At 48.3% G+C, this 72089-nt stretch overlaps 1 protein-coding gene and 2 pseudogenes across 1 annotated transcript; 1 reads left to right on the top strand and 2 right to left on the bottom strand.

The window, feature by feature from the left end:
• Positions 1-13681: 13681 nt before the first annotated feature.
• On the bottom strand, positions 13682-16030 carry LOC136543826 (beta-glucosidase 31-like; annotated as a pseudogene).
• Positions 16031-34209: 18179 nt separating this feature from the next.
• On the top strand, positions 34210-38081 carry LOC136545878 (uncharacterized). The gene is made up of 2 exons (XM_066537849.1): positions 34210-35685; positions 37067-38081. Exons 1-2 carry the CDS (start codon positions 34316-34318, stop codon positions 37122-37124), a joined length of 1428 nt encoding a protein of 475 aa, XP_066393946.1. The 5' UTR covers positions 34210-34315; the 3' UTR covers positions 37125-38081.
• Position 38082: 1 nt separating this feature from the next.
• On the bottom strand, positions 38083-41186 carry LOC136545877 (protein SOSEKI 3-like; annotated as a pseudogene).
• Positions 41187-72089: the final 30903 nt, after the last annotated feature.

The raw sequence follows: 72089 nt of genomic DNA, 5'->3' as shown, positions 1-72089 counted from the left end.
TATAAGTCGGTTAGATCTAGGAGATAACCAAAAAGTAATAACATATTACATGAATCATGGGATCGAACGTATTCTAACAGATCTCATAGTATCTTCAGGATATCTTCCCGGTGTCTTGCGGGGCGCGCCGAGCAGCGCCGTGCTCCGCAAGGCTTCGTCTTATGGGCTGGACCACCCCTAGGGGCACAACCCATGTAGTCTACCATGGGTATCTAGGTTCATACACCCCACAGTACTACTGGTCACCCAACTGCTCCTCAGCAACCTCGAACTGATCACCCTCTAAACGTGTTTAAAATTCACCAATCAAGCATCCATTCCAATCATCACATGCATACAATTATACTTCTATTAGAATAGTACACCAAATAGTAGAAACAGAGAGTGAAAAGCTTATAGAACTAATCTACGTACTGCTATGAGCACATGAGCTAAAGAATCACCCTAATCGGACTTAAAACACAAAAGTTATGCATAATACAAGTTTTCAAATGGCATTTCTATAAATAAACCAAACTCAAATTTGAATTTAAACTAATAAAATCTAAATTTTAACATGTTCTGGATGGCATGTACTATTATTCAAAAGTATAGGGGATAAAACAGATAAATATAGGACTGAAAATATATGCTTTTGAACTAATGTTGGACTACGGGTTGATTATCGGAAAATGTAGGGGCTAAAACACAAAAGTGCACAGCTGACTATGGATTGATTGCGTTGCCACTAACTGGGCGCAATGTAGTGCACGCTGGTTGGCTCGGTGCACCAGGTGTGCAGTGGGCGCGCTGACGCGGGTGTAGTGCCCCACGTCTACGGTCCACGGTGGATCGGTTACATAACCCCGAAGGGGTATCTAATCAGAGCCATCTACCCATGATCGAATGGCACAAAACAAAAGGGAGGGGCACTCCTCACCGACGTGTAGTGCCAGCGCATCAACACCATGGTTGCCAATGGCCCGAGCTCACTAGGATCACCAGTACGATAATTTTGGCCGCCTCAGACCCAACCGGACACACCGAAATGTAGCGAGCAGCCTTGCGAATCCAATGGGGTATGAAAAGGGGGTGGGGAAACACGTTGAGATGATGGCCCTATGGTGGCATCATGAATGGCATGGTATGGAGCTCACCGATACGGTGCTCTAGAGCACCATTTGCAAAAAGGAGGGTACGGGGAGGTCGAGTGGCTCACCACGAGTCCGATGGGGAGGTTGCCGGCGTCTGGGTTGGCTCCAAGATGACCGGCGATGTGCAAACATAGACCGTGAAGAGGAAAGCCGCCGGTGAGCGTGAATCCATGAATTTGGTGACCAAATTGAGGAGAAGAAGGCACCTACAGATGCAGCGGGGCATGGCGGAGCTCCTAGGTGAGACGTCGATGATGATTGAGCACTAGAGCAGGCGAATTTCGGTGGCGGGCGTGAGTTTGACTGTGAACGGGAAAAGAGGAGGGGGAAGGGCTCAATAGCGGGGTTTATAGGAGAGCAGGGTGGTGACAGATGGGGGAAACATGTGTGGCGTCAATCGCCTAGCATCACCATGGGTTTTGAATGCCTGCAATGTCTGGCTTGGTGGCACGGCGGGTGAGCTGCCAATGATGGCAAGCGCCATCACTAGAACGATGAAGAAGGAAGGGGAAGGGAGTGTCTGACATGTGGGTCCTATGGTGTAGTGAGAGGAGAGGGGAATCAGCAGGTGCTGAGCGCAGAGCAGGCCACTGCTGGGCCGAGCGGGGCGCCAAGCCGGGCCGTGGTGCACGCGTGCGAAAGGAAGGCGCAAGAGCGGCTGCCGAGTAGGCCGCGATGCTGGGATATGTGCGCGTGACAGGAGGAGGGAAGGGGATGGGCATGGGGTTGGGCCACCAATGGCCCAAGGCCAGAATGGGGTGCGGGTAAAAAAAGAAAATAGAAACCTTTTTCATTTTCTAGTTTTACAAACTTGCTCCAAATTCAAACTAGATTTGACTTCAAAGCCACTCAACTCTAACCCGACACTCAGACAAAACCAAAATGCCTTGGCATGAATGCAGCAATCATATTACTAAACCTTATAGTAAAGTTTAATTAGACAAAAAAATATTATTTAACCTAGTTTAAATTGCACAAAAATTAATTAAATGCTCAAATTTAATTACTAAATTATGATAAATTCTTAGGGTTTTACAAACCTACCCCCTTAAGATGAATCTCATCCTCGAGATTTTGATGATTTGAAAAGATTAGGATAGTCAGATTTTAGATCATCCTCTCTTTCCCAGGTTGCCTCATCTACAGAATGCATGTTCCACTAAACCTTACACATGCTTATAATCCTGCTCCTTATGATTCTCTCAGCTGTTTCCAAAATTCTCACCGGATATTCTTTGTATGAAAGATCCTCCTAGATATCCAGTTCATCCAAAGGTAACTATTCCTTAGGTACCCTCAAACATTTCTTGAGCTGTGATACATGGAAAACATCATGAACACCTGAGAGTTGTTCCGGTAATTCTAGCTGGTAAGCAACATCTCCTCTCCTGTTGATGACTTAAAGGGTCCCACATACCTAGGTGACAACTTTCCCCTAGTATGAAACCTCTTAACTCCTCTCATAGGTGAAACTTTGAGATAAACAAAGTCACCATTTTCAAACACCAAGTCCCTCCTTCTAGTGTCCGCATAGCTCTTCTATCGAGACTGTGCGACCTTCAATTTTTGCCTTATTGTTTGTACTTGTTTCTCCACCTGTTGCAAAACTTCTGGTCCAAAGACTTGACTTTCCCCCGTTTGATTCCAAAACAGTGGTGTCCTGCACTTTCTGCCATACAACACTTCAAATGGTGCCATCTTAAGACTTTTCTAGTAGCTATTATTATAAGAGAATTTGGCATAGGGCAAACTCTTATCCCAACTTATCCCGTACTATAAAGCACAAACTCTCAACATATCCTCTAAAATCTGATTTGTTCTCTCAGTCTGCCCATCTGTCTGAGGATGATAAGCTGAGCTAAAGTTCAACTTCATGTCCATGGACTCATGTAACTTTTGCCAAAAATGAGATGTGAACTATGTACCCCTATCAGAAACAATTTTATTTGATACCCCATGCAAACATACAATCCTTTCCATGTATAGCTCTGCCAACTTTGCACCAGAGTAAGTTGTCTTGACAGGAATGAAATGTGCTACTTTTGCAAGATGGTCTACAATTGCCCAGATAGAGTCATATCCCCTCTGTGTATGAGGTAATCCCACTATGAAATCTATTCCAACTTCTTCCCATTTCCACTCGGGTATCTTCATAGGTTGAAGTAGACCTGCTAGCCTCTAATGCTCTGCCTTTACTCTTTGGCATGTATCACATATGGCCACATATTCAGCTACGTCTCTCTTTAGTCCGTACCACCAATATCTCTCTCTAAGATCAAGATACATTTTAGTACTCCTCGGGTGTATAGAATAGGCCGAGTCATGAGCTTCCCTCGAAATAGACTCTCTAATAGACTTCGCTTCTGGCACACAAATCCTTTTACCAAACCATATTATTCCTTTATCATCCATGTGGAAACATAGGGCTTTACCGATCACTATACGCTCAGCAATATCTTTGATTTTCTCATCATTCAATTGTCCCATATGAATCTCTCGTTCTAAAGTAGGTTCTACCTCTAACTCCATAGTGCTAGCCACAATACCCAAATTCAGGTGTTCGAACTCCTCACACAACTCTTTAGGTAATTGGTTCGCATAGGCCATGTTAACATAACTTTTCCTGCTCAAAGCATCTGTTACAATGTTAGCTTTTCCTGGATGATAGTGTATTTCCAATTCGTAATCCTTGATCAACTCTAGCCACCTGCGTTGCCTCAAATTCAGATCTGACTGAGTGAATATATACTTCAAACTCTTGTGATCGGTATAAATCTCATAGTTGTGACCAATCAGGTAATGCCTCCAAATCTTGAGAGCATGTACCACAGCTACTAACTCTAGATCATGAGTCGGATAATTTAACTCATGTTTTCTCAGTTGTCTAGATGCGTAGGCAACAACTCTACCCCCTTGCATAAGAACACAGCCTAGACCTTGCCGCGAGGCATCACAATAGATAGAGAAGCTTTTGGTAAGATCAGGTAAGACAATCACTAGGGCAGAAGTCAGTCTCTTTTTCAACTCCTTAAAACTAGCCTGACATTGCTTAGACCATACAAATTTGGCATTCTTCTCTATCAGGGCAGTCATAGGTTTTGCTAACTTAGAGAATCCCTTGATGAATCTCCTATAGTACCCAGCCATACCAAGAAAACTCTAAATCTCACTAACATCCTGAGGTGGCTTCCAACTCAACACATCTCTAAGCTTCTTGGGATCTACTGCTACTCCTCCATTAGAGATTATGTGGCCAAGGAAAGATACTTCTTTTAGCTAGAACTCACATTTGCTAAACTTAGCATACAGGTGATGTTCTCTAAGCTTTTGCAACACTAGCCTCAAATGCTCCTCATGTTCTTCTTCATTCTTAGAGTAGACTAATATATCATCAACAAACACAACGACAAACTTATCAAGATACTCCATGAATACTTTCTTCATCAAATACATGAAGTAAGCAGGTGCATTTGTCAGACCAAAAGGCATGACTATGAACTCATATAATCCATATCGGGTCACAAAAGTGGTTTTGGGAATGTCAGAACATCTTATTCTCAACTGATGGTATCTAGATCGGAGGTCGATCTTGGAAAATACACAAGCTCCTTTCAACTGATCAAACAGGTCATCGATTCTAGGTAGTGAATACTTGTTCTTAATTGTGACCTCATTAAGTGATTGTAATCTATGCCCATTCTTTGTGTACCATCTTTCTTCTCTACAAACAACACTGGTGCTCCCAAGGTGAAGAACTAGGTTGGACATAACCCTTATCTAGCAGTTCTCTTATTTGTTTCTTAAGTTTCGCAAATTCATTCACTCCCATTCTATAGGGTCTCTTAACTATGGGTGCAGTTCTAGGTAAAAGTTCAATTATAAACTCAATATCTCATTCAGGTGGCATACCTGGTAACTCATCAGGGAAGATATCTAGATACTCATTTACTACACGTATATCATCTACAGTTGTGCCCTTCAGTTGATTAACCCGACAGATCTCTAAGGCTGACTGTGTTGCTACATACTCAACTTTCTCTCCAGATGGAGTGGTTAGATTCACAAAATTGTTCCCACAATTTATAACTGCCTTCCGGGACCTCAACCAATCCATACCCAAGATAACATCAATTCCAGATGAGTCTATGACTACAAGGTTGGCTTGAAATTCTACCCCCTTATGATGAGACTAGTAGCTAAGCATATCCAATTTGCTTTAATTTCCCCTCCAGGTGAGTTTACTAACATGGGTTTCTTCATAACACATACGGGAATACCATGCTTCTTTATGAAAGTATATGCTATGAAGGAATGCGAAGCACCAGAATCGAAAAGAACTATAGCTGAGTTTGAGTTGACCGGAAACGTACCGATCACCACATCAGGTGCCTCCTGAGCTATCTCTATAGTCACATGATTAATCTTTCCATGGACATAATTCTGCTGCATATTAGCTATCTTCTTAGGACATCTGTTGGAGTAATGTTCTGGTTCTCCATAGTTGAAGCATTTGTTGTCATTGACTGCATTTGGGGGCCTTTGGTGAGCCATTCTTTTGTGGAGCATTAGGGACATTGCTCTTCACAGGAGCATTGTTAGTTTGCTGCTGGCGCTAGACTGGTGCCTTATACTGCTGCTGTTGTTGCTGTGCACATTGTGGTTGCTGGTTATGGTTGATCAGACTGGACTGACCCTCATAGCGCTGTTGTGGATGAGTCTGTTGAGAATTGGTATGGAAGTGAGAGTTGCTCCCGGATTGCTGTCCCTAGAACTTCCTTTTCTTGTCCTCCATCTCACGGCGCTTGTTCTCAATGACCAAGGCTTTGTCCACTAGTTGCTGAAAACTAGCAAAGGTATGAGATAACAATTGGTACTGGAGGCCATCATTCAAACCTTCCATGAATAGTCCCTGCCTCTTGTCATCACCCTCCACTTCAGTAGGTGAGTACCGTGACAATTGTATGAACTTGTCATGATACTCAGCAACGGACATGCTCCCCTGCTTGAGAACCAAGAATTCCTTCTTCTTGAGTTTCATTAATCTAGCAGGCACATGATGAGAGCGGAAGGCACTGCGAAACTCTTGCCAAGTGATGGGATTAGCTTCATTACAGCCAAAATAGAAAGAGTCCCACCAGTCAAGTGCAGCCCCCTGCAGCTGCCTAGAAGCATACAAAACCTTCTCTTTGTCCTCACATTGTGCAATCTCAAGTTGCCTCTCAATTGCACGCAGTCAATCATCAGCTTAGAGTGGGTCAGTGGAATGTTTGAAAATAGGTGGGTGACCCTTCAGAAACTCTCCCCTCTTGTCTCTAACTTGAGGGGGTGCATTTTCATTCCCATGGTTCTGCATATTTTGAGCCATCTGCTGCAACAACTGGGTTTGCATCATCATCAATTGCTCCAGCGTAACAGGGGGTGGTGGCGGCAAGTTCTCACCCTCTTGGTTGTTCCTCTTGGTGTTCACCATCTGTAGATACATCATATAAGTCTCATATGTCCAAAATATGTAACTTTTAAGAGATAATGGCCTAATGGGAGTATATATATATATAGGGTATACAAGAAGATAAATGTTCTGAACTTTTCCGGCGAGTTGGATAGACAGTAGTGCAGTAAAATGAGCATATCTTACTCTTTGTTTATCATCTGAATGCGAATTTTACATTTCTGGAAAGCTTATGAAATTCTCTACAGGTTTCATTTAGAACACATTCTCAGATTTTGACGTTTAATCATGCAAAAACAGATGACAAGCAGTACTGCTCCAAATTTCTGACAGCACAGAAACATCCACTTACAACAGTTGTATCTCACAATTCATAATAGGTATTGAGGTGATTCTAGAGCCAAAAGAAAGATTAAGAAGTCTACTTATCTCCATAAAATTTTCATGACCATTGAACATCCAGGACATGAGATATGAACTGATAAATGTGGACTGCTCAGAATAATACCGAATGGATAGCAGGATAAAAAGAAACCCAACTATTTATTCATATCATCCTTAAGCCTTAGTCCTAAACTAAATGACTGTGGACATGCCAACAAATCACCACAATCATGAAAAAAATCTAAATCAAACATTATCCATCATGACAATCATCCAACCACTTAAGTGACAATTGTTCAACCATTGAAAAGAAAACAAGCTAAACACACTCTCGCACATCTATGCGTGTTTATTACATATTTGTGGGAAATCCTCCTATGGGTCGATGTTGGTGCTCGTGTTGGGGTCTCCATGGCCTCCTCTGTTCCTTGGGGCCGATTCAGTAGGAATACTTGGCGCCTCCACATCAGGACCACCTTGCTGCTGCTTCAACATAGCATTTTCAAGGGCAAGCTGCAGGTATGCCTTCCCCATGACATCTAGCTCATCCAAGGTTTGATCCAAGTCAGTGTTGGACTGGGCCAAGCTCACCAGGGTAGGCCTAAGCCTATGGTTCTCCTCCCCAAGTGGTGCGGCGATGTTGTAGGTGGACCGGTCGCTCCGACGGTAGGGAAGATAACGATCCTCCTCCCATTTAATGTCGTCGAACTGGCGGTCACGATTGACCACCAACGCTTGTCGAGCAGCATCCCAGATGGCAGCTGCATGTGTGAGCCATGCAATGATAGCATGGTGGATGTAGCGCACCCAACTGCCTTCGTGGATGTACACCTCCATCTCCTAGAAGCCAGTGTAGTCGGGGTGGGTCCAATGCTCCGTCTGGTATTGCACGGTGCACCTAGTGTGGTAGCAGCATACAAGGGAGAGAAGCTTTGGGTGGTAGTGGGCATCACCCTACAAATCATAGTGGATCTCTGTGGTCCACCCCTTAGCCAACAGTGCGGCATGGTAGTCATCACCATCACCTCCACCATCTCCTCCATCTCCATCACCATCACCACCATCATCACCATCATCTCCACTGTCATCACCATCATCTCCACCATCTCCATCATCACCACCATCATTACCCCCATCATCAGAATCAGAGTTGTTAGAAGCATTACCATCTTCAGGATCACCAGCTCCATCATGACCCCCTGTTCATCATCCTCCATGGGCTCCTCATTAGATTCTTCTATCTCCATGGGCTCCTCATACATGGGCCCCTCTTCAGTCTCCTCATCCTTAGGTTCATCCTCAATCTTGTCCTCTAGAGGTTCCTCTATGGCACCTCCACAGGCGGTTCCTCCTGGGGCTCCTCCACCATGTTCCTCAACGCCTCAACTAGGTGAGGAGGAACACGCTTGCCAAGCCTGAACCTCATCCTCCTTGTTGGCATCACAATGGTACGCTTGCGGGCTGTCAACTTGGTGCGGCCCATCTATAAGATTGAAAAGGTTGAGTATTAGAATAAGATAATTTTTGCAACAGATAATAGACAGAATATAAGCAAAAAAAATTTATAGTAAATTAAAAGTAACAAAATAAAGATAATGTGATCCTAAAAACATCCATTTCTAACTAGGTTGATCATTCTATAGCCAGTTATAGCTCTGATACCAATTTGTCGCACCCAATTTTGCATAACAAAACCAAGTGCTCATATATGTGCACCCAGGATGTCCAAACACACATATAATCTCAAATTGCCATAATATCAAAGTAAAGTACTTTATTACATCGCATATCTCATCACATAGTTATCACAAGTCTTGCTCATTAGCAACATTATTACATAGAGTAGAGAACTAAGCCCAAAACGCCATAGGGACTCCAACTGGGGGACATCACCCTAGTAATCCTAGACATCTTCTAGAAACTCTTCATATACATTATCTGTTACCCATCTAGGATTTTCATTGAATGTAAAACAAGTGTAAGCGCACCATGCTTAGCAAGTATAACAAAGGGGTCTATGAGGCTCAAAGGCTAGACATAGTTTGACTACGGTTAGCAATTTTAGTTGGTCAAGTTTTAGCATCCTGAATCACTACTTTAGTGAATAAACCCAACCCAAGTGGTGATAATGAATAATCAAGATTATGTCAAGTCCCAACCATCCATAGTAACCACTAATCATGAAGGATCCATGAGCCCGACTGTTATAACAGGTTAAATATTTCTGTAGAAATTATACCACTTTACCCATCGAGCCATGATTCCCAATGCCAGGGTTTGCAAAGCACACATCACCTCTACCTAGGAAGTGTGGTAGGATTTCACTATGTAACCCTTTGCTAGTCGCACTAACAGGTCATAGCTGCTAAGGTTTTAGCCGTCTAGCCATATGTGGCCCTCCTCTAGGTGTGGCACTCATGGTTGCGGCACGGTACACACCCTAGTAGGAAAAGAAACATACCAACTATTGCCCGCCTCATGCCCTTACAGAAAGCTACAGACGAGCTACTACAATCTAGTTAACAGGTTAAAGTTAGAGCCATTTGACACTCGGGGTTGTACGAAACCTCCTAGGTGGCCGCTTCAGGATTAAGTCCTTATGGAGAGGCACTAGGGCACTCAACCCAATACTCTAGCCCCCTAATTGTTGCTAAAAAGCTCCATTTTAATATATTTCATAGTACCTTTAGTCATGTTTGACAATTATTTTATGTTGAGCGCTACAGCATCTATCCAAAATGTATCCCAAACCATAGGTATCAAGGATATGTGGTACAAATAGTAATCTAGGTAAAGTCCTTAAAGGTAATTCAAATTTAAACACATGCATGTATATGAATTATAGAGTTCATGGGTACAAGGGGCCTTTGCTACACTTGCCTTCTTCAAAGTTTCCTTCCTGGTACTGCTGGTCACCCAACTGCTCCTCAGCAACCTCGAACTGATCACCCTTTAAACATGTTTCAATTCACCAATCATGCATCCATTCCAATCATCACATGCATACAATTATACTTCTATTAGAACAGTATACCAAATAGTAGAAACAAAGAGTGAAAAGCATATAGAACTAATCTACGTACTGCTACGAGCACATGAGCGAAAGAATCACTCTAATCAGACTTAAAATGCAAAAGTTATGCATAATACAAGTTTCAATGGCATTTCTGTAAATAAACCAAACTCAAATTTAATTTAAACTAATAAAATCTAAAATTTAACGTGTTCTGGACGATGTGTACTACTATTCAAAAGTATAGGGGCTAAAACAGATAAATACATGACTGAAAATAAATGCTTTTAAACTGATGTTGGACCGCGGGTTGATAACTGGAAAATGAAGGGGCTAAAATGCAAAAGTGCACGACTGACTGCAGTTTGACCACATTGCCGCTGACTGGGAGTGATGTGGCGTGTGTTGGTTGGCTCGGTGCACCAGGTGTGCGGTGGGCGCGCTGACACGGGCGCGGTGCACCGCGTCTACGGTCCACGGTGGACCGGTTACATAACCACGAAAGGGTATCTAATCAGAGCCGTCTACCCATGATCGAACGACACAGAAGAAAGGGAAGGGCTCCCCTCACTAGCGTGCAATGCCAGTGCGGTAGTGCCATGGTCGCCGATGGCCCGAGCTTGCCGGGATCACCTGTACGGCGATTTCGGCCGCCTCAGACCCAATCGGACACACCGAAATGCAGCGAGCGGCCTTGTGAATCCAATGGGGTATGAAAAGGGGGTAGGGAAACACGTCGGGACAACGGCCTCATGGTGACATCATGAACGACATGGTCTAGAGCTCGCCGGTATGGTGCTCTAGAGCACCATTCACAAAAACGAGGGTACGGGGAGGTTGAGTGGTTCACCGTGAGTCTGATGGGGAGGTTGCCGGCGTCCGGGTTGGCTCCAAGATGATCGGCGACGTGCAGAGGCAGACTATGAAGAAGAAAGCCACCGGTGAGCATGAATTCGTGAATTTGGTGACCAAATCGAGGAGAAGAAAGCACCTACAGATGCGGCAGGGAACGACGGAGCTCCTAGGTGAGACATCGACGGCGATTGAGCACCGGAGCGGGCGAATTTTGGTGGTGGGCGCGAGTTCGACTGTGAACGGGAAAAGAGGAGGGGAAGGGCTCAGCAACGGGGTTTATAGGCGAGCAGGGGTGCGGTAGAAGGGGAAACAGGCGCGACGTCAATCGCCTAGCATCACCGTGGGTTTTGAACGCCTACCATGGCTGGCTCGGTGGTGCGGTTGGTGAACTGCCATTGATGGCAAGCACCATCACCGAAACGGCAAAGAAGGAAGGTGAAGGGAGCGTTTGACGTGCGGGTCCCGCGATGTAGTGAGAGGAGAGGGGAACGACGAGTGCGCGGGTGCTGGGCATGGAGCAGGCCACTGCTGGGCCGAGCGGGGCGCCAAGCCAGGCCGCGGTGCGTGCGTGTGGAAGGAAGGCGTAGGAGCGGCTACCGAGCAGGCTGCGCTGCTGGGCCGCGCGTGCGTGACAGGAGGAGGGAAGGGGATGGGCGCAGGCCTAGGCCGCCAATGGCCCAAGGCCAGAATGGGGTGCAGGTAAAAAAAGAGAAACATTTTTCATTTTCTGGTTTTTACATACTTGCTCCAAATTCAAACTAGATTTGAATTCATGCCACTCAACTCTAACCCTACACTCAGACAAAACCAAAATGCCTCGGCATAAATGCAGCAATCTTATTACTAAACCTTATAGTAAATTTTAATTAGCCAAAAATTATTATTTAACCTAGTTTAAAATGCATAAAAATTAATTAAATGCTCAAATTTAATTACTAAATTATAATAAATTCTTAGGGTGTTACACACATGAAATATATATGGATGCTAATTGGAGACCGGATGGAATTATACTTTGGATCTGGATTCGGTTAGGCAATCGAGCGAGGCTTGGATTGCACTTGTTCTGCCTGTGTTGATTGAGGACCGTTTGTTGCTGTGGATGGTAGTCAGGTCACAGACTATTATCCTGAACAAATACTTGCTTATGGGAGCGGGAGGACTTGTTACTCTCTTGTTATGGGTTCCAGTTCTTTCCGGACCGGCTTTTAGGGATGGGTATTAGGTGGAGGTCTAAGCACCATACTGAGACTATGTCTCAAGTGTTGGGGGCTTGGAGTCCAAGCTTGGATGGGAACCTGGACCCCTTGACAGGAGTGAGACGAGTTGGTTCTGTTTGTACCTGGGGTATAAGCAGTGCGTGTGTTTCGAGGTACCCAGCTGGGATACATTGATTCGTGAATCGCCGTTTCTCTGAGACGGTACCGACTTGGCTATGGTCTAGCACCATAGTAAGAACTGGAATATGAAAGATGATAAAATGGTTCTGATTGCTCACCACCTGCTTGAAAGTAGCATATGTGCTTACATAGAATGGTTAGTTAATAAACTAATGATGACTGCTAATAAAATTGAATATAAGGACGTACGTTTAGTAATGCTTCCTGCAGATGTAATAATCCACAAGTCAGATAGCCTTGTATATCCTTGGAGTCTTTTATTTTCCTCCTGTCGGGTAAGTCTTGCTGAGAACAATCGAGTAATTAGGGTTTTATTTCCCCTTGTTGTAGGTAACTGGAGGATATATAGAACTAACTCTTGTGTGTAGAAACCTTCTGGTGGGCTCATAAAGGATTTCTTTCGCGCTACGGTCGTAGTGTTTATTTACAACCCTCACTAAAGATTTTTATAAGAAAAGATATAAAAATCTGCTAGCATCTCTTGTACATAAATGTCCACTATGTTAATACTTCACCATGTCATTAAATTAATCTTTGTTTCCGCTATAACTCTGATCATATGTTTATTTTTCGCTGCAAGATAAAACTTGTGAACTTGAAATGTATAAAGTTGTTTACATGTAAACCGTTTTAATCTCGCTGTTGCATTCAACTTGTTTAAATACTCTAATGTTATAATAAAGTGATGTAAGAAATGGTTAAGAATGTTGTAAGTTTTATTCTCTTATTTATGATCCTGACGGAAAAATGTGGATTTTTGAGTCCCCCTTGGGACGTGCTCGACGGAACTACACGATTTAGTGCACTCTCTTAGATACTTAGTGTCAAGTACTCTTGAGAGGGCATTAGACTAGGCGGTTCTGCCACATATACACTTGCACCACGCTTCTGAAACAATTGCAACATATGTGACATGTGCAACATCCCCCGATCTACTTTGCAACATCCATATGAAACAAATGTAACATACATCTAAAACGCACAAAATAATTGAAAAACATACATATGCAACAAAGGGGAGGGGAAGGTTGCGCCGGTCGATTCCGGCTGTCGGGGGTCGGCGGCGACGGCTAGTGGCGGCTGCTTCGGAGCCTAGCCATCGCCGGTGGTGGCGACGAGGACTGTTGTGATGGCGTGGGGGCGCCTTCGCCCGCGGTCTCTATTCCGCGGTGCTCGCTACGATACCAGTGTTAGTGGTCAACACGGGCGCGGGGAACGACGAGGACTGTACGGTCTGCCTCGCGGAGCTCGTGCCCGGGGACAAGGCTCTCGTGCTGTCGAGATGCGGCCGTGCGTCTTGAAACCGCTAGAAATACTCTTATTAATTATGTTTTTTTCCTTTTTTTTACTAGCACTTGTGGGCCGTGCCGGCCCGCTTGATGTTTGTTAGAGTAGGAGGTGATGGACCTGAAACTAAAAGCCACACACCGCTGCTTTCGAAGGAGGGTTAACCTGAACTGAGTCTGCACGAGCAGCATTTATTGGTTCCGAGCCTGAACCGTAGGCGGTAACCGAACAGGTACCAGGAACGACCAGACCAAGTAACCACGCACGTTTGATCCGTTCCTGGGTGCAGAAAGGAGAGTAAATTTCAGAACAAGGATGCCATCATTTTCAGAAACTGCCTAACATAGGCATGATTAAAACTTCAGAAAAGCAGAATGCAGACTTGACTGAATAGTATTGGTAGTTTGGTACATGATGGATTGAAGTGTGGCTTCGATGTAATTCTGCAAGAACTGCGACCTGAACTCGTTGTCATAGCTGTTTCCACCTGACGGGTCAGGCCGATCGGCAGCTCCTGATTTTTTTTGAACAGGGGGCATGCACAAGATGACTACTATACTTCATGATGCGCATCTGCTGCAAAATGTTGTTCATTTCTTCTGAGATAAATTCAAGACAGAAGTCTGGCCAAGTTACCATTTTCATGAATCAAGACTGCTGGGTTCTTGTATTTCACTCGGCGATGCTTTAGCAATTTCTTCAGAGCCCAGGGTTTCGTTGTCTTAAAATCCATTGTCAACTTGATCGGGAACTGGTTGCCTGACATCAGGAGTCGTACAGAAAAGCTCAGCTCATCCATGGCTCCTACTGTACTTTGAAGCATTGTAAAAGTATAAAAACTCTTAGGGCCCTTACTGCCATATTTCACAGCTGCATCACCCACGTAATCTCAGTTTCTGTTTCAGCCGCTTAAGATCAGCTCTCACATGGACAGCAATGTAGTGGTTAACTCCAACAAAATCAAATGATCCCTTTAGGTCCCGTTCGTTTCCCCCGAATCACTGCCAGGAACAGTTCCCGACCGGAATCGTTAATTTATTTGTATAAGATTTCATCAGCTGGAATGAATCCTGATATCAAACTGCCCCAAACAAACGAGCCCTTACTTTTTTTCCCTTCTTCACTGAAAGATGGCAGGCTTGACCCGATGCGTCAGTGGAGGGTAGTACCACTATAGGATGCATGAACCTGGAACATAAACAGACGTTTTACATGTAGTTACACAGTAAGTTGTCTGCGTGATACCTGAGAATAAAGTGGAACTAACCGTCCAATGTGGAATTCCTTCATATCCTTTCAGCTGCTATTTCATCATCCGGAGTCTGTGTTGCGGACTCAAACCACCAACCAAGCAAGGTCAATCCAATTCGTCCTCCTTGCTCAGCCTGGTCAGCAAGCAAAATATACAGCAAAACATCATGTCTGTGAGAATGACTCGTCTAGCAATGTCAGTTTTGCTTTGAAAAGAGATGGCAACATATTAAACCTGGTACTTCTCTCCATACAAGGACACTGCTGAGGCGTGTGCAAGCAGGAGGTGGTGACTGGTGTGCTGCTATGTAGTTCTATGGCGGAGTTGCCACTGCTGCAAGGGAAGCTGAATGGCAATGAGCACCTCTGGTGGCAAAATTCCTTCGTCATATCCACCAACCATTTCAATGTTAGGTTCATTGACAGTGCTCCAGTACTTCACCTTGTTGCCAAAGTTCTTAATGCACACATATGTATATGCAGTGGAGTCCTCTCTACATAAAGCCACAAAATGCAAAAGTAAATGACCCTTCATCTCTTTGTAGATGTGTGTCGGATACCGTGAGAAGGGGTACCCTAAGCAAGATCCAAAAAACGACTGCTTAGACTTCGTAAAAATCGAAACCAGCTAAACGCTGCTGGCCTCGGCCGATTCTCCGACTCGCCCGAGGCCCCATCACCGAGGTCTGCAATTCTCCGATTCGCCCGAGGCCCCCTCGCCGCTGACTTCGGGCGACCCCCTACCAAAGGCCTCGGCCGACCCCCTCCCTCGTCGCAGGCCTCGGCCGGGCCACCGATCCTCCGTCTCGCGCGAGGCGGGCTCGGCAGCACTCCGCTACCTCTTCCTTCTCCCGTCCCTCTGGCAAAACGTCGTGTCACATCAACTCAGCCGACTGCTGTCCCCGACAACAGCCGCACGCCCGGTACAGTACAGCAGAATGGCCGATGGGACAGGAGGCAGGACTGGGCGGGGATTACCCGCCACTGTACTAACCACCGTGACGCCCACGCCTCACTATGCTGCCAACTCCTGCACCGAGGACAATGCAGCGTGGGGAGCCACATCTGGGCTACTGTGGCCTCGGAATCAGTACCCAGGGCCAATAACTCCCCCCAAGGCCTCGACAGTTCGCTTCACGGGCTCGGCAGCCTGAGGGTCCATGACCACCGAGCCCCCCACGATGGCTCGGCCTCGGCATCGGCAGAGCCGCTGCTCCCTACGACGTCATTACACGGCAACCAGCACGTCGCCCGCCATGTCCTGCATCAAGCCGTACTGGAGCCCCACGACGCACAAGACCGAGTATGACCAGCGTGCCACTTCCGCACGTCCCATCAAGGCGCTCAACCACTCCGACAAACCACACGACGGCACAGTACAGCGAAGTGGCAGACCAGACGTCCGTCACGTCAGCATCCTGCCATCCACGACGGGACTGGGCAGGGGTTACCCGCCACTGTACTAACCACCGTGACGCCCATGCCTCACTGTGCTGCCTAAACTCCTGCACCAAGGACGAACACGACGTGGGGAGTCAGAACCGGGTTCCTGTGACCTCGGGACCAGCGAACCGACCGCTCCGCCCCGCTCGAGACCCCCGATAGGCCTCGGACGAACTAACCGAGTTCCGCCTCGCCCGAGGCTCCCGGTAGGGCCTCGGGCGAACTGGCCATGCTCCGCCTCGCCCGAGGCTGGGCTCGTCCCGCAACCTCGTCGCCTCCGCCTCAAAAGTCACTCTGGCAGGCTATCGCATCCAATTAATGCGCCCAGCTGCCCCCACTACGTAAGCCACGATCGGCAGTACGCCGCGACAGGAGCGACAGGACAACGGTCAAATCGCCTTTTTACCATCCCTTACTGACAATGCATGGTACCGTATCCTGTAGACGCACGTTCCGCACTGTTCCGCCTAAATCAACTATCGACGATGGCCGCCCAGGCCTCACATTGCCACCTGCTAAAGGCCTCGGCACAGCAGGCCTCAGCACAGTAGGTCTCGGCCTCAGCACGGCAGGTCTCGGCACAGCCTACTACAGCAGCCACCAGACCTCGGCGCTTCACCAAGTCAACAGAAGTACAGGAGCGCAGCATGTCGCCAGCCTTGAAGACCATACTGACTAGACATCGACGGGAACTCCCACGACGCCATGCTGCTCCAGGGAGCGGAATACGTGCGGAATACGTCAGCAAATAGTAGCTTTTTTCATGTACTTCCGGCTTCCTCCTTGTGGCTATAAAAGGAGGTAGCCGGGGCCATTTCCAGGGGGGAAGCGGCAAGACGAACACACCGATAGAACTACACACCTCTACGCTGCTTAGGCAACAACGTCTCAAGCAGCCCGCACCACCCTCGCCGAGACCTGGGGCTATCCCCCTCTCTCACCTAGCTTGTAACCCCCTACTACAAGCACTCCGGTGCAAGGAATACAAGATCGATCTCTCAGACTGGACGTAGGGCCTCGATTGCCCGAACCAGTATAAACCTTGTGTCTCTTTGCATCACCATCCGGGATTAGGGGCACGCAGCACAAATTCACTCGTCGGTTGAGGGACCCCCGGTTCCGAAACACCGACAGTTGGCGCGCCAGGTAGGGGTCTCTGCGTGTCAGCTTCGTCATCCTAGCAAGTTCCGGATGGCAGACCACATACGACCATTGCGTCTCGGCACCATAGTTTGGTTCGGGAGCCTAGAGTTCATGTCTCTAGGGCATGAGTACGACATGGTGCTCCTCACTCCTCGAATCCCACCGTCCGACGACGAAGTCGCGCCCCGGCAGCCCAGGCGCAGGCGGCGCCCGGGCGGCCGCTCTCGCCACGCTCGCCAGGCACCGCGCGAGCAAGGCCACCCCGACGCTACGCGAGCCCGGGGCGGCACGCCACTCCCCGCCGATATCCTACGACCAGCTGTTGGTACGGGGTCCCTGGCTGGGGACCTGTCTGACCTGAGCCTGGACAATGGAAAATCGCCGGGGGCTTACGGCGATGCCCAGTCATCTAACCCCGCACCGCCACTCTCTGAAGAGCCGACCCCGACGGGGCAGAATCTGGAGACGGCCCCGTTCCCATACCCCTTTGGGTTGAGAAATGCCGCCACCTCTTACGCTTACGCTTACGCTGCCGCTCACGAGCACCCCTCGGAACGCCGCCAGCGCTTCGCTCTCGACCTGAGCACCCACTCCGACCCCTCGGACGAGGACGAGGCGTGGCCCGGGGTGGATTTCTCCGAACTCCACAACCCTGGGGCTTTGCGCCAATTCTTGGCCGCAAGCGACTACTGCCTCGGCTATTCCGACTCCGGCGACGAAGGGACTTACGATCCGTCCCGTGAGTGCTTCCACGTCGGGCTTGGGATGCCAACGGCGGGCGAAGAGGAAGAGAGGACAGGCAACCATTCACCGCCCCGGGCAGGGGCGCGTGATGCCACGCCTCCGCGTCTCGTAGCCCCGGCAGCACGGAACGAGAATCCCGTTCGCGGGGGGCATCGTCGCCCAGACCTGGAGCAGCTCCGCGAGCTTCAGGCCAAGGTCGAGCAGGACCGACTCCTTCTGCAACAGCTCCGGGATACTCTCGAGCAGGAGCAGCGAGGGCGCGGCGAGGGCGGAGGAGCCCGAGGGAGGGCCCGCGACGTCCATCACCGCATCAACGACAACGAGGGGGGAGAGCCACCCCCGATCTTTAACCGCGCTAGCCAGAATGTCGCAGCTGCTGCGATGCTGGTCCGAGCAATGCCCGAGCCCTCCACCACCGAAGGGCGACGGGTCCACGGAGAGCTCCGCGACCTCCTCGAGACCGCAGCAGTGCAGCAGGCCGAGAGTTCCGCCTCCCGCCGGCGCGGAGGCACTTCGGAGCAACCCACAGCGCAACCTCGAGGGGGTCAGGATGCCTCGGTCCGTCCCGAGGCCGCTCGCGCACCGACGGTCGACAGGGCCCCCTCGGTGCGCGACCGACTTAGGGACCAACGCGAGGCACAGGGCAACCACGAAGTAGTTGGCAGGCGACGGCGCCACGACGACGGAGCCGCCCGAGGCTACCACCCACACCGAGGCGGCCGCTACGACAGTGGAGAGGACCGCAGTCCTTCCCCTGAGCCGCCAGGACCTCGTGTCTTCAGCAGGGCCATCCGCGTTGCTCCTTTCCCCGCCCGGTTCCGACAGCCGGCCAACCTCGCAAAGTACAGCGGCGAGACCAACCCGGAACTTTGGCTCGCCGATTATCGCCTGGCCTGCCAACTAGGTGGCGCGGACGATGATCTGCTCATCATCCGCAATCTCCCTTTGCTCTTGACGGACTCGGCGCGAGCCTGGCTTGAGCATCTCCCCCCCTCGCAAATCCACGACTGGCGCGACTTGGTTAGGATCTTCGTCGGGAACTTCCAGGGCACTTACGTGCGCCCTGGGAATTCCTGGGATCTTAAGAGCTGCCGCCAGAAGCCGGACGAGTCTCTCCGAGACTTCATCCGGCGCTTCTCCAAACAATGCACCGAGCTACCCAGCGTCGGTGACTCAGAGATCGTCCAGGCTTTCCTCTCCGGCACCACTTGTCGGGACTTGGTCCGAGAGTTAGGACGCAACGTCCCTCGCTCTGCCGCCGCGCTCCTCGACATCGCCACCAACTTCGCCTCGGGCGAAGAGGCGGTGGGGGCCATCTTCCCCAACAACGACGCCAAGGGGAAGCAGAAGGACGAGGCCCCCGAGGCCTCACCCACCCGCGTCCCTAAGAGAAAGAAGAAGGGTCGCCCGGGGAAGCAGGAGGTCCTCGAGGCCGTTCACGTCGCCACAACAGATCGCAGGAATCCCCGAGGCCCCCGCGGCCCCGGGCTATTTGACGACATGCTGAAGAAGCCCTGCCCTTACCATCAAGGTCCGGTAAAGCATGCCCTCGAGGAGTGCACCATGCTCCGGCGTTACTACGCCAGGCTCGGGCTGCCCGACGACGACGCCAAGCAGAAGGGCCCCGGCGGTCGGAACGAGGACAAAGACGACAGGTTCCCCGAGGTACGCAACGCTTTCATGATCTTTGGCGGACCCTCGGCATGCCTCACGGCGCGCCAGCGAAAGAGGGAACGCCGGGAGGTTTTCTCGGTCAAGGTGGCCACCCCCCGGTACCTCGACTGGTCTCGGGAGGCAATCACCTTCGATCGGGATGACCACCCCGATTATGTTCCAAACCCCGGGCAGTACCCGCTTGTCGTCGACCCGATCATTCGGCAACACCCGGCTCACCAAAGTGCTCATGGACGGAGGCAGCGGCCTCAATATCCTCTACGTCAACACTCTGGAGCTCCTGGAGCTCGACCAGTCACAGGCTTCGAGGTGGTTCCGCGCCCTTCCACGGCAGTCGTGCCAGGGAAGCGCACACGACCCCTCGGACGCATCGACTTACCCGTCTGCTTTGGCACTCCATCCAACTACCGTAAGGAGGTCCTCACCTTCGAGGTAGTTGAATTCAAGGGGGCTTACCACGCCATCTTGGGGCGCCCAGTGCTACGCCAAGTTCATGGCGATCCCCAACTACACCTACCTCAAGCTCAAGATGCCAGGCCCCAACGGCGTCATTACCGTCGAGTCCACGTACGAACATGCATACGACTGCGACGTCGAGTGCATCGAGTACGCCGAGGCCATCGTGGAGGCCGAGACCCTCATCGCCGATCTCGACCTAGCTTGGTAGCAAGGTTCCCGACGCCAAGCGGCGCGCCGGGACCTTCGAACCCGCGGAGGCCGTCAAGATCGTCCCAGTCGATCCCACCGTCCCCGACGGTCGAGGACTGAAGATCAGCGCCACCCTCGACAGCAAATAGGAGGCCGTGCTCGTCGACTTTCTCCGTGCGAACGTCGATATGTTCGCATGGAGTCCCTCGGACATGCCAGGCATACCAAGGGAGGTCGCCGAGCACGCCTTAGATATCCGGCCAGGCTCCAGGCCGGCAAAACAGCGCCTGCGCCGGTTTGACGAGGAGAAGCGCAGGGCCATCGGCGAGGAAGTGCAGAAACTCGTGGCAGCCGGGTTCATCAAGGAAGTATCCCATCCAGAGTGGTTGGCTAACCCTGTACTAGTCAGGAAGAAAAGTGGCAAGTGGAGGATGTGCGTGGACTACACTGGTCTAAATAAAGCATGCCCGAAAGTCCCATTCCCACTACCGCGAATTGACCAAATCGTCGACTCCACTGCAGGATGCGAAACCCTCTCCTTCCTTGATGCGTATTCCGGTTACCACCAAATCAAGATGAAAGAGTCCGACCAGCTCGCGACTTCTTTCATCACCCCATTCGGCATGTACTGCTACATAACCATGCCGTTCGGCCTCAGAAACGCAGGGGCTACTTACCAACGGTGCATGATCCAAGTCTTTGGCGAACATATCGGACGAACCGTTGAGGCCTATGTGGATGACATCGTAGTCAAGTCCAGGAAGGCCGGCGATCTCGTCGGCGACCTGGAGGTTGCCTTCACATGTCTCAGAAAGAAGGGCATCAAGCTCAACCCCGAGAAGTGTGTCTTCGGGGTCCCCCGAGGCATGCTCTTAGGATTCATAGTCTCGGAACGTGGGATCGAGGCCAACCCGGAGAAGGTCTCGGCCGTGACCAACATGGGCCCGATCCGAGACCTCAAAGGCGTGCAGAGGGTCATGGGATGCCTTGCGGCCCTGAGCCGCTTCATCTCCCGCCTCGGCGAAAAAGGCCTGCCCCTGTACCGCCTTTTGAGAAAGTCCGAGCGCTTTTCTTGGACCGCCGAGGCCGAGGAAGCCCTCGCCAGGCTCAAAGCACTGCTCACCAACCCCCCCGTCCTGGTTCCGCCCACCGAGGGCGAACACCTCTTACTCTACGTCGCCGCGACGACCCAAGTGGTCAGCGCGGCCGTAGTCGTCGAGAGGCAGGAGAAGGGACACGCTCTGCCCGTCCAGCGACCTGTCTACTTCATCAGCGAAGTGCTCTCCGAGACTAAGACACGTTACCCCCACATCCAGAAGTTAGTTTACGCCATAGTCTTGGCTCGACGCAAGCTGCGTCACTACTTCGAGTCCCACCCAGTGACTGTGGTGTCGTCTTTTCCTCTGGGAGAGATAATCCAAAACCGGGAGGCCTCGGGTAGAATAGCCAAATGGGCTGTCGAACTCATGGGGGAGACCTTGTCTTTCGCGCCTCGGAAAGCGATCAAATCACAGGTCCTGGCCGACTTTGTAGCCGAGTGGACCGACACACAGCTGCCACCCGTTCAAATCCAATCAGAATGCTGGACCATGTACTTCGACGGGTCTCTGATGAAGACCGGGGCCGGCGCGGGCCTGCTCCTGGTCTCGCCCCTCGGAATACACATGCGCTACATGATCCGGCTTCACTTCGCCGCCTCCAACAATGTCGCCGAATACGAGGCCCTCGTCAACGGCCTGCAAATCGCCATCGAACTTGGAGTACGACGTCTCGACATACGGGGTGATTCGCAGCTCGTCGTCGATCAGGTGATGAAAGAGTCAAGCTGCCACGACCCCAAAATGAAGGCGTACTGCGCGATGGTACGTCGTCTGGAGAACAAGTTCGACGGTCTCGAACTCAACCACGTTGCACGAAAGTTCAACGAGGCCGCGGACGAACTGGCAAAGATGGCGTCGGCACGGACCCCGGCCCCTCCGAACGTCTTCGCCAGAGACCTCCACAAGCCATCCGTCGACTACGTCTCGGCGACGGAAGAGGACCCATCGGCCGAGCCCACCGCAGGGCCCGAGGCCCCCTCTGCCGCCAAGACCCCGCCAGCCGAGCCCGAGGCCATGGCGATTGACGCAGAGCCTCCCAAGGCCGACCAAGGAACGGACTGGCGAGTTCCTCTCCTTGACCGCCTCGCCCGAGGAGAGCTTCCTGCTGACAGAACCGAGGCCCGACGGCTTGCGCGACGCGCCAAGACTTACGTCCTCTGCGACGGCGAGTTATATAGGCGCAGCCCATCTGGTATTCTCCAACGATGCATCACCACCGAGGCTGGCCAATCCTTACTTCGGGACTTACACGCGGGAGTCTGCGGGCACCACGCGGCGCCTCGGACGCTCGTGGGTAACGCCTTCCGCCAAGGTTTCTATTGGCCAACAGCGGTGGCCGACGCCACAAAGCTAGTACGCACCTGCGAGGGATGCCAGTACTACGCTCGACAGACGCACCTCCCGGCCCAAGCCCTCCAAACCATCCCAATCACATGGCCATTCGCTGTGTGGGGGCTGGACATGGTTGGGCCTCTGCAGAAGGCACCCGGGGGCTATACCCATCTGCTGGTAGCTATCGACAAATTCTCCAAATGGATCGAGGCTCGTCCGATCACTCAGATCAAATCCGAGCAAGCGGTGCTGTTCTTTACGGATATCATCCACAGGTTCGGGGTTCCTAACACCATCATCACTGACAATGGGACACAATTCACCGGTCGCAAGTTCCTAACGTTCTGCGACGACCACCACATCCGGGTGGCCTGGTCGGCCGTAGGGCACCCAAGGACGAATGGCCAAGTAGAGCGTGCCAACGGCATGATCCTACAAGGCCTTAAGCCAAGAATATTCAACCAGTTGAAGAAGTTTGGCAAGAAATGGCTTGCCGAACTCCCGTCAGTCATCTGGAGCCTAAGAAATACCCCGAGCCGAGCCACGGGATTCACACCGTTCTTCCTGGTCTATGGAGCCGAGGCCATCCTCCCCACTGACTTAGAATACGGCTCCCCGAGGCTACAGGCGTACAACGAGCAAAGCAACCGCACTGCCCGCGAAGACGCCCTCGACCAACTGGAGGAAGCCCGCGACGTCGCGCTACTACACTCAGCCAGGTACCAGCAAGCCCTACGACGCTACCAAGCCCGGCGCGTCCAAAGCCGGGACCTGAAGGTGGGCGACCTGGTGCTGAGACTGAGGCAGAGCAACAAGGGCCGCCACAAGCTGACCCCACCCTGGGAAGGGCCGTATATCGTCGCTCAAGTGCTGAAGCCCGGGACCTACAAGTTAGCCAACGAGAAGGGCGAAATCTTCACCAACGCTTGGAACATAGAACAGCTACGTCGTTTCTACCCTTAAATTTCCAAACGTTGTTTACATTGTTCCTCGAAATACAATAAAGAAGCGTTCTTTAGTTGTTATAATCTTTCGAGGAACCCCCTTATAGACAAATCGATTGTATAGAACCTAAGGACCGAAAGATTGTCTCAAAGGCGAAAAGGCCGGCCGAGCCGTGAGAACGGCCTATGCCTCTGGGCTACGGCAGCTCCCTCACCACCGTTTCGCCCAAAGGACAGCTTAGGCTCCGAGGAAGTTCTTTGCAGAGAGGTTGTCTATCGATAGGGGCTCGACGTCACTATAACGCAATAAGGGAGACTCGGCTCTGCCTCTGCAAAGTCGAGCCTCCCTCGGGGGCTAAAAAGGGGGAACCCCCCCTAAGTCCCGGACACCATTTCTCAACCGTTTTCCGAAAATTTCCACGCCAAACTCTCTCGCGCTCCGACAGGACCTTCGCAAGAAACCCAGAGACCAAAAGCTTGTCTGGAGGCCAAAGGGCCGGCCGAGTCGTGAGAACGGCCTACGCCTCTGGGCTACGGCAGCTCCCTCACCACCCTTCGCCGAAGGACGGCTTAGGTTCCGAGGGATTTCTTCGCGAATCGAGACAGAGGGCACAGACTTAGAAATAGAATGGAAAACGGTTAAGAAACACACATACGCAAATACTTTAAGGGCCTCGACGGCCACAAAAAAACGTCATGATTCGGCAAGCTAACTCAATCCGGTTACATGGCCCCTTTTGGCCCAGGTCAAAGCTCAAGGATCGGCGGCTGGCGCGGGAGGGACCACCTCTTCTTCGAACAGCTTGGCCAACGCAGTGCCAGGCGCCTCGGCTGCCTCCAACAGCCTCACGACCTCTGCATCAGCCTCCTCGTCATCTTCTGGCAACACATAGCCGTCGCTGACAGCCTCGAGGTTGATGGCGTAGTGCGAGGAGACGACGGCCAGGGCGCGCTTGACACCCGTGTGCAACGCCCCTCGGAGTCTCTCGCGGACGTGGCCGCTCAGCGCGATCAGACGGCTCCCAAGGGAGCTAGCTGATTGAACCTCCTCGACGTCCAGAGCCTCGCAGGCGGTCCGGACAGCGCTGCGCAGCGCCTCGTGCTCTCGGACCTCGACATCCAGCGCTGCTTGCGCTGCGATGGAGGCCTCAGCCGCCTGGGAGGCCTCTTTCTCCAGATCTACGTCGCGACGAGGGGTCAGGAGTCAAACACGAACCAGAGCAAATGGAGCGAGGAACATGGTTCAGCGGAACTTACCCTCGGCCTTGCTCTTCCAGGCTGAGACCTCGACCCGAGAGGCCTCGGCCGCCTTGGTAGCCTCTGCCAAGGCGACTTTCGTCGCCTGATGCTCGCTCTGCTCCGCACCCAGCTGCCCGGCTGTGACCTTAGCAGAGGCCGTCGCTTCTTGGGCCCAAAGCCTGAAGGAGTCTCGCTCCTCCTCCAACTCCTTGATCTTGGCCACCAGTGGGGCGGACTGCTCCTTAGCCGTGGCCAACTCCGCCTGAATGTCAGCACAGCGAAGGCGGAGGTCCTCCACTTCCGCACTCCGCGCCGACAATAGCCCCTGGGCATCGGCAAGCAGGCCCTTCTGGCGCCGGAGCTGGTCCCAGATATCCCTCTCATTTCGCAGGAACACCGATTTCCCAAGGGATCGGGTTTCGAGCTCCTAAGGAGGCAAAGCAGAAAACGCACGTCAAACACTGCGAGGGGGCTCGGAGAGAAAACAACGCGGCACGAGAGGGGAAAGTACTTACCCGCGTGACACCGGGCAAGTCCTGACCCATAATAGTCATCGCTGTCTGCAGCGACCGCACTGCCAGTTGGCGGTACTGCTCGAGGGTACCCCAATGACCCCCCTCTGCGGTATCTTCAAGGGCGAACACGGGCTCCCCCTCGGGGTCAGCCCGGTTCCGCCAGAAAACACGCGGGAAGTTCCACCCGCGAGGCTCGGGCCGTAGCCGGACAAGAGCCGAACTCCCCTCGGCGGGATCAGGGGCTGGCTGCTCCACGGTACTAGCCGCCTCGACGTCCGCCGCCTCCTTCCCATGGGAGAAATCATCAGACGAAATCGCCTGAACCAGGGGCGGCGCCAAAACTTGCTCCGTCTCCATCGCCTCGGCCTCGACGGACCCGGGGGCTCTGGCCTCCGCCATCTCTACCTCGATGGCCCCGGCATCCACCGCCCTGACGTTGGAGGCCTCGGGGGCTCCGGCCTCGCCCTCAATGGCCTCGGCAATAGCAGACGCCTCAGCCTCCTTTTCCTGGGCAGCCGCCTCCTCCGAAACGGCCTCGCCCGACGCCGCGCCGCGTCGCACGCCAACCTGCGCCTCCGCTGCCTGATGGGCGGAGGAGCTAACGTTCACCTTGAGCGCCTTACGGGGCGCCAAGGGAGGATCTCCCACCAGAAGCGTCTGGCTGGAAGAAAAGACACTCCCAAGGTCAGCATGCAACCAAGGGGCAAACAAGAAGTACTACGGAAGACACTTACCGCGAACGGGGATGCAGCCGCTTCGACACCGCCAGCCTCCTCTGCAACGGCGGCGGTGGTGGCAGCAGCGCGGCCTCGGTGTCCGCCAGTGCCAGCTGGCCTCCGTCGGACCCCGGCACCTCCTCGACCCTTCGCGGAGATAATGGGGTCGCCTCCACCGTCACCTGCTCCGCCTCCACCGTCGAACCCACCGGGCTGACGGCACGCTCCTCCAACACCCGCACCTCGGGTGTGTCGGCCTCGGCCCCGGAATGGGCCGCCACTGGCCCCAGGACACCTCCTCCTCCTCCCAGGGGCATCGGGATCCTTGCCGGCGCCCCAGGCAACAGCTCCCTAATGTCGGGGAGGTGTTCCAGGCAGGCCGACCCCACCTCGCGCCCGCCGCCGTCGCTCGAAGAATCCGACACCGACGACGAGGGAGACGGCTCCAACGGGAGACCATCGAGACTCTGACGCCGGCGACGGGCGTCCAGCTTTTCGCGCGCAAGGAGCTTCTTCGTGCGCTTCGCCTCCTTGGCATCTTTCTTCTTCTTCGCCTCCTCGGCGCGCGCCCTGTTCACGGATCGCCGCCGGACGTCCTCGGGAACGGGCGGCGGGGAGCCTCGCACGTCTCTCATCCCCTGTGGGAACGACGAAGTAAGACGACAGACAAAAAAGGCGAAAAACAAGAAGGCAGCGAGAGCCTCGGCAACATCCAACTTACCAGCGAGACATACCCCCGCGACGGGCGCATCGGGAACGGCGTCAAGTCATCGAGCCTCGGCTTCCCGTCTACCGCCTCTCTCACCCGACGCAGGATCTCGTCGTCGGTAAGCCCGAAGGCGGACATCTTGACACCGGCGATCGAATCGCCCGGGGTCATCTCGAACAGCCGCCGCCGCCGGGCCATCAGAGGCAACACCCTCCGGCGGTGAAAAGCCGCCACAACCACGGCCGCCGAAAGGCCGTGGTCACGCAGCTTCCCCAAGGCCCTCAGGAGCGGTTCCAGCCTAGGCTGATCGGCCTTGACGACGCCGTATCCCCATTTTTCCGGTTGGCTCTCCACAACCCGCCCGGTATAAGGGGGAAGTCCTCCGCCGTCGTTGCGGAGGTAGAACCAGCCGTCATACCAACGACGATTGGACGTTGACAGCTGGGCCGGGATATAGAGGGACTGCCGGTCTTGGCGCACGTGAAGGGTGCAGCCGCCGGCCCTCTGCGCTTTCCGGGCCCCCCTCGTTCCCCCCGGCTTGGTGGTGAACGTCGCCCGGAACAAGTGGAGCCACAGCTCCCAGTGGGGAGCGATCCCCAAGTACCCCTCACAGACGGCGACAAAGATGGCCGCCTGCGCGATGGAGTTGGGGCTGAAATTCTGAAGCTCCACGCCATAGTAGTGCGGGAGCGCCCGCATGAAGCTATCCGCCGGCGACCCGAGGCCTCGCTCGTGGAAGACGGTGAAGCTCACCACGTAGCCGTCACGCGGCCTCGGCTCCGACTCGTCCCCCGGAGCAATCCACTCCGGCTCGTCGGGGTCAGTGATCGGGCGAAGAAGACCAGCCTCCACGAGCGACTGCAGCTTCTCCTCGGTGACGTCGGACCGCTCCCAGGGATCCGCAGGGAGGATGACGGGACCACCAGCCATTGCGCGGCGAAGGACGCTGCTACGGCGGTAATCTCTCTCTCTCTCTCTCTTTCGATCTCTCGCCCTCGCCCTTCTCTTCCCCGGCGCTCTATGCTCTCAGCAACAGCACGGAGGCAGCAAAAGCAAACGTGGAAAAGGTAAGGAGGGAGAGGGCGAGGCTGTTTGCGTATTTATGCAGGGACGAGTCGAAACCGCCGGGCGACGAAATCGGGGAAGTTTCCCCCAGAAAATCCGCTGCGGTTACCCAGATCCGGTCTTACCGCCCACACGCCCACTCCCTCCTCATTAATTGCGCGTGCAGTTACGTCCCGTCCACTGACGCCACGTCGCGCCCAACCGCAGCAGCAGGCGCCGTTTCACCTCCCCGAAAAAGCTGCCTCAAAAGGCGCGCCTGCCGTTGCTAACCGCAGGGAGAGAGGTAACCCCCACCCGATTCCTTTCAGGAAAAGGAACTGGGCACCGAGCCCGTTACGGTCCAGGGGTTCGAAGGCTGGGCCCTCAGGGGTTTCGACAGCCGCCCCAGGACGACAGAGTCAGGGGCGACTACGGGCGAGCCTATGCGAGGCCGAGGCCCAAGCAAGCGAAACGCTTGGGACGCCCTGTGTCGTGTCCGAGACCGGCAGGGAAGTCTCCGAATGGGATCCCACCGTAGGGAGGCACCGAGCCACCGAGGCCCAGCGAACGGCCTCGGCACCCACTAGAGAAACCCTCCGGTACTCTTGGAGCGCGTCTCCGGACCGCTAGCCGACCCCCAGCGAACGGGGTACGGGCCTCCACTCGGACTTGCCCGATAACAGCTCACCGGAAATGCCGTCGCTCGCGCCCACCGAGGGTAGCGTGGCATCTTCCACCCCTCCTTCCGAGCGAAAAGGAAGCGCGAGGGTCGAACAAAAAGTCAGGAGAATCCCTGACGGCCCTCTTGCTCCGCGCAGAGGCTAAGGGACTCTTCCTGCGACACATTGCCGAGTCCCAGCGACTTGGGCTCGCACACGAGGGGGCTCGGCAATACAAACCCTCCTTCCGAGCGAAAAGGAAGCGCGAGGGTCGTTAAAAAAGCCGGAAGAACTCCTGACGGCCCTCTTGCTCCGTGCAGAGGCTAGGGAGCTCCTTCTGCAAAGGACGCCGAGACCCCGCGACCTAGGCTCGCACCCGAGGGGGGCACGGCAGTCAGACCCTCACGCGCGAGGGGCGAACCAAAAGCCAGGGGACCTCTGACCGCTCTCTCGCTCCGTGCGAGAGACTCGGGGGCTCCTCCTGCAACTTTGCCGAGACCCAGCGGCTCAGGCTCGCACACGAGTGGGCTCGGCAAACAGCCCCCCCCCGTCCGAGCGAAAAGGACGGGGGGGGGGGGACGAGCAAAAAAGACGGGAGGACCCCTGACCGCCCTCTTGCTCCGTGCGGAGGCTCGGGGGCTCTTCCTGCACCCGAGATGAAGACAAGCGACCCGAGCCCGTTACGGTCCAGGGGTTCGAAGGCTGGGCCCCCAGGGGTTTCGACAGCCGCCCCAGGGCAAAAGAGTCAGGGACGACTATGGGAAAGCCTGTATGAGCGCGCCCCGTATCGTGTCCGAGACCGGCAGCGAGGTCTCCGAATGGGATCCCACCGTAGGGAGGCACCGAGCCACCGAGGCCCAGCGAACGGCCTCGGCACCCACTAGAGAAACCCTCCGGTACTCTTGGAGCGCGTCTCCGGACCGCTAGCCGACCCCCAGCGAACGGGGTACGGGCCTCCACTCGGACTTACCCGATAACAGCTCACCGGAAATGCCGTCGCTCGCGCCCACCGAGGGTAGCATGGCATCTTCCACCCCTCCTTCCAAGCGAAAAGGAAGCGCGAGGGTCGAACAAAAAGTCAGGAGAATCCCTGACGGCCCTCTTGCTCCGCGCAGAGGCTAAGGGACTCTTCCTGCGGCACTTTACCGAGACCCAGCAGCTCAGACTCGCACACGAGTGGGCTCGGCAATACAAACCCTCCTTCCGAGCGAAAAGGAAGCGCGAGGGTCGTTCAAAAAGCCGGAAGAACTCCTGACGGTCCTCTCGCTCCGTGCGGAGGCTAGGGAGCTCCTTCTGCAAAAGACGCCGAGACCCCGCGACCTAGGTTCGCACCCGAGGGGGCCTCGGCCGACAGACCCTCACGCGCGAGGGGCGAACCAAAAGCCAGGGGGACCTCTGACCGCTCTCTCGCTCCGTGCGAGAGACTCGGGGGCTCCTCCTGCGAACTTTGCCGAGACCCAGCGACATGGGCTCGCACACGAGGGGGCTCGGCAATACAAACCCTCCTTCCGAGCGAAAAGGAAGCGCGAGGGTCGTACAAAAAGTCGGGTGAACCCCTGACGGCCCTCTCGCTCCAGGCGGAGGCTAAGGGGCTCTTCCCGCAGCATCGTCGAGGCCCTGCGATCCGAACTCGCACCCACGGGCCCGGCAAACACAATGTAAACTCCTCACTCGAAAGAGAAAAAAGCCCCTGGAGAAGTGAAATCACTCCTCCAGGGCCTCGGGGGCTACACCCGGCGGGTGCGCTCGCGCGCACCTCACCAAAACCTCGAGTACGAAACACCATCCCGACAGGAACTATCAAGGGCCGATTCTCGTCAGAACCTCAGGGGGAGTGCCTACACTCCCCCCAAGGCTCGGGGGCTACTGTCGGATACCGTGAGAAGGGGTACCCTAAGCAAGATCCAAAAAACGACTGCTTAGACTTCGTAAAAATCGAAACCAGCTAAACGCTGCTGGCCTCGGCCGATTCTCCGACTCGCCCGAGGCCCCATCACCGAGGTCTGCAATTCTCCGATTCGCCCGAGGCCCCCTCGCCGCTGACCTTCGGGCGACCCCCTACCAAAGGCCTCGGCCGACCCCCTCTCCTCGTCGCAGGCCTCGGCCGGGCCACCGATCCTCCGTCTCGCGCGAGGCGGGCTCGGCAGCACTCCGCTACCTCTTCCTTCTCCCGTCCCTCTGGCAAAACGTCGTGTCACATCAACTCAGCCGACTGCTGTCCCCGACAACAGCCGCACGCCCGGCACAGTACAGCAGAATGGCCGATGGGACAGGAGGCAGGACTGGGCGGGGATTACCCGCCACTGTACTAACCACCGTGACGCCCACGCCTCACTATGCTGCCAACTCCTGCACCGAGGACAATGCAGCGTGGGGAGCCACATCTGGGCTACTGTGGCCTCGGAATCAGTACCCAGGGCCAATAACTCCCCCCAAGGCCTCGACAGTTCGCTTCACGGGCTCGGCAGCCTGAGGGTCCATGACCACCGAGCCCCCCACGATGGCTCGGCCTCGGCATCGGCAGAGCCGCTGCTCCCTACGACGTCATTACACGGCAACCAGCACGTCGCCCGCCATGTCCTGCATCAAGCCGTACTGGAGCCCCACGACGCACAAGACCGAGTATGACCAGCGTGCCACTTCCGCACGTCCCATCAAGGCGCTCAACCACTCCGACAAACCACACGACGGCACAGTACAGCGAAGTGGCAGACCAGACGTCCGTCACGTCAGCATCCTGCCATCCGCGACGGGACTGGGCAGGGGTTACCCGCCACTGTACTAACCACCGTGACGCCCATGCCTCACTGTGCTGCCTAAACTCCTGCACCAAGGACGAACACGACGTGGGGAGTCAGAACCGGGTTCCTGTGACCTCGGGACCAGCGAACCGACCGCTCCGCCCCGCTCGAGACCCCCGATAGGCCTCGGACGAACTAACCGAGTTCCGCCTCGCCCGAGGCTCCCGGTAGGGCCTCGGGCGAACTGGCCATGCTCCGCCTCGCCCGAGGCTGGGCTCGTCCCGCAACCTCGTTGCCTCCGCCTCAAAAGTCACTCTGGCAGGCTATCGCATCCAATTAATGCGCCCAGCTGCCCCCACTACGTAAGCCACGATCGGCAGTACGCCGCGACAGGAGCGACAGGACAACGGTCAAATCGCCTTTTTACCATCCCTTACTGACAATGCATGGTACCGTATCCTGTAGACGCACGTTCCGCACTGTTCCGCCTAAATCAACTATCGACGATGGCCGCCCAGGCCTCACATTGCCACCTGCTAAAGGCCTCGGCACAGCAGGCCTCAGCACAGTAGGTCTCGGCCTCAGCACGGCAGGTCTCGGCACAGCCTACTACAGCAGCCACCAGACCTCGGCGCTTCACCAAGTCAACAGAAGTACAGGAGCGCAGCATGTCGCCAGCCTTGAAGACCATACTGACTAGACATCGACGGGAACTCCCACGACGCCATGCTGCTCCAGGGAGCGGAATACGTGCGGAATACGTCAGCAAATAGTAGCTTTTTTCATGTACTTCCGGCTTCCTCCTTGTGGCTATAAAAGGAGGTAGCCGGGGCCATTTCCAGGGGGGAAGCGGCAAGACGAACACACCGATAGAACTACACACCTCTACGCTGCTTAGGAACAACGTCTCAAGCAGCCCGCACCACCCTCGCCGAGACCTGGGGCTATCCCCCTCTCTCACCTAGCTTGTAACCCCCTACTACAAGCACTCCGGTGCAAGGAATACAAGATCGATCTCTCAGACTGGACGTAGGGCCTCGATTGCCCGAACCAGTATAAACCTTGTGTCTCTTTGCATCACCATCCGGGATTAGGGGCACGCAGCACAAATTCACTCGTCGGTTGAGGGACCCCCGGTTCCGAAACACCGACAATGTGGTTGCAGTAGGGTTAAGGGTTAGGAGGTACTGACAGGTACATGAATTTATGACTAATCATCCCATTGTATTCACCCTAAATTGCCCGAGAAAAATCGAAATGATATATCGTTACTCCCTCCATCCTAAAATAGATGATGCTTTTTACTTTTAAAGATCATGTTTGACCATTTATCTTATTCAGTTTTCTTTTGCAAATAATAAAAATAAATAAGTTATTATTGTTAAAATATCTCTAATGATAAAAATAAGTCATAACAAAGTAAATAATATTTATACAAAAAATTTGAATAAGATGAATAATCAAACAAGATGTCCAAATGTAAAAACCGTCATGTATTTTGGATGGAGTACATGAGGTTGTATTCCTACGTTAAGAGAAAAAAAAAGATGCATCACACATATTTGGACAGTTGGAGACTCAAGTACCAAATCAGATTGAAAAAAAAATCAAAGAAAAGATTAGTAATAATCCGGATATCTAAAATTGGTAACCTCAACATCCACAGCTCTGTTCAAGCTAAACTACCGAGCACGAAAGTCAGGAGCAATAATCCAGATTCTAGATTGAAGCTACTGTCTGCGTCCACCTAACAGATGAACAATAACGAATTCACATACATCTATCTAGATCAACACTACATGAATCATAACCATACAACCAAAGCGTGCACATTCACGAGGAACAAGCAAATCAAGCCAGGAAAAGAAGCGTGCACATTCACCCTGGAAGGCACTGTGGATGGTTGCCTGTCCTCTTGTGCATCGCTATGCGACGTCAATCTGAAGGAACTATGGTAAAATCCTTGGCCTCCTGCCCCATGCGACGTCGCATGAGGTAACAGGGCTTCTTCTCTATAGACTGCCGCAGCCGCCGCTAGGGTTAGGGGAAGGAGAGAGGAGTGGAACGAGATTAGAGTGAAATGTCGGTCAATCACGGTTAAGAACTCTACGTCTCGGTGTCTTCATCCATGAGAAGGATGAATATTTTCGCTGGCTGATCTCACGTGTCAAGGGTCAAGGCTAGGGATGAAAATGGTACGGATATTTTCCGACCGTATCCGAAACCGAATTCGTTTAGAGGGGTTGAGATCTGTCCGTATCCGAGTCCGGATATCCAACATCCGATACCGTATCCGTATCCGAATACTCAAATCGCATATTTATGATGTCGATATCCAATCGTATCCTATCCGACATAATTAACACTATTCGTATTCAAATCTAAATCCGGAGAGAAATATGAAAACAAATATAATATTGATGATATCTGTCCCATCCGTTTTCATCCGAGTTCAAGGCTGATAAACCGTGAAAAGCCAACCAAGGCCTCGTTTAGATGCTGAAAAAATTTCAGCCTGATGAATAGTACCATTTTCGTCTTATTTGATAAATATTGTCCAATCGTGGACCAACTAGGCTCAAAAGATTCATCTCGTAATTTCCAACTAAACTGTGTAATTAGTTATTTTTTTTACCTACATTTAATACTCCATACAAACGACTAAAAATTGATGTGATGGATAGAGAATGAAAAAACTTGGAATTTTGGTGGCATCTAAACAAGGCCCAAATATGGACGGAATGCAAAATCTCGTCTGTCCAGCGTCGGGCTCATCGCCCAATTGCCCCACCACCCGTCCTCGTCTGTCCTAACCTAACGCTACCTAGAGAAAGCGAAATATCGTCTCGCCGCCGTTGGGCTCATCGCCGTCGCGGTGCGTGGGTGACAGCGATGGATCCGAGCCGCCCTCTGCTTCGGCGCGGCGCCTTCCTCTCCTCTTCCGTCCACGCTGCAACCGCCCTCCTCCTAGTCGTCGTCCTCCTCGTCACGCTCCTACGCCTCCCCCTCTCCACCTCCCCACACGTCGCCGACACCCTCACCGACAAGAAGCCTCAGGAGCAGACCTGCGATCCTACCTCCCCGCTCGACTGCGCCGACCCGCGCCTGTTCCATCTCATGATGCGCAGCGCCATCGAAGCCTTCCCGGCCGTCCATTTTGCTCGCTTCGGCCGCCCCGTCTCCGGTGATCCCCCATCCTCCTCTTGCGACATGGCCTGGCGCGCCCGCTCAGACTCCGATTCCCCCTCCAAGGCCACTACCAAGGACTACCGCCGCTTCGCCATCGCCCGCGACCCCCACACATGCGCCTATTCCGTCCTCTCAATCGGCGATTACCATTCCGGCCCCAACGCTCGCAAGCCCCGCCGCGGCGCCACTAATGCCACCATCGCCACTCCGCCACCGCCTGCGCTCTCCCGCTCTCAGTTCATCCAGGGCGCGTACCTCGCTTACCTCGGCGGCGGCGACCGCTGCAAGCCCATGCCACACTACCTGCGCAGCCTCCTCTGCGCCCTCGCCGAGGCTCGCTACCTAAACCGCACCCTCATCCTCGATCTCACACTCTGCCTCGCTGCCTCCTATGCCGCCCCCGGGACGGGGGGAATGCCTGAGGAAGGCAAGCGCCTTGCCTTCTACATCGACATTGAGCACCTACAATCCCAGGTCCCCATCATTGAGGAGAGACAGTTCTGGGCGGACTGGGACAGTTGGGGCGTGCAGGGCCAACTCCAGGCACGCCTCATTGAGGACACCAGGCTTGCACCTATAAAGTCCTCCAAGGTGAGGGACACCCTCATTGTCAGGAAATTCGGAGACGTCGAGCCAGGGAACTACTGGTACAATGTCTGTGAGGGTGAGGCAAAGCATTTGCTAGGCCCATCGCGCTCGGTGATGCGCTGGGCACCAAGCTTGATGCACATTGTTGATGATATCATCTCAAGGATGCAACCAGCCTTTGATTCGGTCCATATGAATGCCAAGGGTGAGGACCTCAGACAGAGGGTTGAGGAAGTTCTTGGTGGAGGGCGGCAGGTGTATGTTGCGGGGGAGGGGGTCAACAGTGCATTGCTGGAGTCACTTAAGGCAAAGCGCATTATACATTATCTGGATGAATTTGAGGACCTGTGGTGGACAGACAGTAAGTGGTTCTTGGAGATGAAGAGGCTCAATGGCGGTGTTCCTGTGGAGTTTGATGGGTACATGCGTGAGGTTGTTGATAGAGAGGTCTTCCTCAAGGGGAAGAAGACGGTGGAGGTGCTCCGGTGATTTGTTTTCTTCTCTCACCTAGATAATTGGTTGTTTGTTGATACATCCTAGAGAAATTGTTGAAAAGCACAAGCGTGCTTTTGTCAAGCTAGTCTTGTAAACCTCACTATATCTGAATTTAGTTCTCAGACTCATCTGTATGGGATTTATTTTGCTAGCCACTATCACTTCTGTGGAAATTTTGGTAACCATCAATATATGTATATTTTTGTGCTTCTGATAGCACCGGTTCCATTTAATTTACCAGTTTCTTAACACTGGTTGCTGCTCAGTTATGTAAGAAGGATTTGTAATGTTTATTTTGCTATTTAATTCATTTCATAATCTCTATCCTTTCCTAGGGGTTTTCCACTACACTTAGACATATGGTTATCATTTTTGTTTTATTTGCATGGGTGTTTTGGCTGCTGGGCATCTCTGTCGTTGAGCTTTGAGTGATGCACCAGCAGAAGTGCAGTTCTGAATCCTGTTTCTGAGAACAAAATCCTGTTATGTATATGAAATAAGGATCCCTGTGTGAGCATTTGCTTGCTAGCTAAAGTTATATGCCTTCCTTACACTCCTTCAAAATATAATGACTTATGAGTTTATCGTAAAATCAAACTATTCTAGTTTTGACCAAATCTATAGAGAAGTGTATTAACATCGATCACATCAAAACAGTCAAATATGAAAATCTATTTCATAATGGACCTATTTGTACATTGTGCTTTTTGGAATTGTAATATTATTGTTTGTTTCTATAAACTTTGTTAAGCTTAAGGTAGTTTGACTTAGGTCAAACTCAAAAGTCCATGTACTTTGGGGTGGAGGGAGTATTACTTAAGTGCTGGAAACTGAAATATTTCATTTGGACAATCTGGAGTTGATCCACTTGGGGTGGAGGGAGCATTGCTTAAGTTCATGCAAAGATTTTGCTGTTTGATTTACCATCAACCCGACACTGATAACTGATAAGCTAAGAAACAGAAAGATCTGCTGTGATGTCTCAGTACTAAACTACTTGCATGCATTTCATTCTATGGAACATTCTCTGACCATGAATTTCTTTCCATGTGCCTTTCAGGTATAAGGTATGTTACATTATGACTTGCATATTTCGTGTTTACCACTATTAGTTGCCTACCTCCTAGAGTAAATACGGTAGGGTATGGGCAACTATGGTTGAGTATGTGTATTCCAGCGGCTATATGCTAGTTTGTTTTGATATAGAGTTATAGACATAACTTTGCAATCGATAGGCAGCTTCTGTTAGACACTGCTAAATGTCTTATAACAGACCCTTCTTTTATGTGTATAGTTTTGCTTGATGACACAAAGTATTGCTTGAAAATTGAGCTTCTACTAAACTTACTCACCATACAATAACTGTTGCAGAAATGGGTTTCTGTGGATTTTGCTGAGGTATGCTTCAAAGAGTTTGGTAATTGAGTGAAACACTCAATACTGTTTGGTGATCACTGAACCTGCCTATGGGCTACTCATCTGTCTTGTTTGGACCAGCCAGGGTTTACCATGGAAGAACGGAAACTGCAGCACTGGGGATTCTGGAAGGGAGCTTGGCAGTCATAACACTACAGTAATGTAGAAGCAGTTTGTTGTATGAAGAAACATGCCAGGTCAATGGTGGATTTTTGTGGGACCATGCACTCTCTCAGTTCGTTCAAGAATGATGAATCAATCAGAAATTTGTGATGGTAGAAAAATTGACTGAAAAAAAACCAGGCACTTGATGAAAAGCCATTAATAAAAGGTGAGATGGAGGAATTGGAAACAAGATGGAAAAATATTTACTACTTGACAGCGGTACACAGCAGATCTGGATACAAACAGGAACCAATGAGCAGGTACAATAAGTAAAGCACAACTGAAGAATGAAAGCGCTTGCATGTACAAGTACCAGAGGATGAGATGGAGGAATTGCAGCACATGCAAACTACTACTAGTAATTTGTAATATCAATGGACCGTAACCTGCATAATAGTATCAATGACTCAAACCTAACAGCAGCGCAATCAATTGTGTGCATAATTTCTGCTCCTGTACAGTACAGCCTCGGGGGAAATTTGCTGCCCCATAGGGCTTTATTGGTGTTGGCAAGGTACTCAATCCTGTTTCTGGCAAAAAAGGAGGGCGTAGTAATAGTTTCCAGGTCATGAGCTTCCTCAGTGATGGACGTTTATGTCAGGCTGTTCTGCATGGCAGTTGACAATGCTTCTGACTGCTTTGCTTAGCCGTATTGGAAGAGGAAACTCTTACAGCAGCACGAGAATGAAGGGAAAACTGAATCACTGCTATTACTGCTGCGGTGTCAGTGCCAGTGTAAACAGTTTTCCTGATATCATAACACAGTATTTTGGTGACAATAGACATTGATCACAACGGTACAGAAATTGACATCTTATTATTATCTTGGCCAGAGATCCAATACAATTGCACGCTTCTAAGTTCTAACAACTGCTGAACTATCAAGAACGAAAAAATAGAGGGGAAACATGAGGATGCTGCCTCTGTTACACTGCTTTGGCACTAATATAAGTTTCTTTGACAAAGGGTGCACACTGGATTATGACACGAGCTCCAGACGCAAGCCTGCGATGATTAAAATAAGGTTAGCTCCTTACACTAAGGGAAAGCAGAGAAAAATATATATTGGTTTCCTGAACAAACTGCAATCCATGAAAGTATTACTCACCTTTCTTCAATCTTGATCACTTTCTCCCTTTCGTCACGGAATGATACTACTCTTGAAGGTCGTGATGATGGATCGATCTTCTTTTTGCTCGTACTTCTTGACAATGTCTTGGATTCTTGTTCACCACCTACATCTGTGGTTATGGTTATCAATGTCCCACTTGTGGGTTGCTGAAATGGTGCCACCCTGATTTTTTCTGGGGTAAGTTTACTTCTGTCCTCCAAATTATCCAAATTTGCTATGGAGACTTCTTTCTCAGAAACACTGCAACATGTACCTTCTACGTTTACATTCTATGTAGATGAACTGTAGGCAGAAAGCTAATTTTGTACAGAGAGATCATGTTGAAGGAGACAGACATTGAGATTGTGATGGGCATGATGGAATTTGTTTGTTTATAAGACAATCAGCTAGTGAAGTAGAAGAATGGGCATAAGTTTCTCACTTGCATCAGATTGAGCTAGTTGTTCATGAGAAAGGATAGTGAAGAACAGGAAAAAGGAAGTAGAAAAGTTACCTGTTATGGTCACAATATGAGGAGGGCCTACCAATGGTGGACATCACTTTGCCTGACTCACACCTGTTATCTGCGGTTTCAAGCAGTCTCCCTCTGCAATGGCCAGTCTCTTGAGTCTGAAACTCCCCCGGCTCCATCAGCATTTCTAGGACGCATGATGAGCGTGCCAAGGGGAGGCAAGACTGGAGATGAAGGCAGGAACTCAACATGTTGGGTCAAGTACTGGGGCTTGTGCGTTGTTCGCATGAGACCGCAGGCAGGGAAATGCTGCCTTGCAGACATGGTCGTCCCACAAGCCACGAGTCGTATCAGCAGGTTGGCAGGGTTCAGCTTTGTGGCCAATGACTGTACTGCTTCCCTGTCGTCGTCCTCTTCTAGGATCCTCTTAGCAGTGGCACCCCTTCTGCCAAGAGCCTCAGCCCTTATCAGGGACTCCAAGGTCCCATTCCTACCACTTCTGCTAGAGGAGAAAGATCCTGCATTTCCTGGTTGCTTGTCCTTGGTAGGTATGGTTTCCTTGGCTGGTGTGCTATCAGTACTGCAACTAGTGTCCTTGTGAAGCTCCCTCCCTGTTGATGTTCCTTGGGTCTGTGTGGCCAAGTCTTGTGCTGCTGCGATGACAGAGCTGCACCCTGGCATCCTCTGCTTGTTGTGAAGCGTAAGGCTAGATGGAGTGGGAGAGCTTGCGCCACCTGAGGATCCTTTTGTTGTTGGCTTATTAGGAGAGGAGTGGCTGCCTGAACCGCTTGAACGTGCTGATGCTGTCTCCTCATCTCCATCCCCAATGGTGCAACAAGATGATGGTGATATTGATGATAGTGCTGGCTGTGACCCTTGGTGCAGAGCTAGAGGTGGTGCTTCATCCTCAACGTCGACCTTAACCATGGGAGGAGATGATGATGATGAATTAGCAGTCCAGCCTTCTTGCGAATGAGTTGGTGACTCTTCATCAGGATTCGGCTTGACACATGGGACCTTTTGAATAATGGTTGTGTCAACATTCGGCTGGTCATGATCTGAAGCAAGAGAAAACAATATGGAGGCATGCAATAAGCAAGTAAATCCAATAATTTGTTAGTCAAGAAGATCAGCTTGGCCATACATGCTGACTAACTGAGAGGTGGCAATTGGCCACAATGCAGAGCATATATTATGTATATAACATACCTTTTAGTGGTGGTGCAGCTACAACTATAGGTGGTGTTGAGTGGCGGAGGGGCAAGAGGGATCCCTTGAGGACATACTCGCTTTCCTGGGCGGGGAGCAGCATATCATCCTCCATCACATCATGCCACACGAATCCGGTCTTGTACCTCCTGAATTGTATTGCATATGTCAGTTGCCAGAAGCAAGGAAGCAAATGATCTGGATGGTTAAGTTACCTTTTGCAGGACCAGGAATACATGGTGGCCATGCCCTTCCCTCGCAATGCGTCCAGCCGGTAGATCACATCTCTGAGGTAGAGGGCTTGATTTGGGGAGGCGAGCTGCATCTCCATCATGTGTGGGTGCTCCAGGTGCCGTCCGCTGCGGCACAGGTAGTACACCACTGTCACAGGCACACCACCTTGACCTGGGCTGCTGCAGCGCCTCCTTGGTGCCATTCCCTCCATCTTTGCCACTTCCTCCTCGGATGACATGGTGGCTTCTCTGCGGTTCCCTCTATACTGGCTGATCCCAAGCAGCTTGGAAGCAAGCGCTCCGCTTAGTTGCAGAAACAGAATGGTGCTAGCTATCTGCAGCAGCGAATGGCAATGAAGCTTCCTTACCTTGTGTTTCAAAGAAGCAAGTGGTGGTGAAGAAGCTAGCAAAGCGATGCGATTGACAGGAGGGTGTGGAGGCCTGGGGCTGATACTTATGTATGTAAGCACGTTGTTGCCTGCCCTTTTTTACCCCTGCTTCTCATAGAGGTGGTTTCGATTTTTTGCATGCTGCAGCAAGATGAGAGGCTTCGCTTCGCTTGTAGGAGTATGCTTGTATGAGCAGCAGCAGCCAGAAGGAGGCATGCATATGGGTGAGCTAGCTGCTGCAGTGCTGGTTGCTACCAGCACTCACATGGATCTCACTGGCGTTACTGCCTACTGGCCTGTCCTTACAGGCATACAGCCCAGGTACGAGAAAGTAATAACGAGAGCAGGGCTATAGGAGTATAGTACACTAGTACAGTACAGTTGGGTTGGTTGGGAGGCCATACACTGGTACTTACTGGGTGTTGCAGCAGGTTTAATACCAGTAGTAGACACTAGACAGTAGTTTACTCCATCCATCCTGGCATTCTCCGTGCAGTGAGTCCAGCTGCTTTTCTTGAGCTTCCCTGCCTTTGCATCTCTTCCTCGCGCCTCGCTTTATTTCTTTCCTACCTTTTGCCTCACTGCTCACATGATATGAGACGCAGTGTAGTATAATATCAATGGTGCCATCTTATTCTCGTATCTTTTTTATACGAGGATAAGAAAAGAAAGGGGTTGCCACCTTGCTACATCCCAATTAATGGTAATGGAGGCCCTCTTCTTGCGATTTGATTCCCCTGTCATGCAGTCGTCCCAAACTGACACGAGCACACATTCTTGCTGTAAGAGACACGCCCGCAGTTACCTACGTGGTGCTGGAAGAAGAGCTTGGTGCCAGAGCAACCAGAAGCTGCTCTGTCTCTGCAGGCTGCATCTTGATATTGGCGGTTGGCATCAGATTGAGATGAGCATTATCTGTGTCGTTGTAGAGAACTTGGTGGTTGCGCGAGGCATATATGCATGCATGCCGTGCAAGCAAGCGAGACAGACAGTCGTACGTATGATGTTCGGTGTAGCTGCCTGCAGGTAAGGCGGTGCGGCAAATGTAAAAGGGGCAATTGCGTCGAGTCCGTGATGTACGAGGATTGCACCTAGCTAGCCAGCTAGGTAGGTACGGACGTTTTGCTTGATTGCTTTCCTTTCATTTCACGTATCCTCTTCTTTTTCCATGCATTCCTTTTTTTTTAATGATTTTCCCCAAGCATTAGTGCATTACTAATCTTCTGCTCCTCACGCACCTCTTTCACTCTTTGAGCCTTGGTGGACCGGCCTAGTCTGGGCTGGTCGATGGGTTGCTATTGTTGTAAAATATAGGCACTCTATCCGAGAAAGATAGGAGAAGTAAGAATCTTAATCCTAGTTCGTTTTCATGTGGACTGTTATCGAACTCTTGGACCTTGACAGGACTATATATACGTAGAAGTTCGATGTTATAATTACATATATTCAAGAGGAATATAGAATAGTCTCCTATCTTATGTCTATTTGTTCTTCTACTTTTATCTACTGTGTTGATCATGAGAGACGGAGAGGGGAAGGTCGTAACCGTTAGTAATATATTTTATAGAACGTTATCAGCACGACAAGCTCTACGTCAACATCGTTGAAGCCGCCGTCGATCTTCGACGCCGACGCTCGCGTCGACGTACCACCTCGACTACTTCGACGACGTCGACATCTTGACGTTGTTAGCGAAACGGATCTGCTACCTTTACCTGTTACTGATCTGCACTACATCAATATGCATCGTCAATGTTAAGTAGGCAGTTTTATGACAATGCCAAACGCCCTACGCGGTATGTTTCTATTAACCACTTCTCTACACGGCACGTGATGTAGATCAAATTAACATCCTCTGCTAGGTATGAAATAACCGTATCTCGCATATTATGTTTGTCCCTGTAATCGAGCTGGACAATCGTTTTTTTTTTGCCGCCGTACATGCAGTACGCATAGATTTGTACAAGAAGTACAAACGGACATGTAGTAAGTACGTGAATGTAATTTTGCATCTACATGAGTTGAATCTAGGGTTAAAAAAAGAAAGAAAAGCACCAAGGCTGAGTACATGCATGGTCATGTGGTATTGCTCACGTTTGAAGCCATGCAAACGTCAGAAACTTATTGGCCAGCCCGAGTAGCTATTGCGCTTGCACGCGCAGGACCCCGTAGTCAGGTCCGCGGCCTGCACGACACCGGGCGAATCACTGCAAGCCACCGTGCCTCCCCAAAGCAGCCCGCACGCTGCTAGATGCTAGCCGGCCTCGCCCGCATGCACGAATTGCATACTGCATGGAGCCGGTGCCATCCGCCGGCACGCCACCTGATCGCTGCTCCACGCGGCTCATATGCCAACCTCGATGTATGTAGCCTTGCGGCCAGCACGCCGTCTGATCTGTTGATCCCACGGGTCACGGACATTGCCTGCAACACATACGGCTACTTGAAGTTGCTAAGGCACATCGTGCCACATGAGGACGCTGCTACACGGCCTCTGCATGCCGCCACAATCAGCTTTGAAGAACGCTCGACCTTGGCCTAGACGCTATTCGTACGTGGAAGTCACTCACCAGCCGTTGGGCCTCATCTATGGCCCGCATGCCGTCGTTACCATCTATGATCTCAGCTTGCACGATGAGATCCATGTTTCTATCCACGCACGGCCCGGAGCGAATCTTGCCGGCAAGCTTGCAGCTTGCACACCGTAGCTAATGGTCCGCATGCCATCGGCTGGGATGTCATGTCGCCACACCTCACAGCCAGCATGTCGACGTTGTTCGTTAATATAAACCCTAGACCTGTATTTTCTTATACCTGCATGTATAAGAGTTTGTATACGACATTAAATTTGTAGTTTAATTGTTGTTTTGCCTAGCTTTAATTTTTTTGAATAAAATAGTAGATTAATTATGAAAATTTTCTACACTTCAAATTTAGTTCTGAAAAATGCTAGTGCAATGTCATTATGAATTACTCCCTTCGTCCAAAAAAAAAAAAATACAATCCTCCTTGTCTAGGTTCAAAGCTAGGATTATGTTTTTTTGGATGGATTATATGCCATGTAATTGTAAGAATAAAATCTAGAATGATTCTAGAAACATGGTATAAGGTATATGAGCTCTCTAAATTTTACAGACCTTAGACTTATCACTTTTGAGAGGCTCATTTGTTTTTCCTAGCATAATGAATGTTTGGGATGAACGAATGCTTGGTCCTAATTCTGAAAATTTGCATATACCATAATCCTGAAAAAAGATTAGATGCTTCTAAGAGTATTTTGTATAACCGTTCACTATCTTTCTGCACCTTGCTACTTGTTTACATGTAATAAACCTATACGCACATGATGATTCAAGTTATAATGATATATTGTATATGCATACCTTTATGAAGGAGGAATATCGTGGACTTCCCTGAATAGTAGAATTATTTGTTATGGTCATTATTAAATCCATGTAGGATATTTTGCTATCATTGAAATGTAGTGAATTAAGGATATATATTTCCTGATTATTCTCTAGAATGAGTATATGGCCGAGAGAAATAACAAATGCATTGTGGGACTCACTACATGAGAAGATTGAGGTATAATGCTGATCTATAAACAACAGCTTGAAGCTATGTATTGAATGTCTAGAAGACAAGATGGTAAATAAGATTTATCAATATATATTCTTGAAGAAATATCTCTTATGTATAGAATATCAAAGAGCAATGTAATGCATGAAGTATTTGAATTTATTATTAGATATTACTCAAATAGAAGTTAAGTTAGAATTTTTAGACAGCTCTATGAACCGGGATATATGACTTGCATATGTTACACTCCTAAAAGGATCATGATTACATATCACCACTATGAAACAAAGCATGCATGAAGCTGTTAAATGTCAAGCATAGAAGCTAAGACATGTAAGAATGGATAAGAATTTTTAAGTTTTCTCTAGAAGAAGAACTTAAATCATGTGCTTACAGACTTATTTTGTCTTTAAAATTACTATCTAGAAATATTAGTAGTAGCGGTGGTGCATTAAGTTTTGATTCCCATTGAATTAAGTGGTTCTCATATACACATAGAAGAGTTAATGATTTATTTATTAGCTTGAAGACTAATATGAAGCATTTGATATTCTTAGTTGCAATTTTTACTTAAAGTAATATGTGTTAACTTCTCATGGAATAAATTATATTTATATGTTTCACATATAAACAATTGCCTATTTTTGCCTATCTAAATAAGTTTTGCATTAATTTTATCCACAGAGAAGCCTCAGTTAACCATAAAGGTTGCAGTTCTTTGTGCACTACTACCATGTAGGTAGAACGGAAACTGAATTTCCTAGAAGCACATGAATAATTGGACTATACTGACATATTAACTGCTCTTGGAATGATCAATTTAGCCAATAAATTGTATAATCCTAAAACTAAGTATTTAATACTTTAACCTAAAAACTAGAAGTTTATGTCCTACCCTGAATATGTTGTTGTACACTGAATGTATGAATTTCATGCCACAACCAATGAATACTAGAAGTATGATTGGATTCTATGAAACATTGGGAATGAATACCCATAAATGATGCATGAAGCATATTACTACTTGAAGTAATTATGGCATGAGGGGGAGGAATTTTTTATAAAGGAATAAGAAATTATGGGTAATATATATTTAATAGGCATAGCCTTTCTAAATCTATCTTTAAGTGCATGTATTAGGACTTGAAGTCCTAGCCGCGTCTCTTCCGGCAAAGTTAATTTTCTCTACAAACAAGCTTGTAGCTTTGTATTTTGTTGTTATCCATTACGTTGGATTGAATACCAACATTGTACATTACATGTGAATGTGTATTACTATGTTGTGCTCTCATTGAGCTGCAACTATCTCCACTCCTACATCAATATTAGCACAGAAGCTATATTCGTAGCTTGTAGCTACTAATTTTTTCCCTTGTAATCGAATTGGTTAGCTAGTATGTTATTTCAAAATAGTTTTTTTTGAAGTAATAAATATGTTGCTTTTTAATGTATTGCATGCATAAGCAATACGATTGGTCTAAGGCCAAGCAGCCTAAGATCAGGGGAGTGAGTTAATATGAAATTAGCTCAATAGAGACTAACTCAATTGATGTGATGAATAATTGTGGAATTAAGGTGGTGGATAACACACTTATGATGATTTAGGATTTATAAAGAAAAGGCATTTGGAGAATTTTGCATTAATGGCAATTAGAAAGTCTAGAAGAAATTCCATGTGAGTTTGAATGTTTCGTATTCTATACTTTTGCAGTATATGGTCCATTTTTTTATGTATGAGTAATTGGATTGATGAAAAGATCTAAATAATGCCTAGAGGGGGAGGTTGAATAGGCGTATCTAAAAATTTTACACAAACTTAAAGTCAAATGTCAGCAACTGTCGAAAGTCCCGATAGTTTGAGTCGGAAGTTCTGACGCAAATAGCTAGGAGTTCCCACTCCTACGTGGATTATACTAAGTGTTAAAATGAACTTTGAGTGCGAGATTTCTTACAACCCCACTTCCAAGTGGTTAGGTAGACACGTAGAGTCACTCCCTTGATGCCGAAACGCTTCCATTCCGTAGATCGAGTCCAAGCCCTAAGAGGAGCTTTGGGGAGAAGAGAAACAACCAAGAACGAATATGATAGCACAAATCACAATAACAAAAAGCATGCAGGACAAAGATTTATCCCGAAGTTTGGCAACCCCACAAAGGAGCTCCTACATCCTCGTTGTTGAGGTGATCACAAAGGTCGAAGTCTCTTCCACCTCCTTGCCTCTCTCAAGGAAACCACAAAGGTCACTTGAGTTTTTCACTAAGAAATCAAGGATAATACAAACTTCCCAAGGCTCTTCCACAATATGGAAGTCTTGGGTGACGCCTAGCCAGCTAGGGGCAAAGCCCCAAGAGTAATAGACGCAAATCCAGCTGGCTTGACAAAAAAATCAAGTGCTCAAGCTTGCCAAGATGTTTCTCTCACTCAATCCACTCTCCTTTCACTCAAATCCCTAAGGAATTGAAGTTGGGAGCAAAGGGAAGAGGATAGAGGAGCCTTAAATGCTTGGGAGGAGTTTTGGACAGAGTTAGGTCGCAATGAATGAGTGGGTCGCGGTTAGAAGAGAGGAGAGAGCTATTTATACTGATAGGCAAATCTAACCATTCAGATCTACGTCAAAAGTTCCGACATAGATCGCCGGAACTTCTAGCTCTAAGTAAAAACACTGTTCACTAGCGCAGACTGCTAGGCTAGCTCGACCGGAGTCAGAACTCCCGGTGGCTGTCAGGACTTCTGGCTCACATCAGGACTTCCGATGGTCAGCTAAGCCTGGCGACTAAGTCCAAGAGCACCGGGACTACCGACGGGAGTCAGGACTTCTGACTGCCAGGACTTCCGGCTCGCGCCGGGACTTCCAACTATCAAAAGTCCACAACAAGAATCTAGGTGTTCGTGAGGTGATTTAGTGTCTCTCTTTTGATTTTTTTATGCTTGAGCGCTCTATCTTTCTCAGACCACCTAAACTTACATCCCTCTTTATAGTACGGCATACCTAAACCCAAAACAAAATATAAAAGCTTTGAAGAGCGTTTTGAGTTCGTCCGCCTTTTTCAACTTCAAGAATTGAGGGATACCATTTCATCTTAGATCGACTCTTTAAAACTTTCATGGGACTAAAGCTGCAATATATCTCAGTAAGATCTCATTAGTCTCTAGTTTGGATGTCATCAATACATCAAAACCCACAAGGGGGCAAATGCACTTTCAATCTCCCTTTTTTGGCTAAACAATAAAGAAGCTAGACAATGAAATAGTTTTATAAACTATGATATGTGCAAATCAGGGGGAGAACATCCCTGAGTTTGTTGGAATGTTGAACATTCTTAAGTTCACTTTATGTATTCTAGCTCACTACATTTAATGAATAAATACCCCAGTGTATAAATATGTTCGTGAATATTTCTCATAAAACTCCATCATAGCATATATGAATGGGCCTCGACTTGTAGTTGGAGATACATGAATTTGAATTAGTTTAAGCCCATGATAGGGGATTTCTTTTGAAATATGCTAGAAGATCTAATATTGGCATTAGGAGGAGAGAGAAAGCCTATTTTGAATGTCAAATATTATTTCTATAGAATGAAAATGATCTTAAGAGAAAAAAACATTTCTTAAAGCTTGAAACAGGAATAGTATCATGCACTAAATCAAACAATAGTTTGATTAATGCTCTTGTGAAGCATGAAGTAGAGCATATGCCAGATATTTTTTAAAAATGAGAGGAGTAACTTAAAGTTACAAACCAGAAGTTGTGTTTACTAGTAGTAAACTAATATTATATACTATCAAGCTAAAATCTATGGGGACGCCTGTGGGTTCTAGTTTAGTGTATACTTGTTAAATAAAATATGAATAAACTCCTCCATTCTCAAGAAGAGAACACCTCATGAAGAAGGTTAAGCACCTCATGAAGAGGATCTTCATGAAGATGAAATCCAACACACTAAGCGCGCGCATCATAGTGTTGGGTACGCAGAACAATAAATTATCTCTTGTTTGGGAAATGACAAAGAGAGAATAATCTCACATTATGAGAATATTGGGAGAAAATAATAGTTGTCGACAACGCTACCTCTATAATTACAAATGTTTCTCTTATGAGAACCTGGATCTGGAAAACAAAGTCCATGGCAAAGTTGTCTGTAGCGATTATATCGGGTCAATGAAGAAAGCAATTGAGGTTGAATCTCCTACTAAGAAGAAATAAATGTTCTGCTATATCTCTGGCAAATAAAATGAATGAATATGGAGTATGCAGTTAATAAGTGGATTATGAAGATCCACATAGTTCCTGAAGAATATAAATCGTAACATATGAAAATTAAATCTCATACCAAGTATTAAGATGTCTAAGGTATAATATATTCGTGAATGAATATTGAAGTCTCAAGAAGAGCATGGTCCTAGAAGGAATAGCCATAGAATGACTTTATAGTAAATAACACTATCTCATTATGTATATCACATAATAATCTCTCATGTAGTAGAGAATATATCTCATAAAAGAAAAATATTATTCACTAAGAATGAGAACATCCTTGAAGGATTTAATCCATGAAGGATTTACCAGTCGATTCTTGAAAAAACACCATTAATCCCTAAAGTGAATGTAGACCCAAGAAAGAAAATGAGAAATCCTATATACCATGAAGGTGTCATACAAACACTCAGAAAGTGTATATTGTAAAGCTAGCAATGAAGTTTTGATATCCTCTAAATACCATAGAAGGTATGAGAATAATGGTGATTTTGACAATTGAATCATCCCCTAAATGCCAAATGCAAGACTAGATTTATTATTTAGTGATACAATCAAAATCCTAAAGATGTATAGAAAATATAATTTGGAAATCAACTAAGGAAGAATCAGAAGTATTCAAACTCTAGTATAAGATTTGATGCAGTATCTAGAAGATATTGAATAATGTAACTTATTTACTCCCATAATCCTCTGAAAGGATACATTACCCTAAAGGATAAATTTTATTTGTTTTGCACAACTAATAAGTGGTTATTTATGCATGAAGCATATTGCTCTTGTTTACTCATAATATAATTCATTGAAGAATGGTAAGCCAATAATTTTAAAAGATATAGAATTATGGTACTACATACCATTATTAAGCACACATTTATGAAAAGTGTTGATTGAAAATTGAAGTTCAAAGGAAGGGTTTATGAGGGGAGCAATTTGAGTAAATCTACCTTGAAGGTAATTAAAACCACTAGAACTATAAAGGTCAAGTAGATCATATTTGCTAAAACATTGAAGTTTATGCATAGATCATGAAGTTATATTTCTATTTATGAAGAACAGAATATCCTCATGAATACATGATCAAGAAGGTTAAATGTTGTACTCTTTTTTCCTACGTGAGTTTTTACTTGAAGGCTTCTTACGCAAGTTTTTTAATGAGACATGTGCAATGCAATTAACGAATGTGATGTACTCTTTTCTCCAAGAACCTTTTTTCCCACTGGATTTTTGTATGGAGTTTTTAACGAGGCATGTGCATATTGTGGTAATCGCCTAAGGGGGAGTGTTGTAAAACATACATACTCTATCCTAGAAGGAAAGGAGAAGGAGGATTCCTAATCCTAGTCCGTTTGTATGTGGGCTCTTACCAAACTCTTAGACCTTGACAGGACTATATATACGTGGGAGCTCTATATTGTAATTATATATATTCAAGAGGAATATAGAATAGTCTCCCTATCTTATATCTATTTATTCTTCTACTTTTATCTACTGTGTTGATCATGAGAGACGGAGAGGCGAAGGTCGTAACCATTAGCAACATGTTTTATAACAGTTATAAGTGACAGACTGACTCGTCCTCGACTCGTTTCAAGAGTTTATTTATAAATATAAGAGCCTGTTCGGCAACTCCTAAATTATATAATCTAGGTGGTAGAAAAATATGACAAATTATGTATAGATTATATAATCTAATAAGCTGCACCGGAATCTATGGGCAAGTTTGGTTACTGAGCGAGCATAACCTCACCTTGCTAGCTTCCTGGCGAGCGGAATTCACTCACCCATGCAAGCAAAGCTTGCTAGCTTAGGTCCTAAGAAAACCTTACTCCTATTCAGCAATCAAAAGACCATGGCATGCTTGGATGTGTGACCAGTTTTGCTTAGCCTTGCTTAGCTAGGTGAGGCTGGCCTTGCCCAGCGAGGTGAGCCAATTTGGCTCTCCAAGCCGAGCAAGAAAAAACTCGCTTGCATGGAAATTAAGGTAACAGGGCAAGGAAACCAAATAGCCTGTATCGGAGAGTCGGTACTCCCCACTAGTCCCCGTTAGAGCACCCATGCAAGGATATAGCTCCCCCTTGATCCATGCATGAACCGAATGCTCTCTACAGGTTAATTCTTTGCCACTCTAGCACAGTGAATCACCCACAACCGTTTACACCATGAGTTGGGTCTCTCACAAGCTCCACCGAAAGATCACCAAGCTCCCAATAACCATCAAGTCGTCTAGGTGATGCCGATCACTAAGAATAACAAGCACAAACTGTCACTTGACTTAGACAAGCCTAATGAGAAAGATGGATGCACACTTTTACTCCCTATGCACTAATGAAGTCCTTAATACAATTAACAAATCTTAGTCACTCCACTAGGCATGAACTCCCCCTTACTCTCCAATGGGTGTATGGCACTATTCTGAATGGTAAGAGAGACCTCTTGCACGAAATGGAGGGGTATAAATACCCCACACTAAACTAACTAGTCGTTGGTCCTCCACTCACGGGAAATGACATCATTAGATTGGTTTGGTGCCCTTTTGAACTGAGCATCGGATCAATCTGATGGCTCTCCAATGGCTAGATCACCAACTAATCGTTAATGTATGGGGGCAGTAACTTATAGTCCTATGCCTAGCATCGGATCAATCCGATGACCCAAAACCCTCTCCGAAACATCTCTATGTAGTACCAGATTGGCAAATGTCCATCACTATATCAATCCGGTGATACTGTGCAGCAAACCCCTAGCTGAGGGACCCTGTAGCTTATAGTCTAGTGGTCCTTTGACCACACCACCAGATCAATCCGGTGAACCATGCAAACCCTAGCTAGCCACTGCATGTAACTTTTAATTTGGTGACCCCCTGACCAGGGCACATGATCAATCCGTTGAAGCCAGAAACCCTCTATTCACTTCCATTTCAGTCCACTTTGTGAATGGTCTTGCTTCCGATTGATCGTTGGGCTATTCCTGAGCTATCTAGTGCTAAATTTGACAAGTTTGCACCACACGTACTCACTAGACTCACCTAGGTCAAGCTACTAGTTCATACCTCTTTATTGTACGACTAAAGGGAAAACAAAGTCCTAACCTACTCTGAGTGTCTCTCATAAACGGCACTTAGAACTAGTCCGTCCTTAACCTCATCATATATCCTTTAAAAACCGAACGAATTCATCAAAAAGAGGCATGAAAACCATTGATTGTCCATTCATCAATCATTATTGTGACCTAACTTATATTGACTCTGCAAAACACATGTTAGGCATAATACTTATGATGTCATTAATTGCTAAAACTGAATTAGGGATCTAGATGCGTTCACTCGCTAAGCAAGGTGAGACAAAATTCTTTGGGAGAACCAAACAGCCCCAATGTCCCCGTAAGTGACAGACCAACTCATTTCAAGAGTTTGTCAATAAAAAAGGTGACAACTCCTCAACTCCTTTCAAGAGTTTATCAATATAAAAGCCTGGTCGGCGACCGAAACAATTGAGAAAAGACTAACCATTTTTATTTTATATATTTTTATACGGAAATGGAATCGAGAACGACTGATATATATGACTACTTGAAATGTTCAACTCAGATACAACAAGATAGTACTATACAGAGGTAGATACTAGATAGCACCACAAATTAAAACTATATACATGACATACTGACTAAAAAATAAGTTCAAGTTTGAGTACCCATAACCTGAACCAATTTACATCATGACACAGGAATGGGGGAAAGAAAAGAACAGAAAGATAAAAAAAAGATGATAAATAATATTTAGTTTGATAAAGACGTGTATGTAAACAAATCCTTTAGTTTTTAGATCTTGTATTAATAAATAATTTTAGATGCTTATAATAAATATATTTAGCAAACTTTCCACATAGAGAAACATTCAACAATATAGAGAAAATAACTAGTACGTAGAAAATGAAAGAGAAAAGGCCGCTACTCTCACCTTACTTGGAGACAACTGGTTCGATCTGAGCGACGGGCATGATTTTACTCGGCGGGCGTGCGCTAGGAGGGATTGCAACTCGCGCGCTCGGAGGAGCAGCGGCGCACGTATTCTGCGGCAAGTTAGCTGCCCGCGAGTCCAGCAAGTTGCCCCTGAGTCTTGGCCCATGGACTTTGGAGCCTTGTTTCCCTGTCTACCTTGATCCCAAGGCCTATTTAGCTTCTGGAGTCTAGTTTTTTTTCCGTACTGGTTTATTTGGACCACTATTATTTTTTTCTAGCTTATTTGCTTTTCTCTTTCGGGATAGCGGGTGTGTGGGTAGTGAACGGGCGGGGGTGGTTTTACTTACATATATATAAGTAGAAGAATAAGCTAGAACACAAAATGACAGAAATCAACTTTGAAAAAAATAATAGAGAGAAAATGTTTAATACATAATCATTGGTTGGAATAAAATGCTTTTCCATGGAATGAACAAACTTTGAACTAGGACTAAAAAACTTTGTATTCCCAGCACCAAAGCTTTTGCACTTCGGACCTAAAAACTTTCAACATAAAATTTTTTCTATGACATTACTTGATTGAACCGATACAAAAAATAAAGAAAAAGATCCATAAAACAGACATTCAGAGTTATCATTGCACAAAACCTATTGCACTTGGAATTGAGAGCTTACTACATTTGTATAGTTTTTATCAAGGAAAGATACAACCGTGAATGATCAGAACACATAAAAAAAATGCAGATTTCAAAAGACTAACATTTTTTTACACACCACATCTGGTTGGAAAGTAAAAAGCAACTCATCAGCCTAAAGACAATCATTTTTAATTTGAGGAAGAGCACCAATTGCGAACAGGCTCTTCTCACCGTCATATGCAAAATCTTTATTTACAAGTTTAGCATCGTAAGTTTCCTGTAGTTTTCCGATCACTTTCGTTCCCGATCAACTAGTGTATTGTCTTCATACTTCAAATTGACCAATAAACAGTAATTGATAACAAATTGATAATTAAGGTATGAGAACGAGAATTAAGAAATTCTGGAACATTGTACTACCACATTTAAAAATTTCTACTTTAAGATCTAAAACTTTGTAATTTCCAATTTTACTTTTAAAATTCAGGAACTTTATACTAGTAGATTTAAAACTTTGTATTTCAAGATTTAAAAACTTTGTAATGCCTCACACATGATTTACTTTAAGATTGTAAAACCTTTATCCTATTGAATTTTTTCAACAGCATGATTTACCAAGATTTTGGTCCTTTCTCAAATCAAGTTAATGATTCTACTTTTAATGCCTCTTTGGACACAAAAATGTGACGGTCGCGTTCGACACACCAGCAAGCCGAGAGAAACTACGCAGAGCAGATCCTGAGATCTCCGCGGCTTCGAACAGAGGACCGGTCGGATCCAATACCAAGGGCGTGTCAGTCAATTTGACCCTGCAATTGACGAGGAGAAAAAAATCAGTAATTTAAGGTGGAACATGCCGGTGTTGCTCTAGACAGTTCCATATTTGTGGCTAAATAGCCGGTGAAATAAGGCTATCGATTAAAGAGTCAATATCCAACATGCTCATGATAGAATGATCAAAATGAACCCTATCGGCAATTATCAAGTATTAATCATGTAAATCTAATAGCCGATAATCATGAAAGCATGTAATAACACAATGGATGATTTTATGAGTAAGGGCATTGATTGACATTATACCAGCTCATTAGCCAAGACAAGAACAAGTACAAATACATCACAAGGGCCAGTATACATGCAATACGCAGGCTATCGGCTAAATAGCCGATTCTAGTGATTTTGTCGTATAATGTGCAAACACTCATCCATTGAATATAATTAAATCTATAAACTTATCAAATCTAATCTATCACCATCAACGGTGAGGTTTGACCGGATCGATGGCAGTTATGATGATAATGACAAATCTAATCCTCAAAGCAAGCAGGTCTATTCATCCTCAACGGAATCGTGAAAGCATTACACGCATGAAAGCTCAGATGATCGGCTGAATAGTCGAAGTGTACAAAATAGACTCATAACATGTAAACAATCAACTGTTTAATATAAGCAAATCTATGAGCTCATCAAACATAGCCTATCATCATTAACATTGTGGTTAGACTGGATCGATGGCAGCCATGCTAATGATAATAGATTAAACCCTTAAAGCAATCAAACCTACTCATACTTTAACAACATCATGGATACGTGTCATGATCATGAAAGCGCAGGCAATTGACTAAATAGCCGATGGAAGCATATCAAGTAGTCAAAGGTCATATTTGACCGCAAGCAACCCTATTAATTAATGATTTCCAATCTACAGTGCTAACAGTGGGGATCGACCGGATCGATGCAGTCATAATAGCAAACTATAGACCAGATCTTGTTAACTAATAAACCTACTTGAGCTCAAACATACTTTGACCCCATGCTATGCACGATCAAGATTGAGACAAAACAGTTGATCTAACCGAAACCATCGTCAAAACGAGATTCAAACGTGATATATTAATAAAACGATGGATTAATATGATGTAAGACCGATCTACCTCAATCTTAATTGTATAAAGGTTCATTTTGCTACAAATAGTGAGAATGTTGACTATAGCAAAATCGATAGCTAACTCATATCAAGATTTGTAAGAGATCGGCCAAACCGATGCAGCCTTACAAATATTGGTAAAAGTTGATAACTAACCTATACTGAGACTAGTAAGAGGTCGGCCGAACTGATGCAGCGTTACAAGCAACAATACAAGCCGTGATGGTACTTACAAACAAACTGGAGGTCGGCCGAACCGATGCAGCCTTGCTTGCCTAAAGAATTCATCGAGATCTACTCTACTCCTACTCCTAGGGTTGGCGTGAAGCCAAAAAGTAAAGGTACGAGTTTGTATTTGATTGATTGATGTTCATTACAATAGCCGGGGTTTAATATTTATACCGGAGGCTTCAATACGAGTCCTAGTCGAACCAGACCAGCTACAAAACTTGGAAAAAGAAGACAAAACATCATAAATTAAGATAACTTGGACTTCAATCTTTTCCTTTTATGAAGTCCAACATGTCTCCTTGCTTCTAATCACCACTATCTTCTGTTGGCAAAGTCCATTCTTGAGACGATGACGTCATACTATTCAACCAATTTTTATAGCTTTCAAGTTAGCCGATTCTATAGATATTTCAGCTTCTCTCAATAAATCCTAAAATCTAGGGTCCTATGCACCACTCTAAATTTTGTTGTCAACACACGCCCCCTAATTTTAGGATAAAATAATTTTATTCCAAAACCACCACTTATGACCGTTGCATATGTTGTGCTTTGAACCGTTCATCCCAAAACCTCGCGTGGTCCCAAATTTTCGGGCCGAGCTTTCATATAAACTCCGGAATTGCCACTGTCTTCTTCACTCGGCCATTCTGCCCCTATTCTTCTTCTTCTGCGTTCACTAGTCGCCGCAATCCTTCCGAGCTCCAAACCCTAGTGAATCCAGACCTTCAACGCATCGAAGCATCCTGCTGTCTTTGCACATCTCCAGAGCCATTGAATCAATCAGAGAACCGCAAGATCCACTTGTAGATCTAGATTCAATCTCAAGCCCCGCTAATGGCAACCGTCAATCATGTCCTAGAGGTATGAATCCGTACTCCTTCCTCCAAATATGTATGATTTTAACTGCTTTTAGTTCTTAGATCCTTTTCTTCCGTTCATCTTAGGAACTTAGGAGCGAGATCCTGATTCCATCAGCTGATGAAGTGAATGCATACTTTCTGGGTCCCATGGGTAACCCCAATCCTATCGAGGTTATTAATCTAGAAATAGGCAGGCTTTCGCTCAAGCAATCCACCATGAACCAATCACTATGGAATAAAACTTTCAGAGCTTGGCCCCTCCCACTTGACGGGTGAAGGGATTGGTATCTCAGAGTAGCAAAAACTCATCAGGCCAGGTGGGTGACCTATGATCTGGATCAGTGTATAGCTTTATCTCTATCAAACATAAAGAAGAATGAACCTCTGCTGAGATCATCTTCCTATTTCTAGTCCAATGTCTTCAATGCCTTCATATTTGGCCATGGGCCAATGACGGTTACTTTGGCCGATATCTACATGTTAACCAGCCTCAGAATAACAGGACCACTCCAGCCTTATGAAGTTCTTAGCAAGCTAGAGCACAAAATTTAGAGTATCAGATCTGGAGGATGGAGTGGTTACATTTCTGCTTATAAGCAGACCAAAAACAGAAATGCTGATGCCAAAGAACACACAGCCTTCCTGAACATGTGGCTAGAGAAATATCTTTTCTGTGGATCGTCATGCAGCCCAAACGTGAACTATTGGATCTTGGTAGGGTGTTTATCGCGTGGTGCCGACATTCCTTTGGGAAAGTTTTTGCTTGTCTCTCTATACCATCTGATGGATCAGGTATCTTCAAAACTGATGATGAATGAACCAATCGGCACAATTAATGGACCATGGTGGCTTTTGCAAATGTAGCTGAATTTACATATGCAAAGGGCTGCAGTTAGTGACCTCAGGGCTTTGTGCTTCCCTTCCCTGAACTATTTAGAAGCTCAAGAGAAAAATTTGAATAGAGAAGACAAATTTCGCCGATGTCAGTCTTTTGGCGAGGCAGCATCAGCCATATCAATTAATTGGAGCACCAGTCAATTCTTCAAAGGATTTTATAAAGGTCTTCCTGATGAAATCTTGACTTGGTTCATTTATCCAGAGATCAATGAATTTGAGCTCCCAATTTCCTTTCGATCTGAGATCACCTGCTCGGATGGACTGTCAGCTGCAACCTTTCAATGTATAATCAAGCCAGGGTTGCACCCTGTAGAATTCAGGCATGGCCGAGAAAAGCCACCAAGATCTTACAAATTCTATAACCCATCTATTGCTGCTCGTCAACTTGGTTTTGGACAGCTGCCCTCTGGGCTATTTTTTGCAAATAAACTAAGGCCGAGGGAAGCTGTAACTCAGCCATGGGAATTCTTAAGAATTTGGCAGTTTGAAGAAGCTTTACCTCACATCAATGCGGAAGGATGGAAATGTGGTCCTTTCTCCTCGAATCTATTCAACGCTTGGTGGGAAGAATGTGCTCAACATTTGTTCTGCAGCTCATTCACACCTTTCTACCAGTCCTTGGATCCTAATTTCCAACCTGATAATGAGGTAAATATTCTGCCTGCATTCATAATTCTTCTTCAACATAGCTGGTGCAATGCTTATCATCATATTACTTGCAGGATGATCTCGATTCAACTCCTCCAACAATTAGCAGGAGTAATCGGCTAATCAAATATGCCATTTGGTGCCCAAACCCAAGAATGGGATGCCGGGCACCCACTCCGAAGGCCATCTTAAAAACACAAGCCGGCCGTATAATGACACAATCTACAATGGCGCACAAACGCAAGGCCCCAAAGGGTCAATCTCAAAAGGTCACAACGCGTAAGGAGCATCATCATCGGCCACTCAAGTGAGTGCTTTTTATATCTTGATGTTCAGATCACCGGGCCTGTTGACTTTAGTCACTTTGTAGCCAACTAACGCCAATAGTTCTGTTAATAACTCACGCGGTAAACTTACTAGCCCCGGCCTTCAGAGCAACAGGAGTGGGCAACTCTTCGGCAACTACTGAGGAAACAGCCGATGAACAGCGTCTGTCAACTCTTGCTGATGCCGTCACTGGAGTAAGCATCTTTATCATCAATGTCCTGAGTTTTTCTTAGAACTAACTGATCCTTTTTTAGACCAATCCTCTATCAAATGTGGGTGAAGATGCTGAAGAACAAGTCCCAAATACTCCATCAAAAGGAGGGACTGAGGTACTTTCTGAAGACTGGCCTTTAACTATGCTAAATTAGGCAAGAATAAGCAATTCCTTTGCAGATCCTACCTAGAGATTCGGAACATGAACAGGGTTCCCAAGGCACATCAACCACCTAGGTACAACAATTCCTTTAAAACTAATCTACTTAGCTGCTTTATTGACCATTTGTCATCTAGTTGATTGATGATCAGGAGGAAGATGACCCCGGGAATGCTGAGACAAGCCCTGTCAATTCTTCTGCCGAAGAAGCTCATGATGCTCGCCAAACAGCCGACGGTAAACTTTCAAATGTACTTTTCAGCTTTTATTCTCAGATCCTCTTGATTTCAAGTTCTTTTTCTCCTTTTAGATGCAAACCTCGGATCAGGGCCAATTCCTGATGCTCTCGATGATCAAGAAACTGGCCATGGTACTCATCAGGCAACTGGCGAAGAGGAACACGAAAACACTCCAAATCCTCAATCAGCTGATGGTATAATCAAAATATCACTTTCCCCCGTTTAAACTTTTCTGATCATATCTAAACCAATCTTCAATTTAAACAGTGCCCAAAGAGCCGATTGAAATCTCTGATGATGATATAGGCACATCATCGGCCGTTCCTCCTTCCCTAGAGAAAAAGGTACTTGCTGCCCCACAATAGTCCATGAATCAAGCATTTCACTGTTTCCTTAATCCGAATGCATCTTTATAGGCACAAAGTCTATCATCCCTGAGCGTCTTCTCCTTCATTATTAAAGATTATATAGAAGAGGACGAAGTAAGCTCATCTGCCTCCAAGATTCATCAAGAGGGACATGTCTTGTCAGCTAAAATCAGAGATCGGCTACAATTGATGCTACCTCATCTGGAAAAGGACATAGCCGATCTGGTCTGCAACGCAAAGCTGCTCCACGATATCTTCTTGGCCATTAGGGAAGAGCTAAGCCAAGATCTTCTTGCTTTATCACCTGCTGCCTTGATTGAGGGTCATGCTCATCAGAGCAAAGCAGAGGCTAGCAGATCGTGTAGCCCAGGACAATCTAGATGCCCGAGAAGAGGCCAACAAGTAGGAGATGATAAAGCTGAAGGAGCTGTGGATAGTTTGTTTTTTTCGAAAGATCCATTACCGGCTTTCATTGATAAGGGAAGAGCATAATATTTACAAGGTTTGGCACAAGGATCGTCCATTTTGCATGGCTTTCACATCCCAGTGAGTGTCATGCCACCCCTACGTTTTAGAGTTCTATCTTACATAGGATTTATAGCATCTACAAGAGGCTGCTCCAGTGGAGGCAGCACTCCTTCTAGCCCTCTATTGCCGGCCCGTATCCACGTCCTTACTTCCTCCTATATGGCTCTGAAGACATGCTCTGGCATTCTCGAGGATCTGTGAAAAACCCGATTGTTCCTCTTCCTCCATAGTTCCCAGGTTGTCAGCATGATCATCGAGCGTACCCCATCTCTTGCATCTCTTATCCCACTGTTGCCCATGTCCGCGTACCATTGCCCCAGATCTTCAGTCGGCATCCAGTGTGTCGGCCTTAGAGTAGCCACCGAAATCCAAGAGCCCACCTTGTCCCAGAGATTCCTTGAGTAGCCGCATTCCTAAATAAGATGTGAGACCATTTCCAGGTTCCTTACACAGAGTTGATAGAAATAGTCATTTGGCCATTGCCTAAGCATTAGCCTTGCAACTGTCCAAATGCGGTTTTGCAGCATCAACCAAGTGAAGAAGCGGCATTTTGGCGGCGCTTTTTTGTTTTCCATGTGATTTCAGCTGTCATGGATGAGGCCATTCCAAGGAATTATATTCTATATGCCGATCTTGCCATGTATTGGCCATCTGCTATGTGGAGACAGGTGATCTTATCCTCATGTGTCGGTTGGACAGTGATTCCCTGTAAGAAAGTCCACAGTGATATAAATTCCTCAACCACCCGCTCTGTCATGCTATAATCGACATCTCTGATCCACTTATCATCAGCTAGGGCATCACTAACTGTTCTGTTCTTCCTCTTGCTATGTTTGAACAAGGCTAGGTATAAGGTTGCAGGTGCTTGACCATCTAGCCAGCGAGAGAACCAGAACTTAGCCTTGTTCCCATTTCCTAAGACCACACTTGTAGCAGTATTGAAGAGTGCAATGTCATTATTGTCAGCCGGTAGCTCCATTCCTTTCCAGGGTCTGTCTGTGTCGTCCCATGAAAACCAGAGCCACCGAAGCCATAGTGCACGACTGAACTTTTCAAGTTCGATGATGCCTAGGCCACCATTGACTGTTGGCGTGCATACTTTGATCCATGCAACCTTGCATTTCCCTCCTATAAGCTCCTTGTCGCCAGCCCACAAGAATCTTCTATGCAGTTTGTCAAGTTCTTTCAAGAAGTTTTTGGGTGCCTTCACCACCGCCAGCAGGTATACCGGGAGGGAGCTAAGCACAGAGCGCACCAACTCCCTGCGGCCAGCAACATTCAGCAGGCGCCCTTGCCAGCCAGCCACCCTCCCTTTAGCTCTATCTTGGATGTACTGTAGGTGCACCATTCTTAACCTTCCAAGTGTGAGAGGTAGTCCTAAGTATTGCATAGGAAAGTTTACTCTTGGCCCAGGGAAATCTTGTAGTATCTCTTCCATATCTAGGCCCACACATCTGATCGGGGCCACAGTGCTCTTCTGCATATTTATCTGTAATCCCATGGCTGCACCAAAAGCATTCATAATCTCCATGATGTAGGTAATGTCTTGTTGTCTTGGGTTGCTGAAGATTACAGCGTCATTAGCATACATTGATATTTGGAGGCTTGCATGTCTACCTTTTAGTTTTGATAGGAAGCCTTGCTGCGTGGTGATGTCGAAGATGTTATTAAGTACATCGATTGCTAGTATGAACAGGTAGGGTGACAATGGATCACCCTGCCTGAGGCCTCTTCGGTGCATGATGCTATCACTTGGACAACCATTGAGTAGTATTGCCAAGGACGATGTTTTGAGGATCGCTGCCAGCCAGTCAAGCCATCTTGTCGGAAATCCTCTTCTGGCAAGCAGCTCGATCAGGTATTCCCAAGATACCGAGTCAAATGCTTTGGTTATGTCGAGTTTGATGAGGCAGGCAGGTGTTTTTGTGCGATGGTAGTGACGTGCGAGCCCCCTAACATACAAGAAGTTTTCCTAGATGCATCTCCTTTTAATGAATGCACTCTGAGAGTTGGAGATTAGCTTATCTATATATATCGCCAATCTATTTGCCATCACCTTTGTCAGTAACTTTGCAACGGAGTGGATCAGACTTATCGGTCTGAAATCCTTTGGCTCTGTTGCAATTTCCGTCTTGGGAATCAGCACCACCTGTGCTCGGTTTAGATGTTCCAGAGCCCTGTTGTGATGTATGTAGAAAGCGTGGAAAGCGCTGAGAACATCAGGCTTGATGATTTCCCAGCAGTGCTTGTAAAAATCACTGGTAAAACCGTCCGGTCCAGGCGCCTTCTCACTGGGTAGATCTTTTATTGCTTGCTGAATCTCATTTTCTGTGAAGGGCCTGTCGAGTTCAAGGCCAGACAGCTGCCCTAGGGCGTTTAGCTGTAGTTGTGGCCATTGGAAGGTCTACAGTTTGCGTACCTTCTTTTCAATTAGATCTTGGAAATAGTCCTACAGGACCCGTTGTTTGTCATTGTGAGCCCACACCAAGGAGCCGTCCAGTTTTTTGAGTGATGATATGTACTGTCTTCTCTTCCTGTCTGCCATCTTCAGGTGGAAAAATCTTGTACATGCGTCTCCTGCCTTGATAAAGTTTATTCTAGAAGCCTGTCTTCTACTCCTCTCAATCACCGCTAGGCCCAAAATCCTGATTTTGAGGTCCTGTCATAGAGAACTCTCTTCTTCTAATAGCCATCTGCTTTCTTGGGCAACTCCTACTCCTCTCAATCACCGCTAGGCCCAAAATCCTGATTTTGAGGTCCTGTCATAGAGAGCTCTCTTCTTCTGATAGCCGTCTACTTTCTTGGGCAACATCCAACCTGAAGATGACCTCATTTGCAATGTACAGCTGAAGGCGTGCATTACTAAAAAGTAGTTTGCTCCAGCTTCATAGCGCCCACGATGTCTCTGCTAGCTTCTTGCTCAGTACAGTCTACGCTGAGCCTGCTTGTGGTTTGCTCTAGGCATTCATGACCACATCTCAGAACCCATCCACCTTCAGCCAATGGTTTTCAAATTTGAACACCGCTTTCCTGACCACTCAATCCTGTCGGGTGAGAAATAATGGACAGTGGTCTGAGGCTCCCGTTGCTAGAGCATTTGAGGTGAAATTTGGAAAGGTCGCCTCCCACCCAGGGTTGCAAAACACCCTGTCTAAACGCACCAAGGTAGGGTTCTCCCTTTCATTTGACCATGTGTACTTCCTATTCTGCAGTGCAATCTCCATGAGTTCGCATTCATCTAATGCTCTTCGAAATTTTCCCATCAGTCTTCTGTTGAGGTTTAGATTGTTTTTGTCACTGGCTTGATAGATGAGGTTAAAATCTCCTAGGATGATCCATGGCACCCCAACAGCTGGCTTGATAGCATTTAGTTCAGCAAGGAAATCCTCTTTCCTACCATCATCAGCTGGGCCACAACATGTAGTCATTAGAAACTGGGTATCAGAGGAGGCAACTTTGATCATAGCTGAGATGGTGAAAACTCTGTTCACTGCATTTGTCATTGAGATCATATCCTTGTTCCATGCCAAGAGTATGCCACCTCTAGTCCCCTAGGCCCCTAGCTTAAGGTAGGAGTCCAGATACTGCCCGAAGGTCTCCATGGCAAGGGTATTATTGAAACTGCTGAGTTTGGTTTCTTGCAAACACACTATCATCGATCGCGAGCAGTTAACAGTCTCTCTGACAAGCTCTCGGTGAGCAGCATCATTTAGGCCTCTTACATTCCACGTCAATATAGTAAGGTCACTGTTATCCATAAACAAACAAGGAGGCTAGTGGGATTAATTCTTGAAGGCAAACACAAGTGACAGACAACGACACACACATACTCCCCTATCCCCATTCCTCTAACATTTCAAGGGCGCCAACCACATTCTAGTTTTGACCACAATTGAACCTCAAGTTCTAACCACGACCCAGCCTCAAGACACTACGAACAGACCATAGCTCTCTCCCAATCAAGACACCAACACAGGGCTACTCCCTTGACAGACTGACCCGATAAAAAGTAGGATATCATCCCTACTGACATAGCTCTACAATGCCCCTTACACATAACACTCTACTAATTAACATAACACAGTCTTGCCTTGCATAGGCTCTAGTGCATACCCCTTCAGGCTCCACCATCCTCCATGGCCTCAGCTCCCTCAACTGCCGCCAACTGTGCTGCTGCTGTAATCACTGGCCCACTGTCTAGCGAAGTAAGCTTCCACACTGCTGCAATCTGTTCTAGGGATAGCAGTGCAGCAAAGCGCTTGGCAAAGGCCGCCAGCGCCTCATCCCCAATCGGCTCATTAGGCCCCACTGTCTCAAATGCCTTGATCAGTCTATGAGTTGCATGCTTGTGTACTAGCATAGAGCAGCTTTTTGCCAGCTACCTAGTGCTCCTCCTCAGGCCCCCACTATAGTCTTCAGCACCTTCGTTCGGTCAGCAGCCTTGCTCTTCTGCTTTGGTGTAGCCGGCATCTCTAGGACAGGCTGCTCGTAGGGGACAAATATGCTCTCGACAATGGCATTCCTGCGCTCCTCTAGTATGAGCTCTACAACCTACTTGGTGATGCTAGTGGTGATCACATTACCATATCCTAGGGCAGCCACCTCCTTGTTCAGCTCTGCAAGCTTGTCCTAGTTGGCTCCATAGTTGGCCACATACATCGGAGATCGTTGCTCCTCCATCGCTGGGCTTCCAGGCAGGGATAAAGATAGCGACCTAGTCATCATAGCCTCACACGCCGCCAGCGCCTCCCCGATCATCGGGTCGTAGTCACCAAGGGGGTGGGTGAGGGTAGACCAGATGTCACCAGTGCATGTCTCCTTATATAAGTCTAGCATTGGGTTTGAGTGCCTTGGTGGTGGGGGAGGCGCTCCTACCGCCCTGGGAAGTGTCCCTGAGAGCAGGGCAGAGCCGAGGTCCCCCTTGCCAAAGTCCATCTCTGCATCAGCCACCATGGCCACCTCCTCGTGCTGTGCCTTGGCCGCAAGGGAGCATGATCTGTGACACTCCCAGTCGGCATCCTCACACTACAGTAGATCATTCATGCGTGGGGAGTTGTGGTTGTCACTCACCAACTGCCTGCTGCGACCGCCTCCTTCCGATGCCTCATCGCCCACATCAGCATTCCATTGCCTGGCCAGTGGTGGGGAGTGGGTGCGCTGTCTACTCCCACCCCCGTTGCTGGTGGAGTCTCTAGTGCGGCGCAGTAGGTTGAGTGCCTGCTTGCCCTGGTCAAGGAAGGCCTGAGAGTGACGCCACTGGCCATCACCATCTTCGTTGTCGTCATCATGTCCTCTGGCAGGTGCGCCCCTAGGAGGGGGGCGGCAAGCATCAGTCCTCGGCCTCACGCGGAGGCCGTCCAGCATGCCAGGAGTCCAGTCATCAAAGTTGTAGATCCTAGGGTACTCATTCGACTCAGAAGAGACAGAGGAGGGAGCCCCACTCTGTCCTGAGCTGGGGGTGTGGGTCCTAGGGGGATACAGTCCTCCACCAAGTCGAGGTGGATGAGACGGTTGTGGCTCATGCCACATGGAGGTGGAGCCACCTCCCTGGGTAGCGCCCCTCTCCTGGCCATCGGCTTTGCCTGGCCCGCACCATGCTCGAAGAAAGTCGCCGTCTTGGCGCGCGGTAGCAGGTTTGGGAACCACATCCAGGCCCAACAGTAGAGCTTGTCCAAATCCTGCTGGCAGAATGTGGCGCGGTCAATCTTGTCAAAGAGGCGGACCTCGCCCAGCATCTCCCTGAGTTCTACAAGGTTCCAGGCATGCCTAGGCAAGCTCTCGATGGCCATCCTGACGTGGTACCTGATGTAGACTAGGCCTGATCTTCGAAAAGGTATGATAGCGTCGATTGGTGGAGACTCAACGTTCACGATCTAGGCTTTGAACCAAGACTGATTCGGACCCCCACAACCGTTACACCACTGCTCCATTTATTATCAACCACGCGAACGCGATTGACCTCGCCGAGAAGGCTTTCCTGTAAGCAAATTGAGAACACAAGCAAGAATGGGATGAACGCAATCTAAAATTGCAAATAAATATGAGGCTTATGATAATGAGAAGGAGTTCAAGTCTTTATTCGAAAGGACTAATCGCCATAGGCGAACAAGATCAAGAACTGGGGCCCTGGTTCACAGCAAGCAGCCTTGGCGACACAGTTGAAGCAAAATGATGTCTGTTTCATGAGGAAATCAAGAACTAAACAAAACCCCCCTATTATTTATAGTGTCTTGGACGTCACCCCCCCTGGACGCACCCCCTAATGGGCCCAAACATGATACACGGTCCAATGGACCAAAAGATGGTGTCGCAGCACCCTGGCAGATTCTGGACACTGACTTGTTTTGATGATTCCCATTGATTCCAAAGGTCTTTTGATGTGAGACCACTTGGATTGGCTTCCTTATCAAATTAGCTTTCCAACCATATGTGGATCGTCGAAAACGGAGTCCGGATGCGTTCTGGATGACCAGTTTAAGGCAGACTGAAGTTGGAACCCGAGATGGGCTCCAACTTCAGTTGGACTGGGCCTCCACCATGAAAAAGATGAATTGGACACCCATGCTAGACCTCCTCCTCTCCTTGGCTTGTATGTGGTGAAGAAGTGATGTCCTCATCAGTACCACCAAGTGACCTCCTCGCCATGAGCATGCTCATGCCACGGAATGACACTGAAGAGAACACCCTTCACCCGCACAGTACAAACCTGCAGTGCCAGGGTCCTCTAGTGAGGCTCCTCGACAACGATCATGAAGTCCTTCGGGCGGTAGCGCATCATGCACATCTCGTTCGGCGGCATGCGAACGTAGCCGGCCATGACTCTGCTCACGTCACCAATGGTGATGTCGAGATGTGGTGACCTGGCCCGCGCCACCAGGAGCACTGCCTTGGTGCAGAGCCTGGTGGCCTCCGCCATCATGTCTAGTGAAGTAATCACTGCCGCACTGCCCAACGCAGGGTGGTTCTCCGACATCCCTGGGTACCAGGCCATCAGCTCCTCCTTCATCGGGGTCGCCGGCTCCTTGATAGCTTCCTATTCACTCCCCTTCACTGCCTCCCGCTCGCTTTCCCCCTGTGTCAGCGGAGGGAGGACTAGACGGCTCTAGATGCTAGGCGCTACTTGCTTAGGGAAGAAAAGGCGGGAATGGATGGAGGATCTAGGGGGCTATTGTCTGGATCCGATCAGGGGGCGATGGAAACCCGCCCGCTTTTCAAGGCAGTGACGGGCATGGTGGCCGCTGTGGTGACAAGCCAGACAACGGAGAGGGTCTCGATAATCTGCAAGTTTATGGTCTTGCCCAAGGCATTGGAAGCACCTACTAGCGAAGGAGGTTTTATAGCCCGCCGGTGGGCTGGACTTCCCCGTCACGAGCAGTGGCCTCCATTGGGGCTTCACCCTACTATGCAATCGGCTCTGCTGGGCATTAACACGAGCAGGTGGTGGGCGCGAGCGCACAGCATTGCAGTAACTCCGTTTCCCCATTGGCGCACCCTGGATTGGATCGTTCGGCACCTCGGGACGGTGAAGCTCAGACGCAACAACACAAGTTTATGAAAGTTTCTCGATTACCTCACACTTGCCGTGGCCATCCATGCGCACCTCCATCGTCGGCACAGCAGTAGAGGGGTTAATGTGCCTGGCACTGCGTGTAGCTGCGCCCCCTGGTCTGAGGCACGCATCGATGTTGAGGCGCTAGCCGGCTGGGGGCCATTGATGATGTGGTCCGCAACATCGCACCCCGTGCCAGCAGAGTTTGGGGCAGGGCCTTGAAGATTGCTAGATTCAGCGCGCTCTCCACCCCCTCCCGATCCACCGGTAGCCATAGCTTGCTGGCCTTTGAGGTAGCCTTGCCGCATGGATGATTCCAGCGCCTCCAAGGAGGCCGGATGGGTTGCTTGAAGAGTGCCCATTGGGATTGGGTGGTCAGCCACAGCAGTGCCACCAGCGCAGGCCAAGTCAAGGCGGGCGGCGGTAGTAACTGCACCTGCACCCCCTGCATCTCCTCTCACCCTTCTATATCACCGCGTAGCTCCCCAACAACCGAGATTTGCCGCACGCCCATCTATATAGCTTCTAGCTTGTCGGATCTAGATCTTGGACCTTGCCTGTTGATAGCTGGCCAAAGGCGTCATCCTTGTCTTCAATGGATCCCCAGTCGAGGAGCTCTGGACCTGCATCTTCTCCCATACCTACCCCTGTTGGCAGCGTCTTGGGAGCCAGCGGGATGGGACCTAACTCCTCTAGTCTGTGGTCATGGCCGCTAGCGGTGCGGGCGCCCGCTGGTCGAAGCGCATCTCCCTCAGGCACCCTCATCCCTGTCCCCTTCTCCCTGATGGACAGTTTGAAAAGTGCCCCTTCCAAGACCCGAGAAGAGCTTAACCAATTGAGAACCGAACGGGAGCAACTGCTGATGAGGCTAGAAGAAATCGATGCTTCAATTCAAATCAAAGAAGCAAATCTAGTTCAACTCCCAAAGGCGATAGATGAGAAGAAGGCAGAGATGACTGCCAAGTATAATGAGCTTAAGACCATTCGCAACCAGAAGAATAAAGTCATTCCTGGATCAGCTGCTAAAGATAATCGACTAATTATAGAAGCCAATGCTATCCGCCTAGACGCTCTGAATGCAGTTCGAGCAGCCCTGGACTTGTAATTTTAATTTTCATGTACTTTTGATGTAAATATTTAGCCGATATAACTCTTCCAATGCGTACTAACTTTTGTTGCTACCCGCTATTGTACCAGCAATTAACTTCTGAGTCGACCGTCCTCATCAGCAAAACTTAAATTCGGCCCATTTATTACAGCTATTTAGTCGATCCAAATTAGCTAATTGAACTTAGTTGATCAATCCTCAGGGCCAACCCATAGAGCCAAGTGAAAACACAAAACCATGGCAAATAAATTTTCAAGTGCATGACCCAGAACTTAGTGAAAACACGAAAACATCAACAAATAAACTTTCAAGTCCGTGACTCCTACAACTACTGCTTTTTCATCAGGCCACACGTGGCCTCCTCAAACTTTAGAATGGCCTTTCACCTTCTATTAATTGAATTTATTTCCACACGGCTCAAGAAATCTACCAGCGCTTTCCCTTGTGGTTATAAATAGAGACCCAGAGCCTAGCCAAGAAATCACACCTGCCTCTGCCATCACGTTTGCCTTTTGCGCAACCTCTCCCCTTCTTCTAGATCCAAAACCACTCCCTTCTCAAGAGCATGGACAACGACAAGCGCCCCATCGGTGAGTTACCGGAGGACAACATTCCTCCACGCTGGGGCCTTTGTTTCCAGGGGAAAGGATGAATCAAATTTGGCTTTGTCGTTCTATCTCTTTTGCTGATTCTTTCGGTTTTGTAGTGGTGAACACTCTGGAGCCGCTCATGATGCCCATCCAGTGGCACCGGCGGACTCCTCTGACTCTACCAATTCCTATAATGGCAATGATGCCTGGTGTTATCGTCGTGAATGGAACACGGCCGTCGACCGCTACTTCGAGGCAACTCAGGAGAATGGGCGGCTGGAGTTTTGCCTTGAACGCTTCCCAAGCCACCCTTGCCACCACTGAGGGGGAGGCCAACACGGTATGGGCGCAGCTAGCAGAGTCAGACACCAGGGTTGCCGGTAAGATCTTTCTAGAAACTTTGTCCTTTCAATGATTTCATCTTGTCAGTCTGCTGATGGCTTTTGCATTCTCTGTTCTCTGCCCTGATGGAGCAACTGGAGGCTCTCTAGTTGGTGGTGAACAACCCTGTCGGCGCCCTGAACGCTCGGGGTGACATGCTGGTGACCCACCTTTAGGATGTCCCCATGCACGCCAGGGAGTTGGCTCTCCACGGCGCCTGTCATGGGGCCGCCATCGCCCTAGTGATAGCCCAGGTGCGCTCGAGGCACGACCTTCGTCCCCTACAGCCTGACTTCCCACATGGTGAGGACCCCGACAACTATCAGGACCTAATGGGGGACTTCGAGGGAGCCGCCGATGCCATGGCGAACATAATCCTGGCCAAAGGAGTCATGAACGACGTCTTCTTCGGCCCTTAGTTTGTAGCAAGGGTTATGTTATGAATAAATAAGATTGCTATCTATGTTCACATCTGTGTTTATTTTTTGCTTGAATCTATGTGAATGCCTTGTTGAATCAATCTCGCACGATCCATTGATGCCTTTTCAAATTAATCCTACGTGCACAACTGACATCTTTACGAATCAAAACTTGTATGACTTGTAATTTTTTCATGTTTTTGCACTATAATGATCCTTTTAACGCCATATACCATCTCCCTAGCTGATCGGTTATTTTATTTTTCATCAACTTAACTGGAGAAATCATTAAAATAAACTTTCAAATCTGATTGCTTAGATCGACTGTTGTCGCTCATCATTGATCTTGATGATGCCTCCTTCCCAAACTTTGCCAGAGAAGTACTCACAGTCTTCAAACTCCCAATATGCTGGATTAGCTGTTGCCCCACTCACGGATGAATCAGCTTGAGCCACCTCAATGTTGTCCCATTGCTATTAGATAAGGCATTGGTGTATTGTTGATGGGATGCATCAATTAGCATGGATCTAGTCATGACCTAGGCTATATGTACCTTTACCATCGATGATGAAGAGAGTAGTCGACAAAGTCTTACTCTCAATCGTCAATTCAACATTAACTGCCCCAAGTCTTGGATACATTACCACCAAAGTCCTTTAGCATCATATTAGTCTCAAGCAAATCTTCAGAACCCTTCCCAAGCTTACAAAAGGTGGTGTAAGGCATCAAATTAACAGCAGCACCTCCATCGACTAACATCTTAGTCATTGACTTCCCATCGACAAATCCCTTCATTTATAGAGCCTTCAAGTGCCGATGCTGAGATGGCTTGTCAAATATAGCTTGCTGTGATTGGAGAGTTAGTTGTGCTACCACCTCTTCCAGCTCTTCTTCATCAAACCCCTCTTGTTCATATCTTGAAGGAGCTCTGAACTCTATAGGCAGAATGAAGACCATATCAATATTAGCCGATGGTATACCCTTATCGGCTGTTGGCTTAGCGTGCCATACTCGAGGTCCGCCAGCTTTTTGAGCTTCTAATTCTTTATTTCTTAGGCGTTGAACTCTTCTCTTCTGACTCCTCATCAAACCTCCTGGGCACCACTGGCCTTCTTGCCAAACATACTCTTCTTCCTCTTTATCACAATCGGCCTAGTTTTGATCATGCTCTCGTTTACCTAGCCAATCATGAACTTATTTATTTTTTATAGGTCGATCCATGTCATTATATTGATGACCTAAATGCTCATGGATAGATAGGCAGTTGGTTTGAAATTGCCTAAACTCCCAATACTGATCACTGCATTCAGGAAAATTATTCCTTGTAGGCAATTTCAAACCTTCATTCCAGCAATGCCCGAAGAAAGGACAACTCCAATGTGATTCAGCTTACTCCCTTTCATACCTTTCTTACTCACATTGGCGTATGTATTCTTCTTCTTCAAGCTAATGCTGGTAGTTTTTTTCTTGCTGGTGCTGCCACTTATCCAATAGAATCCTAGAAGTTATACGAGGGCGCATGGCACTAGCCCTGGAAGTCTCACCTTTCTCATGTCGGCTCTTTTGCTGATCATGCTGCTACCTGACCTCCTTGTATTTGTTAGCCGATATCTAAACCTTGGGATCGACTGACCCATCTTCTTTTGCTTTGGCCGATGTCAGTACCTTTGTCTTTCCTTTAGCCAACTGGAATTCTACCATATGCACTCCTAGGAAAGGATGCCCATCTATATCCATTGTTAACTTCTTAGCTGACTCGAATGTGATCTTCCCATGCTCAATGGCCTTTTGAATGTGTAGGCGAAAAACTCCTCACTCATTAGTATTATGAGAAGTAGCATTATAAAACTTGCAGTACCTTTTCCCCTTAAGTTCTCCAGCCAAAGGAATCACATGATTTGGAGGCAACTTCAATTGCTTCTTCTCTAGTAGCAAGTTGCTGAACTTGAGCTTGAGACTGCTGACCTTGAGTCTATTGAACTTGCTGAGCATTATAATTATAAGGATTCTGATACCCTGGATGTGGTAAGAGTTCATATGTGCTGGCATTAGATACTAGATGGTATCCATCAGGGTAGTCGATTTGAGAGCGTTGTGAGTTGCACATCCTTGCAATTGACTATTGTAATAATTTGGATCAATATCTCTAATGTTCCTCTGCACTGATGGAGCAATTCTTTGGGTCGACTGAGGCATCTAATATGAAGTACTGAATCTCCCTTAAGTCGGCCGTCGCGTAACCTGCTGAGTAACTAGCGAGGTTGGCTGCTAGATTGTATATTATTGCGGCTGTCCAGAAGAAGGTTGAGCTGTCTATGTAGCAGGGGCGCCTGATGACTGATGAGATGGTGGCTGCCCACCTGTTAGCTGACCTTGATCTTGTCATCCTACTGTTTGTTGAACTTGAAGATCTTGAACCTGTCCACCCGGAAGCTGTTGCACTAGTGGTTGCTAAAACTACCCACCATTCGGCTGTTGGCTAGAACTGGTTATATTGCTCCCCATAGCCAAAGGGTTT

The sequence above is a fragment of the Miscanthus floridulus genome, chromosome 3 (genome assembly GCF_019320115.1).
Source record: "Miscanthus floridulus cultivar M001 chromosome 3, ASM1932011v1, whole genome shotgun sequence".
NCBI classification, from domain to species: Eukaryota; Viridiplantae; Streptophyta; class Magnoliopsida; order Poales; family Poaceae; genus Miscanthus; species Miscanthus floridulus.
This window is presented reverse-complemented; position numbering and strand designations above follow the sequence as displayed.

Bases quoted from the DNA above. Each gene is read 5' to 3' on its own strand.
- LOC136545878 (XM_066537849.1), top strand. From the start codon at position 34,316: ATGGATCCGAGCCGCCCTCTGCTTCGGCGCGGCGCCTTCCTCTCCTCT. The intron at 35,686-37,066 runs GTGATTTGTTTT...TAACTGTTGCAG, and splicing joins AAGACGGTGGAGGTGCTCCG to AAATGGGTTTCTGTGGATTT.